Source organism: Sturnira hondurensis, unplaced genomic scaffold (genome assembly GCF_014824575.4).
Source record: "Sturnira hondurensis isolate 20B ecotype Veracruz unplaced genomic scaffold, ASM1482457v3 Scaffold0025395, whole genome shotgun sequence".
In the NCBI taxonomy this organism is placed as follows: Eukaryota; Metazoa; Chordata; class Mammalia; order Chiroptera; family Phyllostomidae; genus Sturnira; species Sturnira hondurensis.
Genome location: NW_028098026.1, coordinates 1,087,049 through 1,150,930, shown reverse-complemented (window position 1 = coordinate 1,150,930; position 63,882 = coordinate 1,087,049). Strand labels below are relative to the sequence as shown.

The following is a 63,882-nucleotide window of genomic DNA, read 5'->3' as shown; positions in this document are numbered from 1 at the left end:
GGAAGGCCAGAGACTGTTGGGCAAATGCCATCCTTTCTCCAACATCTTCCCTTCCCATTGCCCTCACCTTACTGTATTTTTTCCATAGCACGTACTATTTACCAACATAATATGTACTTTCTTAATTTTATTGTCTATTACCTGCGGCCCCCTCTAGATGTTAAACTCCAGGAAGGAAGGAGTCTATGTCACTCCTGCTAAGTACCCATTTGCTTCCAATAGCTCCTGGCTCAATAAATACTGGAATAGTCTTGAGCATACTTTACATTTGGCTAGTGCTGTCCTTCCAGTGCACGCACGGAATATCTCCTCTAAAAGGTCCCGGATCCCATCCCCATCCCCATCCAGCTCCCGTCACCTTGTGTGATGATCTGCCCCACAGGTTGGAGAGATTCCTAAGGGTAGGAACTGTGGCTGCCCACCCTGGGGAAATGGTGTTTGGGATGAGGGCTAACAGCTCACTGAGAGGCACTGTGAATGGAGAAGAAAGGGTGGGAAGGTCCTGAGGCTGGAAGGACATGCAGTGGGTGTGGGGAGTAAGGGAGGGTCAGGGTCTGTGGAAGCTGAGTGGGCAGGGGCAAAATTGAACAGGGTGTTGGGGGCCACCTGCAGACTCACCGCTGCCCAAGAGTCCCCAAGGCTGGAAGATTGGTGTGCTGGTGGCCCCTCCAGGCTTCTGCAGGCTGGGAAGAGAAGCCTAGCGGTAATGCTTTTGTGTTTCCCCTGCCCCTCACCTCCAGGCCTAGTGAGGGCCCCACCTGGGACATAGGCGTCTCCCCGGAGCTGGTCAGGCAGGTGGCTCCAATTGGGTGGTTGCAGGCGCCTACTCCTGACCAGGAAGGCACGAGGCATCACCTCCAGGAGTGGCAAGATGGTTACACGCACACACACACGGGGCTGCCTCCTCCACCTCCTGTGAGACCTCAGCCCTGGGACGACCTTCCCAAGGGGAAAAGGAGGGGGCAGCCATAAAGGAGCCTCATTCTGTCAATGCAAATTTCATGACAGGCCCAGGGAGCAGACTCAGTTGTCTCCAATTACCTCTGTCTTGGGGCCCACCATTCCTCCCCCTTCTATGAAAGATTCCTGAGGGTATTCTCTAGATTTTGCGGGGTGGGGGGGGAGTAGCAGATAAGCCCTAGGACCCCTGAGGAGGTCAAGTAAGGGCAGAATGCAGCCCAGGCAGCTCTTGGGGGTGGGTAGAGGAAACGGAGACCCCAGGGGTTTGAGTGTCTTGTCATAGTAGCGGCAGGGCCAAGGATCTAAAGGTGTTTTTGCCAGGCAAATCAGTCAGTACTGGACATCCAGCAGCCTGCTTGGTTATTCAAATCACAGCAGCTGTCTGAGGAAGCAGGGGAGGGGTGACTGACTGCTTGCTCCAGAGGATGGAGGGACAGCGGGGTGTAATAGTTGAGGACAGAGTGAGGATCCAGGCTCTGCATCTTCCAGCAGGAAGCACCACCTCTCTGACCCTCAGATTCCCAGAAGTGATGTTCAGCCAGAAGCACACTGTTCAGGTGTAGCACGCATTAAAACACTAGTTAATAGTCCAGCTCCTGCTGACTGCCTGGGACACCTCTCCCTGACTCCCACGTGCCAGAAACAGCTAGGGGCTCTGAGGACCTTACCTCAGCATTCTGGCCAGGCTGTGTTCCAGATTGGTCAGTGGCCTCTTAACCAGGGGTTAAAGACTTTGAACATTCCTCCTCATGCAGTTACTCTCATATATTCACCCAACAATTCTCAGAGCTCCAACTATAGACCAAGCATAGCTCAGCATTGAAAATGGACACATAGCTTAGTCCATGGGGGACACACACCAGTGACTGGCCAGAATGACCAAGACCTGATGGGGATAGCACAGGCTGAGTGGTCCAAGCTGTGATGTGGAGAGTGCAGGAGGACTGAGGGAGGGAGGAAGAGGTTCTTGATCCAGCCTGAGGGTTGAGAGACAACTTCCTGGGCATGAGCCCTGGAGAAAGAAGAGGCTTAGGATGAAAGGGGAGAGTGTTCTAGGCCGAGGGAACAGTCTGTACGTAGGCTTGGGGATGAAAGCAGCAGTCTTTATTCCTTTATTCACATTCCCTAGAGTTAGTCTTGCTGATTCATTTGGGGAAGTGAGGGAGGCAGCCCTGAGAGTCTGCTAGCCCAGAGCTTTGCCACTTTATTTCTTCAGGACCTGGGACAAGTCATTTATCGCTGAGCCTCTTTCTTCATCTGGAAAATGGGAGTAACGAGTCTCCCTATTTCCAACTTGTGTTGAAGATCCATGCAGACCATGGCGGGGAGGATGCTGAGCATGGGATCTGACAAGTGGCAGACATGTCAACAGGGGTGGTTAGGAAGCCTTGTGGGGTGGCGTGACTAGGTGAGTTTCTGTGTTTCGATGAACCCATCTGCAAAATGGGGCTTTAAGTGTTTGCCATTTCACAATTGTTGGGTTTCATGCAGCCATGACTGCTTTGCCTGGCACAGGTCTGGCAGGCCAGTGTCTGGGAGCTGCCCAATGTGGAGTGCAGGGGCCAGGTTACACTAAAGAATGAACTGGGGGGGGGGAGCCATTCTGTTTCTGCTCGGGTCCCCAGTTCTCCATGCCCAACATATGTCTCGTGGGGGAATTGGTTCCCGTGTGGTTGCTAATATGAAAACATATTAGGGAGGACATTTGGAGTTGGGTGTCTTTATTTGCCCCCTGGCCCCCTTTCTGCCCTGCTCTGTGTGGGAGGCTGACCTGGGTGGGCAGCAGCATCTGAGCTCCTATGCCCCATGGCTTCCAGCTGGGTACGAAAAATTGGGGGGGTTCCCCACATCTGGCTCCCTGTCGGGCTGCCAGAGACACAGGACCCCTCAGGGCAGCCCTCTCTCCAGGAGTCGCTCTTCTGGGTTTCACTTCACTCCCTTGTGCTCATGGGTGGGGGTGTGTGACAGCTCTCTGCTGGTACCAGGGCCAAGGCACTGAGGTTTCATTCTTCCCTGCCCACTCCTTTGCAAATTATTCCTTCACTAAACTCTCTGAAATGTCCCACGTGAATGTGCTGTCCTCTTCCCACTGAGATCCTGTTGGTCCTAAACCACCTGCACACATATTCATCAGCAGTAGTTTCCTAAGCAGCTGGTCTGTCCAACAGAAAGTCTGGTCTTCCTAGGGCTNTATTCACATTCCCTAGAGTTAGTCTTGCTGATTCATTTGGGGAAGTGAGGGAGGCAGCCCTGAGAGTCTGCTAGCCCAGAGCTTTGCCACTTTATTTCTTCAGGACCTGGGACAAGTCATTTATCGCTGAGCCTCTTTCTTCATCTGGAAAATGGGAGTAAGGAGTCTCCCTATTTCCAACTTGTGTTGAAGATCCATGCAGACCATGGCGGGGAGGATGCTGAGCATGGGATCTGACAAATGGCAGACATGTCAACAGGGGTGGTTAGGAAGCCTCGTGGGGTGGCGTGACTAGGTGAGTTTCTGTGTTTCGATGAACCCATCTGCAAAATGGGGCTTTAAGTGTTTGCCATTTCACAATTGTTGGGTTTCATGCAGCCATGACTGCTTTGCCTGGCACAGGTCTGGCAGGCCAGTGTCTGGGAGCTGCCCAATGTGGAGTGCAGGGGCCAGGTTACACTAAAGAATGAACTGGTGGAGGGGGAGCCATTCTGTTTCTGCTCAGGTCCCCAGTTCTCCATGCCCAAAGTATGTCTCGTGGGGGAACTGATTCCCGTGTGGTTGCTAATATGAAAACATATTAGAGAGGAAATCTGGGATTGGGTGTCTTTATTTGCCCCCCGGCCCCCTTTCTGCCCTGCTCTGTATGGGAGGCTGACCTGGGTGGGCAGCAGCATCTGGGCTCCTATGCCCCCTGGCTTCCAGCTGGGTACGAACAATGGGGGGGTTCCCCACATCTGGCTCCCTGTCGGGCTGCCAGAGACACAGGACCCCTCAGGGCAGCCCTCTCTCCAGGAGTCGCTCTTCTGGGTTTCACTTCACTCCCTGTGCTCATGGGTGGGGGTGTGTGACAGCTCTCTGCTGGTACCAGGGCCAAGGCACTGAGGTTTCATTCTTCCCTGCTCACTCCTTTGCAAATTATTCCTTCACTAAACTCTCTGAAATGTCCCACGTGAATGTGCTGTCCTCTTCCCGCTGAGATCCTGTTGGTCCTAAACCACCTGCACACATATTCATCAGCAGTAGTTTCCTAAGCAGCTGGTCTGTCCAACAGAAAGTCTGGTCTTCCTAGGGCTGCAGAGCTTGGCATTAGGAGGTGGATACTGGCAGATACACTGATTCTTTTGACCTACCAGCCCGCCTCCTTTCGTACTGAGAACCCAATTTTGTGTTGTCCAGCACAGGAGAGATGGTTGGTCCAAGCAAATCAAAGCAATCTCCATCCCCATTGCCCATGACTGCTCTGGAAGGGGAAGGGCTCTGGGAAGAAATCTGCAGTTTCTTCCCCACTACCCTGACGGCTGCCCCGCTCTGGGCCTTTCCTACTGGCTGGGTAGGGCTGCACTGCTGAGTGTGTGGCAGACATGTTGCAATTGTGAGTGCCTAAACTGGAGGGTGGAACTCAGGGTCAGAGGGTGACAGAGCAGAGGCATAATCGAGAGTAACAAATGTGCCTATGGCGTGTGTCCCCATAAGCCAGGTGTTTGCTACTTGGAGTTGAAGGCTTAACTATAATACAGGGTGGGAGAAGGGGTAAAATTCACGAGGGATAGAGCCTCACGTTGGTCCCCTGGATGTCCAGGGGCCTGGATCCCAAACCTCGCCTCAGGGATCTTAGGTGACTGTGGCCAAGCTGGGCAAGGAGAATGCATCTCCGGTCTTTCAGGGGTGGCCTGTCGGCCCGGGGCAAGGAATCTCCTGGCAGAGGTGCAGGCCAACTACGTAGGAGCCCTGGACCACGTGGGCTCACTAAGGCAGGGAGGGATCTTTGAAAAATACACAGATCGGGGCATCTCCTCAAACAGCAATATTAGGGATTTTGTTTCCAGGCGGAAATTGGGTCGTGAATGTTTCTTGGATTTGAAGTCATGAGGCAGCAAAGCCCTGCCTGGTGTGATCTCAATCTTTTTCCCACAGTCTCTTCTCCCATCTTCTATTCCAGCTGTCCTGGCTGTTGCTGTTCCTTACATACACGTTTGATTCCCTCATGGGGCCTTTGCACCGGCTGTTCTGTCTGCCTTCTTCTCTGAGATGTACGCGTGGCCTGTGTCCTCTATCAAGCCTCAGCTCAAATGTCGCCTCAGGAAGTCCTTCCCTGACACTTCAACCAGCACAGTGAATTCCCTTAGTTATTGTAATTCCTGTGTGCTTTGCTGTCTAGAACGTGAATGCCTCAAGGGCAGATGCTTTGCTGGTCCTGCTCCTCACTGTACCCTTAATATGTAGAACAGCCACAGGCACCTGGGCAGCAGCAGGATTTTATTTTTTTTAAACAACTGCATGATTGGTTCTCAGGTGTGTCAGTGTTTATGGAGGCAGCAGTGGGCCATGTCCTCGTGTTCAAAGGTCCGGCTCTTCCACCAGGCACGCCTAGGTTTGAGTCTCAGCTCTGTGGCACCCTGGGCAAGACACTGGATTCTCTCTGAACATTTCCGGTGGGCCATGACCAGCAAACAGAGCAGGTAGGAACAGGCAAGTGGAGGTTCAGGCCACAAGAGTCCGAATGGTAGAACTGTGCTTTGGGAGAGAACCCCCACCCCTGCTGGCTTCCTTTTTATACACTTGGGATAGTGGGGCCTTCTGTGGTCACGAGAGTGGCCCTCTTAGCAGACATGCCACGTGGCTAGACGCCTGCTGCCTGGGGAAGCTGGTATCAGTGCTGGGAGCTCATCGGACCTCGAAGTTGGACACAATCCTCTTGCTGGGGAAGAAATTACTTTTCCAGCTGCCAGGTGGCCTTGGCACGCAACCCAGATCATCCCGTGGATAAGCCTATTTGTGTCTCCTCAATTTCCCCTGCTGCAGATGGGGACGAAAGCCTGGTCCTCAGAGAATCTGGCATGGGCCTTGCCCTGGGGCCAGTGGTGGGCACTGGTGGCCAGGGTCTGGCACATGGTGATGTCAGCAGCTCCAGTGGGTTCTTGGGCATCAGGAGGGGTAGGGAAAGACTGGCCCTTCCCTGGGGTACAGCTGGGCCCCCCTGGGCAAGGACTACACGTGATCCTTCAACAGGTCAGTGGGCTGGAGCTAAGCCCAGGTGGGAACCAGGTGCTGGGCTCATCATCCCTGCAGTTACCAAACTTCTCGGGGATGTTGGTCCCATGTTCTCATGGACAGATTCTGAGGACAGGGCCTAACATCAGGGCTTACGAGAGTTTCCTGGGCTGGTCCCCCAGAGGCATTGCCCCCTACCCTCCCACCCTACATCCACCTGAAGAAGGACTTTGTGGATGTGCCAGGATAGGCACCAGGAACCATTCCTCCAAGTTGTCCATTTATTTGCTTAAAATACCTATTCATCAGAACATGGCAGGGCTGATGCTGGCCCTCAGCGCCAGGAACCATTCCTCCAAGTTGTCCATTTATTTGCTTAAAATACCTATTCATCAGAACATGGCAGGGCTGCTGGCCCTCAGTGCCCCTGTGCTTTCCTCCGCACAGCCTGCACCAGCAGCTCCGAGTAGTGTTCCAGCAGGGCACGCAAATCTGGGCTAGCCAGAGGGCACAACGTAGGTGGGGAGAGAGGACCCGGGCTGGGCAGGGCCTGGGCTGGGGCCACGTCACTCCCCACCAGCCAGTCGTTGGCCTCCAGCTGGCTGTGGATCCAAAGGAAGGTGGAGGCCAGNCCCTATGGCGTGTGTCCCCATAAGCCAGGTGTTTGCTACTTGGAGTTGAAGGCTTAACTATAATACAGGGTGGGAGAAGGGGTAAAATTCACGAGGGATAGAGCCTCACGTTGGTCCCCTGGATGTCCAGGGGCCTGGATCCCAAACCTCGCCTCAGGGATCTTAGGTGACTGTGGCCAAGCTGGGCAAGGAGAATGCATCTCCGGTCTTTCAGGGGTGGCCTGTCGGCCCGGGGCAAGGAATCTCCTGGCAGAGGTGCAGGCCAACTACGTAGGAGCCCTGGACCACGTGGGCTCACTAAGGCAGGGAGGGATCTTTGAAAAATAAACAGATCGGGGCATCTCCTCAAACAGCAATATTAGGGATCTTGTTTAGGGGCGGAAATTGTGTTGTGAATGTTTCTTGGATTTGAAGTCATGAGGCAGCAAGGCCCTGCCTGGTGTGATCTCAATCTTTTTCCCACAGTCTCTTCTCCCATCTTCTATTCCAGCTGTCCTGGCTGTTGCTGTTCCTTACATACACGTTTGATTCGCTCATGGGGCCTTTGCACCGGCTGTTCTGTCTGCCTTCTTCTCTGAGATGTACACGTGGCCTGTGTCCTCCATCAAGCCTCAGCTCAAATGTCGCCTCAGGAAGTCCTTCCCCAACACTTCAACCAGCACAGTGAATTCCCTTGGTTATTGTAATTCCTGTGTGCTTTGCTGTCTAGAACGTGAATGCCTCAAGGGCAGATGCTTTGCTGGTCCTGGCCCTCACTGTACCCTTAATATGTAGAACAGCGACAGGCACTGGGCACCAGCAGGATTTTATTTTTTTTAAACAACTGCATGATTGGTTCTCAGGTGTGTCAGTGTTTATGGAGGCAGCAGTGGGCCATGTCCTCGTGTTCAAAGGTCCGGCTCTTCCACCAGGCACGCCTAGGTTTGAGTCTCAGCTCTGTGGCACCCTGGGCAAGACACAGGATTCTCTCTGAACATTTCCGGTGGGCCATGACCAGCAAACAGAGCAGGGAGGAACAGGCAAGTGGAGGTTCAGGCCACAAGAGTCCGTATGGTAGAACTGTGCTTTGGGAGAGAACCCCCACCCCTGCTGGCTTCCTTTTTATACACTTGGGATAGTGGGGCCTTCTGTGGTCACGAGAGTGGCCCTCTTAGCAGACATGCCATATGGCTAGACACCTGCTGCCTGGGGAAGCTGGTATCAGTGCTGGGAGCTCATCGGACCTCGAAGTTGGACACAATCCTCTTGCTGGGGAAGAAATTACTTTTCCAGCTGCCGGGTGGCCTTGGCACGCTGCCCGATCGTCCCGTGGATAAGCCTGTTTGTGTCTCCTCAATTTCCCCTGCTGCAGATGGGGACGAAAGCCTGGTCCTCAGAGAATCTGGCATGGGCCTTGCCCAGGGGCCAGTGGTCTGGCACATGGTGGCCAGGGTCTGGCACATGGTGATCTCAGCAGCTCTGGTGGGTTCTTGGGAATCTGGAGGGGTAGGGAAGGACTGGCCCTTCCCTGGGGTACAGCTGGGCCCCCCTGGGCAAGGACTACATGTGATCCTTCAACAGGTCAGTGGGCTGGAGCTAAGCCCAGGTGGGAACCAGGTGCTGGGGTCATCATCACTGCAGTTCCCAAACTTCTCGGGGATGTTGGTCCCATGTTCTCATGGACAGATTCTGAGGACAGGGCCTAATATCAGGAATACGAGAGTTTCCTGGGCTGGTCCCCCAGAGGCACTGCCCCCTGCCCTCCCACCCTACATCCACCTGAAGAAGGGCTTTGTGGATGTGCCAGGATAGGCACCAGGAACCATTCCTCCAAGTTGTCCATTTATTTGCTTAAAATACCTATTCATCAGAACATGGCAGGGCTGCTGGCCCTCAGTGCCCCTGGGCTTTCCTCCGCACAGCCTGCACCAGCAGCTCCGAGTAGTGTTCCAGCAGGGCACGCAAATCTGGGCTAGCCAGAGGGCACAACGTAGGTGGGGAGGGAGGACCCGGGCTGGGCAGGGCCTGGGCTGGGGCCACGTCACTCCCCACCAGCCAGTCGTTGGCCTCCAGCTGGCTGTGGATCCAAAGGAAGGTGGAGGCCAGCTCAGTCTGTGCCTGCTGCTGCTCGGTACTCAGCTGGTCACTGGATACCATCTGCAAGGAGTGCTAACCTTGTTAGGGACCACTCAGGCCTGGTAGGCCCAGGGCACCCCTTTAGCCTCTTCCCTTGACCCTGGGGCTTGGCTCACCAGGTGGTAAAGGTCCAGGGCTTCTTGGAAGGCTGTCTTCAGTGTGTGCACGATGGTCCCCACACTGCTCAGCCCAAGGGGAACTGGGGAAGGGCCTGCAGCTGGCACCCCAGGCTCCCCACAGTGTTCAGGGCTGTCCTGGACCACACTGAGCACACCTAGGAGTAGAGAGCAGGGAATGAGAAAGTTACCTCTACTTTACAGCTGGTGCAAGAGAGACCAGGGTGGCCGGTCTCTGCTGAAATACCACTGTCTCTCCAAAGCCTTTTTCACCACCCAGTTTAAAACTGTAACCATTGTCCCCAGTTCTCACTCCCTAAAACCTTTCTCTTCTTTCTCTCCTGAGCACATACCATTTCATGACACACTTGACACTTTCCTCACACATTTAGTTTAGGCATCCTCCCCAATTAAGGTTTCAGTTCTCTATAGTCCTGTTTACCACCACAGCCCATCCATGTCCTCGGGGCCTAGAACAAAAAGCCCAGCACATACAAGTGCTCACTAAATAGCCCAGTGACTGACTGAATGAGTGGCACAGCACCTGTGGCCAGGTCAAGTGCCCTCCTCTGGAGCCGAGCCAGCTAGCCTTTCCATGGGATGCACTTAGGAGGCAATGCCGTATCCCAGGGTGACACTCACCAGGGGTGAGCTCCGGGAGGGAGGTGATGCTGCCAGGGCCGCCTGGCATGGCCTCTGGAAGTGAGAGGCCATCAGGGTGGGCAGGCGGGTTGAGGGGCCCAGGGGTCAGAAGCCTTGGGAGAAAGGTGGAGCCGTGGAGCCTCAGGGAGCTCACATCTATGGGAGCTGGGAAGCTGGCTGTGGCAACCGTGGCATCAGGCTGCGTGGCCACAGGTTCCTGGGACCCGACACACGTAGTAGGTGTCTCCTGTGGGGGCGGGGGCAGTAAGAGCCTGTCACAGACACCCCACACGGTCTGTCTGAGGCTGTCCCAGGCTTCAGGGTTGCCCTGGGATGTCAGGGCAGGCTCTTGGCCCTTGCTGTCAGCACCCTTGCTGGGTGCTGCTGTAGTGGTGATGACGGCCTGAAGCTCCTGGTCCAGGGAGGCCAGCTCCCCCATGGACGGGGCCCTGCATTGGGGTCTAGTCAATTCGGCCAGGACAGGGTCCTCACTGTCCTCCAGGGAGATGCTGTGGGACGTCTTGGCACAGGAGCTGGCAGCAGCCTCCATGCAGGAGCAGGTAGAGGGGCTGTGGAGGCCTGGAGTGGGCAGGGTGGTGGGTGTCAGAGGCCTCCCGTCTGTGGGCAGCAACGAGAAAGAGGGGGCGTGGGAAGCCAGTCCTGTGAGGCGTGAGGCTGTAAAGGAAGCAGCTGGTTCCCTCTCACACCCAGGCCCCGGAAATGATAGACAGGGCCCCACCCAGGGTGGCTGCAGGGTCTCAGTGGGCGGTGCCCATGCCCACCCATGGTTCATCTGGGCACCCGCCATTTGCCGAGAAGCTCGGGGCCATTTACTAGGGATGGCGACACTCACTCCGTGGGTACCAGGCCTCCAGGGTGTCGAGGGGCTCTTTAGCCTTCCCCTCAGAGAGGACCTGCAAGCACGGCCGTGAAGTGAGGGCAAGGCCTCCCGGCTCCCAGTCCTGTGCCCTGAGGAGGTGGCTCAAGTACTCACGTTGGTCCTGCCCGGGAAGGCATAGCCAGTATCTGCTCTCGGAGGCTCAGCTCTGGGCTGGTTCTCCCCGAGGTCTATGACTTTGAGCTCTGGGGACTTCACAAGGTTCAAGGGCAGCTGGAAAGGGACGCTGTGGTTGAGCCTGTGGGAGGAAACCAGGCCGTTGTGCCTGCCCTGGGGGTGCCCGAGAGGACGCAGCCCCACCCTGGGGGAAGACAGAAAGCTGGAAGGTTCACTGGATCACCAGCTTCTACCTGGATGTCTTCTGGAGGTGTGAGTGGAACTGGGCTGAGATGCTCAGCCGGGGATTTAGAGAGTCCTCATCCTCAGAGGCTGTCACATCTCTTAGGGATCTGTGAAAGAGCTCTAGGAAAAGATGCCAAGAGAGACCTCAGAATCCCTCCAGCCACTGAGATCCAGGTGCGGGCAGATCCTCAGAAACTCCCTCAACAGACAACACAGGGCAACCACAGCAGGGAGAGGAAACCATGCGGTGAGTCCCTAAGATGAAACATAAGCCCTCCCACTAAAGGCAGCAGACCTGCTGGGGAAAGCCCTAAACCAGAGGTGCCCATATTGTGCCTAGCACTGGATGGTCTTCCAAGGCAGGGCCGAGAGGGGCGGGGCCCTACCCTCAGAGTGGGTGTCAGTAAGTGTCTCAAAGTGATGGCGGAGAAACTTCTCTTGCTCAGGGGTCTGGGGCAGGGAGCCGTTGGATATGCCTGGTACCTCAGGCTGGGACAACTCTTCTGGGGTTCCTGGGCATTCTGTGGAGGGGCAAAGGGGGCAGGCAGGAGAGAGCCTTCAAGACCGTGAATCATGGCAGACACCCTGACAAAGACACCAGACACTTCACCATGGAGGAAGCTGGACTCGCCCAGCACACACACCTTGTTGCCACCAGGCCGAGAAGGAACCGAGTGCACAGCTGATGTGGGGCCGGTGCTTACATATCATGACCGTCCCTTAAGCCAGGCCCACGTACTGCCCTTCCTTGTGCCTGGCCCCTGTTTACCTGCTATGGGGGTCACTGTCATGTCGAACCGAGGGTCTGGGTCCAGGTGTTGAGGGGAGGAATGGATGGTGGTGGAGGTACATTCCAAGTAGGTCTCAAAATCCTCTGAGTCTAAAGGAGCAGAGAGGGGATGGTGTGGGGGAGTCAGAAGCCCAAAGCCAGGTCCTCTGTTGGCTGAGTGAGGTAGGTGCCTCAGTTTCTCAGGGCTGCGGTTTCCCCGTCTAGAGAAGAGGGATGATAGTACCCACCCCTATTTCTATGGACAAACAAGGTCACACTTGTAGGAAGTGGCACAGCTGGGTTTCCCGTGGGTGGGCAGTTGGGGTCCAGAGTCCTCTGGTAACATTAAAGGACCATGTCTGTCTTCTGTGACACTCTTGAGTTTCAGGAAGGCTGGGTCCAGGTCATCGTCAGTGCCCAGAAAGGAGCCTAGCCAGAGGAATAGGCTACAGCAGGGGCTTTGCCTGGCCCCCACTCACCCTCGAGTTTGCTCTGATCCTTCGAGCCCAGGGAGGAGACTCTGAGGTAGAAGTCACCTTGCTGGTCTTCGGGTTCCCCCTGCACTGCTTTCCAGCTGCACTTGCTGCAAGGCCAATAGGGACAGGGTGAGGGAAGGATAGCATGCTAGTTAGTAAGCAGCCGGCCCCTACATAGAACCCTGAGGCATCTGCACCCTGCTCCTCTTGGGGGCACTACCTTGCCTCTCCTGCCTCCCCCAAAGGCTCCCTTCCCCCAGGAGTCCCTTGTATCTCCACCTAAAAACGTGGAAGCAGGCTGCAGGGCTGGGCTCCTGTCCCATCAGGTCCCTACCCCTTCCTCCCCACTCCCACAGGCCCACTGGGAGAGCAGTTCTTCCAGAGCAGGCCTATCAGGGGAGGCTTCCTCTCTCCAACTAAGATGCTCCTTGGTGCAAAGGACACTTACCTGTCTGTCCCTGGGGCAGGCACCTCTGCCTGCAGGGAGATGATGACCTCTCTGGCTTCAGAAGACTCCCTCTGTAAGGGCAGGAAGGAGGGATTCCTACGGCCATCTTCCTGGGGACTCTCTGACTGTGGGGTAAGGGGGCACAGCCATCTGAGGCAGCCGTGGCAACCAGGACACTTGCAAGCTTCTAAGTGTTACAATAACGATGTCAGGGGTAATGGCAGCCCCCACTGAGGGCCGCTCACTGTGCACCAGGGTTGGGGCCAAGACCCTCGTTTTCTGTGAGCTCACTCCACGCCCAATTGCATCATAGGAGTCTATTTGTACGAAGTTGAAGAGCAGGCAAACCAGTCCATGCTGAGACAGGTCAGAGTGCTGCTTACCTTGGGTTACAGCACTACCTGGGAGGAAAACAGGGGTCTTCCTGGAGGTAGAAAATGCTCTATATTTTGACCTGGGCGGTGTATATTATACATAGGTATATACACAGGTAACAATTCTTCAAGCGATGTACCTAAGCTTTGTGCACATACCTGCATGCATATTATGCCACAATAAAAAGAAAACACATACAGGATTAAAAAACAAAACAAAACAGAATTTTACCCTGGCTGGTGTGGCTCAATGGATTGAGTGCAGGCCTGCGAACCTCAGGGTTGCTGGTTGGATTCCCAGTCAGGGTACATGCCTGGCTTGCAGGCCGGTCCCCAGTAGGGGGCATGGGAGAGGCAACCACACAATCTATGTTTCTCTCCCCCTCTCTTTCCGCCCCCCTCCCTCTCTAAGAAACAAATAAATAAAGTCTTTTTCAAAACAAGAATTTTATCTGGAGAATAATAAGAGCAAAAATTGCTTTAGCAACTTAAATGGGACCAGTCCCTGTTCTTAGCAGTGGATTTCTGTAAAAGTCCTCAGAGGGCCTTTTTTTAAAAAAGTAAGATTTTATTTATTAATTTTTAGAGAGAGGGGGAGGGGAGAAGAAAGAGAAGGAGAGAAACATCAAGGCGCGAGAGAAACATGGATTGGCTGCCTCTGTACGTGCCCCAGCTGGGGACTGAACTCAGTACAGGCACGTGCCCCGACCTGGAATCGATCCAGACACCTTTTGCTTTGCGGGATGACGCCCAACCAACTGAGCCACACCAGTCAGGGCTGAGGGCTATTTTTTAATGACCGTTTTTAAGAAATATTTTTGTCCTCTTTTTTTTCTTTAATGTCTATATTTTTGAAAACTGAAGCCCAGAGAGGCAAGCCTTGCTCTAATTTGAGCAACTGGGAAGAGGTAGGGCCAGTCTCCACTTATTCAAATACCCTCCACTCAGGCACAGGCCTGGTCTTGGCCCAAACTCTTAACCTCCAAGATGACCCACCTCCCAGATGCCTGGTCTGCCCTAGGAAGTCTCACTGTGTGCCAGGCCTGGGGCTCACCCTCCAGATGCCCTCTGCCACCTCAGGTAATCCTCTCACGCCCCTGGAGTGGGACAGTCAGCCATATTTCCAAAACGAGAGTGCTGAGGCCCCGAGTCCTGAGCACACAGCAATATAGGGGCTCTAGGCTGGGCTAGAGCAGGAAGTCCTTACCTCGCTCAGCAGACCTGCCAGGCTCTGTGGCTCCAGTGTATCCAGAACGGAGTCCCCCAGGCTGTCGAACTTCATGGGGGTAAAGAAGCAATCCAGGTCAGGGACATTCAGGATGGTCTTGAGGGGCTCCTGGTCAGCTCGCTCTGCCCAGCGACCATGTGGCTGGTAGCTGTGCTTGGTGCGGAACGCTGAGCCATCCAGCACGTCGTCATCTCCCAGCTGAGGGTGAGAGGAAGGTCAGGCAGCAAGCCAAGTGATCACCAACCCAGTGAGAGCCAGGGACACTGCACAAACTTCACCCAGGCTCTTGGCTTTAAACGCTACTCAGAAATAACTTCCACACCTCTCTCCAGCCTGAACCTTGCTCTTAAACTTCAGAAGTACACGTGCAACTGCTCTACAGCTCCACATGGATGTTTGGTGGATATTTCAAAGCAAATATGTTTAAAAGTGATTTCCAACACCCCAAACCTGCTTTTCCTAGAGCCTTCCCTATCTCAGCTATTCTTTCTAGTTGCTCAGGCCCAGAACCTTGAGGTCATCCTTAACTCCTCTCTCTCACTGCGTCCCTCATATTCCACATTGCATTTCTTCAGCAAATTCTGTCGGCTCTGCCATTCAAACACATGCAGGGTACAGCCACTTCTCCTCCCATCCTGGTCCAGCCCAACGCTGCTCATTGCCAGGACTGTTGCTTGAGAGACGGTGAAGGCTGGGTGTTGGAAAACTCAGGCTCTGGAGCCAGCCTGCCTACAGTCAATCCCACGTCCTATAGTTCCTAGCTGTGTCACCCTGGACAGCTTACTTAACCTCTCTGGGCCTTGGTTTCTCTATCTGTGAAGTAGGGACAGGAACAGCCCCTACCTCAATGAGAACTAAATGAGATCATAAATATAAAAGACTTAGAACAAAGCCCACACGAAGTAAGTGTACAGTGATTATTTGTTGAATGTAATTCCGATCGTAATATGCACTGAGAAGGGGAAGCTTGGGGGACTGAGAGGGCATGTCCGCATACCCTGACCTGGTCTGCAGGGGAGTATTTTCCTGTAGGCTTTGACATTGCTCCAACCTAGGGTTTAGAATTCTGCTACCGGCTTCTCACCTACTAGCTCCTAGGCTGCCTGTCTTCCAAGAAAACGGTCGTTAGTTCCATAGTAACATCATCTGGATCTCTCTCTTCATCTCACAATCTAGTCATTTGGCTCCACTTTCAAAATCCCTCTAGAGTCCAATCATCTTTGTCTTCCTCCTGGTCCAGCCTCCAATCTCTCCTGCTAGAATCATCTCAGCAGTCTATTCCCCAGGACCCCTGCTTCCCTCTCAGAAACCGTTTCCAACAAGCAGCCACAAGGACCTGTTAACACAGGAGTTAGATCATGGCCATCCTCGGCTCTGAGCCCTCCCTTGTCTCTATCTCACTCAGGGCAGTGGGGAAAAAATAAGTGGAGAAGGACAACAAGGAGTATGGAGGGAGTGCACCATACCACGACCCACGTGGCCCCGCCCCATATGGCCCCCACCGCCCTGCTGAGCCCTTCCTTCATTCTACCCCTTATCTGCCCTCAGCCCAGACCCCTCATGCCCCTGAACTTTCTCAAACATGCCAAGCACAATCCTGCCTCATGGCCGTTGCCCTAGCTAGCTGGTCTCTCTGCCTGCAAACTTCTTTCCCAAGATCTGCATTTCTCACTTCAACTCTGCTCAAATATCATCTTCCCAGGGAAGCCTTTTCTGTTCACCCTAAAATTGTCGTTCCCTCCCCCAATACTTCTTATTTTCCTTCGCAATATTTTTTTCCCTCTATAGCACTAAGGTTACTGTGGATATTGTCTATCTCCCTCACAAGAAAATGAGCTGGTGAAGGGAAAAAGTTTGCCTTGTTTATCACTGTGTCTGTTGGCCAGAACAATGCCTAGCAGAGGGTAGGTGTTTGGTAAATGCATGTTGCACAAATGAAGGGCCCTCTAAGCTGAGACTAGAAGGGCAATAGGGTTCTCCAGGGAAAAGAGAAATGTAGGAGGGGAAGTGCTCCTAGGAGAAACAAGATCATGGAGGATGGCTCCCTTTCCGTGCCAGCCCCCAGCTATCCCAGACTCACCAGCCGCTTTGCCCAGAGTGGCAGCTTGCCATTGGTCAGCAGGTATGGAGGATCTGAAGAGACACATGGAATCCATAAAACGACAGTAAACAACCCCACAGACCAATGGGCCACCAACACATAAACAGGCAATCCTCCAAACACTATAGGAATCCACAGACGTATCAAAAGATGCTCAGCCTCACTAATGGTCAGGGAAATGCACATTTACACAATGGGATGTCATGCTTTACTCCTAAAATCTGACAAAATCAAAATGCTTCATACTATCAAATGCTAGCAAAAACATGGGGGAAAGAAGGGCTTGACACTGACTGCTGGGGAGGGGGCAGTAAGGAGGGCCCCCAGGGCTCTCTTTTAAAAGAAAAAGGGTACTAACCCCGGGGCCCAGCAGTGCCAGTCCTTGGCCTCTGTCTGGGAGAAACGCTCTCACACATGCCCAAAGAGGAGGCCCAGGCCCTCAGCCTCCTTCACAACAGTGTAAAGTTGGGGAAACCTAAATGCCCACCCAGAGGGAATGATTTAAAACACCCTACTGTGCCGCTGGTCAAAAGGGGGAGGCCTCTGCTTGGTATCCACCAACGTACAAGTGGATAAGATACTATTGAGAGGAAAAAGAACAATATGCGTAATATACTACCATTTATGGACATAAATATGTGTTTCCTATGGATATATACATATGTATATAATGTTTAGGAAAAGTCCTATAAAGATTCACAGGAAACTGGTGAAAGCAGTCATCCCTCCACCCAGCCAGCAGGGGGCAGTTGAAGAGACTTCTGGCCAAGATGGAGGAGCAGGTAAACACACTTCACCTCCTCGCAGCAAAAATTACAACGAAATTACAAAACAAACATCACCCAGGTTCATCAGGAAATCGAGCTGTATGGAAGTCCAACAACCAAGCATTTAAAGGAGCCAAATTCATCCAGACGGGTGCCTTTTCTACAATAGGCCATGCCAGTAAGATAGGGAGTCAAAGCAACTCTACCTAATACATGGAAACAAACAAAGGGAGGCTGTTTAACTGAGGAGACTAAGAAATGTGGATCAAAGGAGAGAACAGAAACAAAACTCCTAAAAAAGAAAAGAACTAAATGAAATGGACATAAGCAGCCTATCAGATGCACAATTCAAAACACTGGTAATCAGGTGCTCAAAGACATCATTGGGTACTGCAGTAGCATAAAAAACATCCAGGTAGAAACGAAGGCTGCATTCAGTGAAATAAAGGAAAATCTATAGGGAACCAACAGTGGAGAAGATGAAGCCGAGATTCAAATTGATGATTTGGAACACAAGGAAGAAAAAAGCATTCAATCAGAACAGCAAGAAGGAAAAAAAGAATTAAAAAAAACAAAACAAAACAAAGAAAGAGAACAGAGTAAGGAGCCTCTGGGGCACCTGCAAACATACCAACATCTGAGTCATAGGGGTGCTAGAAGGAGAACAGGGAGAGCAAGAAACTGAAAACTTATTTGAAAAGATAATGAAAGAAAACGTCCCTAATTTGGTAAAGGAAACAGACATACAAGTCCAGGAAGCATGAAGAGTCCCAAACAAGTTGGGCCCAAAGAGGGCCACACCAAGACACATCACGACTCAAGTGCCAAAGGTTAAAGATAAAGAGAGAATCTTAAAAGCAGCAAGAGAAAAAGCAGACAGTTACCTACCAAGGAGCCCCTGTAAGACTGTCAGCTGATTTCTCAAAAGATACTTTACAGGCTAGAAGGGACTGGCGAGAAGTATTCAAAGTGATGAAAAGCAAGGACCTACAACCTGGATGACTCTACCCAGCAAAGTTATCATTTAGAATGGGACAGCAGATAAAGTGCTCCCCAGATAAGGACAAGCTAAAGGTGTTCATCATCACCAAGCCATTCTTACACAAAACGCTAAAGGGAACTATATAAGGCAAAGAAGATCTAAACGATGAACGTTAAAATGGCAACACATGCACGAGCATCAACAACCAAATCTAAAAACTAAGCAAACAAGCAGAACAGGAACAGAATCATAGCTATGGAGATCATTTGGAGGGTTATTAAGTGGAGGGTGGGGGGTGGCAGTGGTGTGGGGGAATGGGAGAAAAGGTGCAGGGAGGAAGAGGTACAACTCGGTAGGTACAAAATAAACAGGGGGATGTTAAGAACAGTAGAGGGAATGGAGTAGCCAAAGAACTTATATGCATGACCCATGGATGTGAACTAAGGGAAGGGATTGCTGGAGGGAAGTGGGTACAGGGTGGAGTGGGGCAAAGGGGGGAGAATTGGAACAGCTGCAACAGCAAAATCAATAAAATATTGTAAAAAAAATTTTTAAAGAGTGGTCACTGTGGAGAAGACACTGGACCAGGAGTAAGGGTGGCGATAAAGAACATTAACTTATCCTGACTTTTTTCCAAGGCTGAACTCTCACGTTGCTGTTGCCTAGCAACCAGCCATCTGTGACCCTTGTTGGTGGAGCCCCCCATCCACACTGAAAGCACCTCCTGTCATCACTATTCCCAGCCTCTCTCACAGCTGGAGCAAGCATGACCAGTGGGACCTGAGAGAAGCCTTTCAGCGGCTTCTGGGAAAATATTCCTTTATTTCTCTCTCTGTCTCTATCTTTCTAAAGATTTTATTTATTTTTTAGAGAGAGGGGAAAGGAGGGAGAAAGAAAGAGAAACATCGATGTGAGAGAACCACTGATCAGCTGCCTTTGTACGTGCCCTGGCCTCGGATGGAACCTGCCACCCAGGCACGTGCCTTGACCAGGAATCAAACCAGCAAACCCTTTGGCTTGCAGTCTGGCACTCAAACCACCGAGCCTCACCAGTGAGGGTGGGAAATGTTCCTTTCCAAAGGATAGTCTAGGAGGAAATGTCCTATTCAAGCACGCCTGATGCCTAGAACTTAGGCAGCCATCCTGAAACCATGAGGGCCTATGCCAACCAAGGTGCTATGCAGAGGCGTAGAAATTTATAGAGAGTCTGGCCTTTTATAAACTCACTAAGCTACTACTCTCCCTTTTTGCCTGCACAACAAAATCTGTCCTGTCTTCTGGTTAACGTGATCTGTTTTTCCCTGGGGCATCCTCTTTACCTCCCTCCCTCCCAGGAAAGGAAGCCTGTCTGACAGCAAAGCCAATGTGAATTAAAGTAGAGGCAAAACAGAGAATAAATACACTCCTTTAACATCACTTGACTACCTGGATTCAGCTATGCCTGAAGCCATTCCTCTCATTTTTAGGTACATGAACCAATAAATTCTTTTTCTAGCTACACCAATGAGAGTCTGGTTGCTAGTACACTGAGAGAGTCCTCACCAATATGATTACCGAGCTTCAGTATGTGCCAGGCACTGAAAACAAAGTAGTGGGTGAAACCCAGCCATGACCCCTACACTGGCAGAGGTCAAACGAGGGCTCCTTTGGATGGATCGGTTTCCCAACCTGGATCCAAGCTCTCTTTGGATGGTGTCTTCAGCAGCTCTTCAGGTTCACACTCTTCCTGCAGCTCGTCCTCTGTCTGCTCTCTGGGGCTTAGGGAACAAATCTTGCTGGATGTGTACGTCTCCTGCCTGAAGCCAGGAATGAGGAAGGCAAGGAGAGAAATAGGTAAATGGGGTCCTAGAGGGGTCTGCCAAGGGCCAGGGCCCTATGCTAGGTTCCACATGAACCTGTGGTGCTGGGAGGTCTCGCCTGCCACACCCATCCTGCTAGAAGTATATCATCACCATACTAAATGAGATATAAGGAAGGTTGGGCTCAGAAAATAAGAAACTCCAAAGGCCACATCAATGGGATCTTTGAAAAAACAAAGATAGTGGGGCTTGAGTACTGAGCTGCTGGGATCCGTTTGGGGAAGCAGGGGCAGTGATGAGATTTTAGCTCCTTGGGAGTACAGGAGACGACATGCTTGACACAAGGTGGGCGCTGGAGCCAGAACCCTGCTCTGGGCCCCAGGGAAGGGCGTGAGACAGAACCGAGAGCCAGAAGGTAGCTGCTCTCCCCCTTGGTGCTTCTGTCTACAAAGCCTCCAAGCGCACTGTGGGATAGGCAGCACATGTCAAGGCCTGGTCCCCACAGGGAGGCAATGACAAAGCCTCGAGACAGAGAGACAGGGACAGCTCCAGGGGCAGGAGAGAGGAAAAACCTACAATTTCCCACTAAAACCGAGACCTCCAAACCAACATCCCTAGTAAAGAACTAGACCACCAATTCACTCCAGATAAAAGTGGTCTTACAGCCAGAGAACTTTAAAGAGTAAGAAGGCATCTCAATGACACTGGACCCTTCCCTGACCACCTCCGTGCAGGGTCAAGGGCTTCCTCTGGTCTCCACAGTCTCCTGGGGCTTTCTGCATCACAGTACTCACAGGCTCTCCAAGTATTTTGCATTTCCTCTCCAAAACCCTTCTCATATGTGTTATTATAACTTTGTATTCAAAGTCGATCTCCTCCCTGAGGGTGTACAAAAGGCAAGGCCCAGGGCTGTCTTGGCTGTGGCTCTGTCCCCAGCGTCACGCCTCTTGAGGCACACAGTAGGAAAATATGCCTCTGGGGGAGGAGAGAGAGGAGATGTGCAGGTGGCTGCTAGGACCTGGGCTGGCTGCTCCACTTCCCATCCTTTGTGTTCTGCTGCCCCTGCTCCTGATGGTCGATTTCCAGCAGGTGCCGCTTCATGCAGTTGGTGATCTCTGGGCCCAGGTGCCAGATGAACACGCAGCTGTAGAGGCCAAAGAGAGATGTGGAAGGGTCAGAAACACTGACTATGAAAGTCACCTGACTCCGAGGCCACCTCCATCATCACAGCCAAGACCCCATTCCTTGGCACCTCCCAGAAAACCCAACCCATCAGCTCAGTGCAGGGGATCCCGACCACGTCAGGTCTGAATCCTGGGAGGGGGGCTCCAGGGAACCCCAGGTAACCAGGGCCTGCTCTCAGGGCCTCCAGACCAAGGAGAGGGGTCGTGAGGAAGCAGGGTAGGAAACTGAAGGGAGTGAGAAAAGGGACTTCCTCGGGTACCACCCACGTGCTAAGGACTTTATTTAGTATATTTATTATGAATTATTACATATATAACTTACATGAGAAAATATATCAGGACGACATATATAATCATCTCATCTAATTCTCACCATATAATTTTTGAGGTAAATGGTATCTATCAACTCTCTTACAAAGGAACAAACTGAAATGAAGCCCAGGGAGGGGAAATGACCCGCTCAAGGTCACAAGTAAATAAGCAGCAGATCTGGGATTGGAACTCGGGGCTGGCTGGGACGCCAAGGTGCATGCTGTCCAAGGAAAGAGAAAGTGGAACACTCAGAAGAGCTCTCTGCACAGGCAGGTTGTAAGCCTGGTATTGCCAGGGTCTAAGCCTTGCTCTCCCTACAGTGTAGGTGAAATGCATTCCCAGAGGGAAGCCAGCCAGGGGCAGCCTCTAGGCCTTTCCCACCTGTCTCCCGATACTGTGATCAAGTGGCGACAGTCATAGGTGAACTTAATGCCGGTGACGATGTCTAGAAACAGAACAGAGAAGCTGCGCTGACCTTCTGAGTTAGAAGGCTGTGTGGGGGTGGCTGAGGAGATGTCCCAAGCAGGGAGGCACACCCACCAGAATGGCCAAACATCTTGGCAACGCACTCGCCCGAATAAAAGTCAATCACTGAGATGCTTTTGTCAGAGCAGCTTGTGGCTAGGAAGGTGCCTGAAGGGTCCACGTGGACCTGCCAAGGAGAGAATGCAAGTGACGCTTTATGCTGCCTGCTTCTTCTCTATGGCGAGGCCCAGGTCAAAGTCCCCACTGATCACCCTTGAGCTGGACACTTGGGACATGGGCTCACCCCAGAGAGCCCTCCCAAACACACCCTTGGTAGGGTAGGGACTCCTGCTCCCACAGCACAGGTAAAAAAAACTAACACACACAACAGTGGTACTGACAGCAGCCGGGCCCTGTGCTAAGCACTGCATGTGTGTAACTCGTTTCCTCCACACAACAACCCCATGACAGAAAGTCTTCATACTTGCATTTTACAGATGATGAACCAGACTGGAGAGGCAACGCTTGCCTGCGGTCACCGTCAGCCTGAGACAGAGCTGTGCTTAGTCTGACCCTGGGATTCTGACCCTGGAGCCTGAACTCTTAATTAGTCCAGAGGCTCTGAGAAGGTCCCTGCCTTGGCCTGGATAACACAGGCAGGAGACAAGCCTGGCCAGGGAGCCCAGGGCTCTTTGAGTCTTCCCACCATACTCTGTTGCCACTCAAAATGGAAACCACTTAAAACGGCTCCACCTAGAGGACTCGGTAAATAAAGGTGAAGCGGTCTGGGCCACCCCCAGCTCCCGAGCATCTTTGGTCAGCCAGGCCAGAGTGGGTGTCTGGGCAGCATGAGCTCCATTAGTCAGGTGCCAAGGAGGACACAGGTCTAAGCTGGCTCATCGGGACAGCAGACACAAAGGGGAGCCTTGGTGTGGGGTCTGTGTATAGTTTTCACCCCAGGGGCCCCGGGTCCTCACCTTCAGCAGGGACCCTTCATCGCCTTGGGATCCCTTGTAGCATTTCTTCTGCTTTCCATTCACGGTGTTGTAGACTCTGGGGAGGTGGTTACAGAACACGGCCAACATGGATCTGCCTACCCGGCCCTGTCCTCGCCCCTGGAAGGCCACTGCCACCTCTTATCCCCCATTTGATGCCTGGACTGAAACCCTGTCTCAGACAATGAGACCCCATCTCAGGCTCGGGTCACGTGAATCACGCACTAGGGTGTCTGTTGGATTAATGTCCATCTCCCCTGCCACAGAGTGAGCTGAGTGCCTGGCACCCAATTTGACTGAGCAGTTGAAAGAGGTAGAGAACCTCTTTGCACATGCCGTGTCCTTTACATACTGCCCCCTGCCATCGGCTCACTACTCCTTTTCCAGAGTCTCAGTTCAGACATTCCTTCCATTAAGCAGAGGTGGGGTCAGCTATCGCCCAGGGCCCCCAACCCCTGGTCTATCCCCATCCCAGCCCTGACCACTCCAAGTTGCCACTCTCTGGTGAAGTGCCCATCTCTCCTCCACTGGACTATGGGCTCTGTGAAGGCAGGGCCTGGGGCTGCCCTGCTCACTGCTGTTACTCCTGCATTGTCCATCACCGACAGGTGCTTGGGTAGTGTAGGTGAATGACTAAGTTTATGAGCTACCTCGGCACCTCTCAGTCACCCCGCAGAGGCTTCTGGAGAGACAGAAGGAACCCTCTGCTGATCTGGAGGCTATGCCCAGGTGAAACCAGCTCCTAAGAAACACCTGTTGGGTCCCTCCAGTCACTCGGCCTCTCAGGGACCAGATGAGCAGGGGGAAAGAGAGCAGACAGCGCATGAGAAAATAGACTTGGCCAGGTCCTGTATAGGCCCCACTCATAGAGCAGCCCAGGCCAGGCTGACGAAGGGCCCAGGGCAGCTCCTCACCTCACATTGCGGTCCTGGCAGGCCACAGCCACGTACTTCTGGGTAATGTCAATGTCCATATCATACAAGGTGGTCTTCTCTGCCACATGGTGGGTACGGACAAAGTGGAGCCCATCCGAGCCCTGGCAGGGTAGGCAGGACGTTCAAAGGACAGCTGTGACAAGCACCACCCCTACCCCAGACTCCAAGGCCACCCCACACTACCTGCTGGGCACTACGAAAGTAGATGCTCTTGTCAACCCCACAGCTGATCATCTGGATGTCTCTGTTGCCTGGAAGAGGAGGCAGCGGTGTATTACGCAGGGCTGGGCCACCACTGCAAGGGAACTCAGCTGGGGTTCAGGGGGGCTTTCCAGAGGTGAGGTGGATGCTGGGTGCACGTAAGAGTCTGTAAGATGTGAGCTGTGTGTGTGAGGAGGTACAGATGGAGCACTTGCAAGGGAGGCCCCTGCAGGGCAAGGGCAGATAGGGAAACAAAGGCCAAAGACACAGAAGGGGCTGCATGTCTAAGACTGCAGACACTGGGAGGCTCATGCAATCAGGATCAGAACACCCCCACATACCTCAGACCAGGCCCTGCGCTGCCTGTGCCTCCCTCTTCCTGACTGCTCCCTGGCCACTTCATCATACAAATGCGAGCCAGGAGCCGAGTTGCACAGTCCTTGTCCCAGGGTGCACAGAGAGTCAGGACAGGGCCAGGACTGAGGCCAGGCATTCTCTGGTTAAACACTGTGCTCTGAAACCAGCTCCTTCTCTGAACCTCAGCTTCCTGCCTGTATAATGGGCCTATAACAGCCCCTGCCCCAAGAAATTGTGTGACACCCTTAAACAGTGGCTGCCACCTGGTAAGCACTTTTCTTCCTCTTCGTCTTCCTTTATAGAGTAAGAATAACAGTACAAATACCTCACAGAGTTGTGGTGAAGACAAAAAGACAAAATAAATATTTAGAAGCTTAGTACAACGGATGCCGCTCCTTTGTGAGAAGGCATTTGAGAGCGCCCAGGCCTGACGTGCAAGTTAGGATGCTGCTCGAGCGGGAGTCACTGGCTCACAGAGGGGAGTGAGCTCTGTGAGGGGGAGGGAGAGACCCAGAGAGGACTTGTATGTTACTGGTCATGCTTTGCTTCTTAACCTGCTAGATCCACGCATTTAGTGATGTTAGGACCACAAGCTATTCTAACAGTTGCTGGCTATAAACAAACATGGGTGTGTGTGTTCTAGTTCATACCTACTGACCATGAACCTTGATGTGGTGTTCACTGTATTATAGTCGGGCACCACTTACCAATGGGAATGTGTTCTGAGAAATGTGTCATGAGGTGACTTTGGTGTTGTGATAATGTCTCAGAGCACACTTACACAAACCTAGACGGGGGCGTGTGCTATATACCTAGGTTATATGGAATAGCCCATTGCTCCTAGGCTACAAGCCTGTACGGCATGTCACTGCACTAAACAACACAAGATGAAATCAAGCGCTAGAGGAAATGATAGGGTCAAGAGACTCAGTAAATACGAGATGATGAGGTTGTTGCCAGTGTAACGCACCATCCTGTTCCATGGCAAACTTTGTTTTATACGTAGAAAGAGTGCATGCTAAAATAATGATTAGAGGCATAGCAGATACACAAACCAGTAACATATTTGGTTATTACCATCATCAAGTATTACATACTGTATGCAATCACATATGCTATACTTTTGTATGACTGGCAGCGCAGGTTTGCTTGCGTCAGCACTGCCACAAGCACACGAGTGCTACGACCTGTGCTGCACTGCGACATTACGTCGGCTACGATGTCACTAGGTGACAGAAAATTTTCAGCTACACTATAATGTCATGGGACCACCTTAGTACAGGCAGCCTGTCAGTGACCGAAACGTCACGTGGTGCATGACTGTATTCGGCAACCTATGTTCTGTATTCACTTTTTGGATATGCTGCACAGAAAAGAGTTAAAAGCCTGCATCCTTATCTAGCAGGGCAGCTTCAGATAGGTTTGGACCGACGGGTGCCCAGTTTATGCTGACCACCACTGTTTTGAGCATAACTCCCAAGGGAGCCAGCCCAGCAGAGCAAAGCAATCAGGAGCCGGGTTTAGGAGCTGCATCCTCTCAGGCTGGCTGGGGCTCTAACGAAGGCCTGCACCCTTCAGCAGGGGCCCTAAAGACCACCTCTGGGGCTACCCCCTGGGCCAGTCACCACCTCTCTTGGATCTAGGCCATCCGTTAAAGGTGAGGTCACTGGGGCCAAACCGCCAGATCTGCTCTAACTTCCTCTAGCTAATGGGATGAACACCTTTTAAAAAATTATTATTATTATTTATCCTCACTGAAGGACACTTTTTCATTGTTCAGGAAGGGAGAGAGAGAAACATTAATGTGAGAAAGCCCAAATGGGTGATTGCACATGCCTGGACCAGGGATTGAACTCACACCCTAGGCGTGTGCCCCGACCAGGAATGGAACCCACCACTAGCTATGTGCCTCAACCGGGAATCAAACCTGCAACCCTTCAGTCATGGGATGATGCTCCAACCCACTGAGCCACACAGGCCAGGGCCAAACAGGTCTTTAAGGATGTCTGAGAAGTTTTAGCTGATCAACTTTTGTTAGGCCTTCATCAAGACTCATCAAGCGCTGTTAACTTATTTTTTTCCCAGCTCCCTATCACCTTAGCCAGAGAGAGGCAGGGCAGGGAGTGGGGAGGTCCAAGAGAACTTAATACATTCTCAGTCACAAAATTATATATGAAAAACACTTCATAGTCAAGAACTTACTGTGCATAAATGTATTATCCTCCCCATTAATACAATATTCTTAAATACAGTTTTGAACATGCTCTTGGGTTCTGATCAGTTGCACCCCACAGGGCCTTCCTCGCCTCCCCTTGGGAACCCTTGGGGCCAGGGATCTACATACTGAATCTTTTCAGTCTTGGACGAATCCCTTTGATGACCTGGTGGAGTGCAGACTTTGGAGAACAGCCTTAGATCCTAGGCCTGTACCTACTAGCTGTGTGACTCTGGCTGTAACACGGGTTAAGGAAGGGGATAACTGCTGGGATGGTACAAGGGTAATACCCCAGCAAACAACTGGCCTCCAGCAATGGTCACTGTCACCTATTTTCTGCCATCACCAGTACCCATCCTGCCCTCTCACAAGATTGGCACCTTTATTTCTCTTGGGGGACCAGCACTCACCTAATGCCAGTCCTCCTAGATCAGGAGTGGAGGGAGGCGGTGGCTGGGCCCCAGAACCTGGCCAGAGAGAATGCCCCAAAGCCCTGGCATTGCTAACTCTTCTGGGAAGAGTAGGTGCCTCAAACCAGCAAGAGGAAAGTCAGCTCCCAGTCTTGGCCAAAATGAATAGGAAAAGGAGAAATCTCTTTGCAGTGGCCCAGAGACAAGCAGGATCCTGTCCTGCAGAGAAAGGCACAGCTAACAGAGGAAAGGGTCCTGATCATTTAAAACATTCAACCATTTAGAAGCAGCTGTGCCCAAATCCAGAGCTTGCTTCTCTCTCTCTCTTTTTTTTTTTTTAGTTTAAGCTAAAGAGAGTGTTTACTGTTGCCAAAGGAACACATCTAAGGAGGTGCTGGAAGCGGGAAGGAAGGGACTCACCTGCAAACTTGATGGCCGTGATGGAGGAGGAATGGTCGTCCAGGGTCTGCTCCAGATTGTAGCTCTTCTCCACGTTCAGCACATGGATCAGGCGATCCCTGCTGGCCGAGGCCAGCAAGGTCAACCCTGTGAGGAGAGAGAGTGGCCCTGGGTTCCCTGGAGGCTACTTGAGGCATTGGCCTCCTGGAGAGCAGCACAGCCAAGCTTTCCAAGTCTTGAAGAAGGGGTCTTTGGTTCCACAATTTCCACTAGCTTGCCCCAACCCAGAAGGGGGGCACTCCCTCAGCTCTCAGAAATCTTTCTCCAGAGCTCCCAAAGCCTGGCATTTCACACCCCATGCCACCAGTTGAAGGAGCATTACTCTCAGGTACACCTGGACGTTCCTTCACTTGTATCCACAGCAGACATCTTAGCAGAGCCCAGCACTCCTTCCTACCAAGTCCAATTCCTTGGCATGCCATGTGAAGTCCTGCCAACTTCTCCACCTCCTGAAAACACTGCCCCTTCGACCCCTGAGCTCTGGCTGCAGGGGCCTTGTCTGGGCCCTACCGACTACCTATCCACTGCCACACTTCCTTCTACCCCTAGGCCTTCCCTGCTGGCCCCCTCAGGCTGTGCTTACACTGGTCAAAAGGTACTTCTGAGGCCTAACATATGACCTGAGGTGGAAGGGAGCTCAGGAAAGGCATACTGCATGAAGAGAAATCGAAAGAAAATTTGGTGGGACAGGAGGTGCAGAGGAAGGAAGAAGGAAAGAAGAGCATGGGGAGACCACTAACATATGAGGACACAGCTCTCCCTCTGTTATGTTCCTACCAAGATTGTGTCACTGAAATCAAACTATGAGGAAAACAAACAGACAAACCCAAATGGAAGGAGATCCTATAGAATGACTGGTCTACACTCTGCAGAAAGCCAAAGTCGTAACGACAAGTTAAGCGTATGGAAATGTTCCAGAATAAAAGTGACAAAAGAGCCATGACAACGAAAGTGTGAACCTGGATTAGAAAAACAAAGGTGTATGGGGGGTGGGATGGGATGGGAGTAATAGACAGAAAACTGTACTTGAAAAATAATTAAATAAAAAAATTGAAAAAAAAAGAAAAAGAAAAACAAAGGTGCTAAAAGGACGATATTGGGACAACTGGCAAAATGTAAGGACCATAGACAGACGATGGCATAGCATCAACGTAGAATCCCCACATTTGATAAGCCCTGTGGTCATGTAAACAGCTGTCCCCATTCTGAGGAAATGCTGACAAAGGCATTTAAGGGTGAATGGGCACCATGCCTGCAATTTACACTCAAGTAGTTCAGCAAATGAAAAGAAGGTATGTGCTGTGACCGTGTCATGTGCGTGTATGTACACACAGAAACACAGAGATGAAGAGAGGAGAGGCAGATAGACTCATCACACAGTCACAGGGTCAGATACGTTTCAAAAGAAAATAACTTGGGGGATCTGGGGAAAGAGCATGTGGGCATTCACTATAACATTCTTGTCATTTTTCTGTAGGCATTAAGCAAGCGTCACTGTCAATCTACCTCCCCTAGCAGAGGATGAACTCGTTCACACACTCGCTCATTCGACACCCACCTCTTTAGCCTGTGCTCTGTGTAGGGCACTGGGCACCAGGGTCAGTCAGTCCAGCGCAGTCCTGCCTGCCAGTGTCTTGCTTTCTGGAGTCCTAGTCACCTCGGTCCCAGGGTCCAGAGTCAGGGGCCCTTACTAAACACAGGACTTCTAGATGGCACTCACAGCTCTAGTAGATACCAACTCCCCCAGTCTATGGCTCTGTGAGGGGGGCCATTCCCCTGCCCCCACCCCTGTCGCCCTGCCAGGGGCTCACCAGTCTCAGGCTTGGAGTACTCCAGGCACAGCACCTCAGCATCGTGGGCCTCCATCTTGACCAGCTCATCCATGAAGTGCAGCTCATGGATCCTAGGAGACACACACTGTCCGCTATACCCCCTCGCAGGGCCCTCCCAGCCCCACTCCCACGCCCACTCCCACCCCAGGCACTCTGCCACTGCCAGGTAGGTGACGTCAGGAAGTAGTTTAGAGATACCAAACCACTGCTGTCATCCAGAAACCTGCCACTGTGAAGAAAGCGGTGCCAAGCTGGGAGCACCTCAGTGAGCACTCAGCTCCTGTGGCTCCGGGGGCCAGACCTAGGACAGTCCTCTGGGGAGAACAAGGGTTAGGGCAAAGCTGTTCCACAAGTGAACCCTGGGGAAGGGGAGTGGAGCAGGGGTCAGGGGTTAGAGGTCAGAGGGCTTACTCAAGAATAGGGCCTGAGGGCGGGAACATCTAATTCCAATTTGTCATTCTTAGTCTCAAATCTAGACTTTTCTTGTTCTCTCCAAGTGAAAGCGAACATCGAGAGTTGTTCATCCAGGGTTGGAATAGAGACAACCATCCCAGTTTCTCTACTCTCTGCCTGTGCCTAGTTACTTAGCTCCTCTTACCTCAATTAACCCACATGAAAATGGAGCTGATGACAGCACTTGCATCGGAGGGTCAGTGAGAGGACTACAGTGGTTGAGACACACAGTACCAGGACAGTGCCCAACCCGGGGAAAGAGTGCTATGCCCTGTAGCCCTTGTTACTGCTTCCACCACTCACGGCGGAGTGCTATCCATGTGAGCAGCCCACGGACACATTTGGCTTGTCTTGTGCAGTAATTGATATTGAAACAGTTGTCAGCATTTTAAAAACCATAGAATTTTCACAGGAAAAAAACTCATGCACTTTCTGCTCTTCTTGGACAATGAAGACACATGATAACTTTGAGGGCACGCTCTCCAGTTCCCCCTGGTCCTTTCCATCCCTCAACAGCCCCAGCACCAGGTGGTCACAGCTGTCATTCATCCACGTAAACCCGGTCCCTGTGACATGGCTCATATGCTGTCAGCATCTACTGTAACATCTTGAAAAACCTCTGCCCTCAAATGTCCCATCCTCCTGGCTCCTCCAGGCCTACCAGGACCCCGCAAGCTCCAGCTGGCATCTTCCCTGATGGGTTGGCAGGGCTACCACACAGCTGGTAAAGTGTTACCCTGTCCTGGAGCCATGCAAATTTGCCTGCCTACTCTGTAGGCAACGTTCCCATGCCTCAGCTGTTGAGGTCCCACTACCCACCCTCACCGTAGCCCTTTTGGAAGACTCTGCTGGAGTTCCCAGGGGTGGCTGGTTACAGGATTGCTACTCACAGCCCCTCATTCCCAATGAGTAGCAGCTGCAGGTGCAAAGGCCAGGGTTCCTCCCCACCAGCCTGAGCACCCGAGCCCAAGCTGGGCGGTGGACACTAGACACCCACCAGAGCCCACTTGCCTCAGATTTCCACTTCGGTCACCTGAAGCCAAGTGTTGGCCATCAGGACTGACTTGCATGACGCGTACTCCAGCTTTCACGTCCATAGGTGTCCCACTCTCACTCCCGCGGTCTGGGAAGTGTGACATATCCTGCAGATGCTGAATGTCATTCTCTACATACACCACCTTCAGCAGGGTCTGCAGGAGGGAAAGGGCTGAAGTGAGTACAGTGAGAAGGTCTGAAACACCTCTGTAATTTTACACCCCAAGAGCCAGTCTCCCATTCTTCGTTAGTAACAGAACTCCAGTTCTGACTTGGGAGGTTCACCACTAAGAATAATAACTATGTTTCCCAGCCTCCCTTGCAGCTACATGAGGATCTGTGAATAAAGTCTGGTCAGTGAAATGTAAAACAAGTGGGAAGCCTTCTGCTTCCTTCCTGCGGTCCGAGACTCACTGATGTGATAACTGGAACTCTGACAGCCATTTTGGATGGTGGACATAAGGGGCCATCCTTCAAGACGGCAGAGTGGAGAGTTAGAGGCTCTTGGAGCCTTCCTGCAGCTGCCCTAACAGTCTGCACTGGTTACATCCGGATGATTTTATGAGTCAAAGCCAAATTCTACCTGTTGGTTTCGGGTTTTCTTTCCTATGCAGCCAAATATAACACGTATACCACAGGTACAGAAGAAAAGATGGCTGTACTGGCGGTGGGGGAGGGGGCAGGCAGTGCGAAGGGAATAGTAAAGGAGAACCTGCCATATACTCCCTGCATTAAGGGCCTTTTTTGTTCCAGCCCCACTGGCTTCTCAGGTTTTCCAACTCACTAAGCTCTTTCCCACCTCATGGCCTTTGCACAAGCTGTTCCTTTGGCATTGGGCACTCTCCCCTCTCCTCTTTCCTCCTCCCAATGCTCCGTATCTCTCAGCTTGTTGTCTCCTCCTCCAGGAAGCTGCCCCTGATGCCACAACGGGGCAGATCAGATGACTCTGTGATACAGGGTCCCGCAGAAGTAAAGCCTGCTTGGTTGTGGTTGGTAGGGTAATAACACGGGTGTAATAATTTTTACTTTTAATTTGAACACTTCACCTACTCAAACACATGGGGGGTTTGAGTGTGATGTTGTTATGTTACAGAATTACATGCTTATGATTTTGTAATAAAAAAGGGGTGTTATTTGTGCCGGCCCCTGTATATCCTACTAGCAATTTGCAATTTTCTTTCATGCCGCTTACCACGTTTGTGATTACATCACAACTTGTGCAGTTGTTCGTTCACTCTCTGCCTCCCTGCACTAGACTGTGGGTGCCACAAGTACAGGAGAAGGGTCTGTCTTAGTCACTGATTGGTGCCCAGCATGTACCCACCTAGTAAAGACCTTAATAAGTATCTGCAGAATCGTAAGTGCATGATTCAGGTTTCAGCTCCTCAGAGAAGCTCCTTTACTGACTTAGCCATACCAGCCATTTCTTCAGCATGGTGCCTCCCCAGCCTCACGTTATGGCTGTCTTTGGGGTCCTGTTGGCACCCCCACCCACAGCAGCTAGCCACACAGGGGAAGCCCCTGCATGATTTGGCTGATGAACCAAAGAGCTCTGTCGAGGAGCTCCAGCTCAAGACTTGGGGGGGAACTTCTCTTCGGTTGAGTATGCCAGGTTGCCTAGAGCGGCTGTGTAGACACACCTGGACAGCAGCTGCTGACTAGCAGAGAGACCTGCACTGCACAGAAACAGAGGGGGACAGGGAGAAACGAGAGGGAGGGTAGCAGAGGGTAACTTGCACTGGTTCCTGGTTCCTGCCCCTAGTGAAGCCTGGCAGCAAGATTCTATAAGACTCCCTCCTGCCTCAAGGTTCTAGCTTTAAGCAGGTCTTTGTTTTTCCTAAAAAACAGTTCACGGTGAAGGCACTCACATTACTGAAGATGTTTTTCTGCCAGGGAGAGTCAGGGTTGCTATCCACGTTCCAGAAGCGAATGGTGTTGTCTGAAGAACAAGTCAGAAACGATCCTGATGGTAGACAAGCTCTCTGATCTTCAAGCTCAGGATACACCTACATTTCCCAGAGATCAAGGCAAAGGACAATTCTTTACAACCACTTCAACGACAGCACTATGACATACTGTCGCATTATGGTGGCAGAAAGGTAAGTTGCAGATGAAGAAGCATAGTTAAATGCTTTCTATATCAAAAATGAACAAAAGGGGACAAAAAAATGTTACCATATATCATCTATGACCTATCGTCAACACAGGCCATAAACATCCCCACACATAAATTTCCAAAGAAAATGGAAACTCACAAAACACAAAAAAGAAAGAAGGTACCATGAACAGGAAGCAGCACAAACAATAGAGGCTAGCTTCATATATTGGAATTATCAGACAGAATGTAAAATAACCATGCTTATGTCTTTAAAGAAATACAAAAACACTGACAACATTCAAAGCATCAGTAGGCAGCCCTGGCTGGTGTGGATTGAGCGCTGGGCTGCGAAGCGAAGGGCCACCAGTTCTATTCCCAGTCAGGGCAAACGCCTGGGGTGCAGGCCATGTCCTCAGATGGAGCGTACAAGAGATAAACACACATTGATGTTTCTCTCCCTCTCTTTGCCTCTCCTTTCCCTTCTCTAAAAAGAAATAAATGAAATCTTTTAAAAACCGTGTCAGTAGCCATCCAAAGACTATCAAGTATAACCAAGCAGGGCTGAAAAAGAACAAAATAGAACTATTTATAGAAGTGAAAAACAGGCAAGAGAAACCAATGAAAAATATAAACAAATGGGACTACAGCAAGTTAAAAAAGTTTTTGCACAGCAAAGGAAACCACCCACAAAATAAAAAGAAAAACCCACCAAATGGGAGAACATATTTGCCAATGATACATGTGATAAAGGGTTAATATCCAAATTTATAAAGAACTTACACAACTCAATACCAAAAAAACCACAATTCAATTAAAAATGGATAAAGGGCCCTGGCTGGTGTAGCTCAGTGGATTGAGTGCGGGCCTGCGAACCACACAATGACGGTTCAATTCCCAGTTAGGGCACATGCCTGGGTTGCAGGCCAGTTCCCAGTAGGGGACTCACGGGAGGCAACCATACATTGATATTTCTCTCTCTCTCTCCTTCCCTTCCCCTCTAAGGATAAATAAATAAAATCTTTAAAAAAAAGTTTAAAAAAAACGGATAAAGGATTCTGGCCAAGATGGAGGTGTAGGTAGATACACTTTGCCTCTTCACATAAGCAAAAGAAGGACAACAACAAATTTAAAAATAAAACATAACTAGAACTGCCAGAATATCAAACTGTATGGAAGTTTGACAGCCAAGGAGTTAAAGAAGAAACATTCACCCAGACCTGTAGGAGGGGCAGAGACCAGCAGCTGGGTGGAGAGGACTTGCAGCAAAGTGGTGGCTGCAGGTCTGGGGTGGTCCCACATTCCCATGCGGATAAACCAGGAGGAACAACTAGGAAGCGATGCAGATTGAAAGAACCCAGGGTTCCAGGGTGGAGAAATAAAGCCTCAAATCTCTGATTGAAAACCTTGGTCGGGGTTGAGGTAGCAGCAGGAGAAACTCCCAGCCTCACAGGAGTTTCCACAGGGTCCTAGAATGCACACAAACCCACCCACCTGGGAATCAGCACCAGAAGGGCCCAATTTGCTTGTGGGTAGTGGAGGGAGTGACTGAAATCCCGCAGAGAGCAGAGCAAGCACCATTGTTCCCTCTCAGACCCTTCCCCCACATACAGCACCATAAGGCAGTGAGCTGGGTTACCCCGCCCTGGCGAATACCTAAGGCTCCGCCCCTTACTACAGTAACAGGCACGCCAAGACAAAAAAACAAGGCCCAAATGAAAGAATGGATCAGAGCTCCAGAAAATCCAGAACTAAGCAGTGAAGAGACAGCCAACCTATCAAGTGCACAGTTCAAAACATTGATAATCAGGATGCTCACAAAACTGGTTAAATATGGTCACAAATTAGATGAAAAAAGGAAGGCTACGCAAGTGAAATAAAAAAATGTACATGGAACCAATAGGAACGGGAAGGAAATGGGACACAAATCAATGGTGTACACGAGAAGGAAGTAAGAAACATTCAACCAGAACAGAATGAAGAAACAAGAATTCAAAAAAATGAGGAGAGACTTAGGAACCTCCAGGACATTTTTAAACATTCCAACATCCGAATCACAGGGGTATCAGAAAAAGAAGAGGAAAAGCATCAAGTGGAAAACTTATTTGAACAAATAATAAAGGAGAACTTCCCCAGTCTAGCAAAGGAAATAGACTTCCAGGAAACCCAGGAAGCTCAGAGAGTCCCAAAGAACTTGGACCCAAGAAGGAACACACCAAGGAACATCATAAGCACATTACTCAAGACTAAAGATAATGAAAGAATCTTAAAAGCAGCAAGAGAAAAGGAGACAATTCCCTATAGAGGAGTACCCATCAGACTGTCAGCTGATTTCTCAAAAGAGACCTTGTGGGCAAGAAAGGGCCGGAAAGAAATATTCAAAGTTGTGAAAGGCAAGGACCCACATCCCTGATTACTCTCTTCAGCAAAGCTATGATTTAGAATGGAAGGGTAGATAAAATGCTTCCCAGATAAGGTCAAGTTCAAGGAGTTCATCATCATCAAGCCCTTATTCTATGAAATGTTAAAGAGACTTATCTAAGAAAAAGGAGATAAAAAATACGAACTGTAAAATGACAAGAAACTCACAGTTATTGACAACCACACCTAAAACAAAAACAAACTAAGCAAACAACTAGAACAGGAACAGAATCACAGAAATAGAGATCACATGAAGGGTTATCAGGAGGGGAGCGGGAGGGGGAGAGGGGGGAAAAAGGTACAAAGAATAAGTAGCATAAATGATAGACAGAAAATGTAAAAAAAAAACAAGATTCCAATGACATGTTTCACAGAACTGTAACANAACAAACTAAGCAAACAACTAGAACAGGAACAGAATCACAGAAATAGAGATCACATGAAGGGTTATCAGGAGCGGAGCGGGAGGGGGAGAGGGGGGAAAAAGGTACAGAGAATAAGTAGCATAAATGATAGATAGAAAATGTAAAAAAAAACAACAACAAGATTCCAATGACATGTTTCACAGAACTGTAACAAATATTAAAAAATGTATATGGAACCACAAAAAGCCCCGCATTGCAACAGTGATCCTGAAAAAGAACAAAGTTGGAGGTGTCACACTACCTCGTATGAAATGATACTATAAGGCCATAGTAATCCAAAAAGCGTGGTACTGGCATAAAAACAGACACATACACCAATGGAGTGGAATACAGAATCCAGAAACAAACCCACGCCATTACAGTCAACTCATATTGGAAAGAGGAAGCAAGTACATACAATGGACTAAAGATAGTTTATTCAATAAATGGTGTTGGGAAAATTGGACAGACATGTCCAAAAAAGTGAAACTACACCACCTTCTCAACAACAAATTCAAAATGGATCAAAGACCTCAATGTTAGACCCAAACCCATAAAAACCATAGAAGAAAACATAGGCAGCAAAATCTCAGACATTGCTCATAGCAATATTTTATCAGCTACATCTCCCCAGGGAAGGGAAACAAAAGAAAAAACAAACAAATGGTACTACATCACACTAAAAAGATTTTATGTAGCAAAGGAAATCATCAACAAAATAAAAAGACAACCTGTAGAATGGGAGATCATATTCCCTGATACATCTGATAAGTGGTTAATATCCAAAATTTATAAAGAACTTACAAAACTTAACACCAAAGAAACAAGCAACCCAGTTAAAAAATGGGCAAAGGACCTGAATAGACACTTCTCCAAAGAGGACAAACAGATGGCCAATAGACATACAGGACCATGCTCAATGTCACTAATCCTCAGAGAAGAGCAAATTAAAACCACAATAAGATACCATCTCACACCTGTCAGAATGGCTGTCATCAATAAACCAACAAACACCAAGTGGTGGGGAGGATGTGGAGAGAGGGGAACCGTTTTTGCACTGTTGGTGGAAATGCAGATTGGAGCAGCCACTGTGGAAAGCAGGATGGAGATACCACAAAAAATTAAAAATAGATCTGCGTCTTGACCCAGCTGTCCCACTTCTGGGAATATATTCGAAGGAACCCAACACAGTAATTCAAAAGAAGCTAAGCACCCTTAACGTTCAGTGCAGCATTATTTGCAATCCCCGAATGTAGAAGCAGTCCGAGTGTCCATCAGTAGATGAGTGGATAAAACAACTATGGGACACTTACATAATAGAACAGTGCTCAGTCGTAAAAAAGAAGAAAATTTTGCTCTTTGCGAGAGTGTGGATGGAGAACATTAAGCTAACTGAAATAAGCCAGTCTGTGAGAGACAAGTACTATATGATTTCCCTCATATGTGGAATCTAATGAACAAAGTGAACTATCAAGAAAAATGGGCATAGACTCATAGATGCAGAGAAGGATGACAGCTGGGGTGGAGGAAGTTAGGGGGTGGAGGGATTGGGCAAAAAGGAAAAAGGACTCATGGACATGAACAGTGTGGTGACTGCTGGTGGGAGGGCAGTATAAGGGGCCTAAATGGTGAGAAAAAACTAAAATAAACGATATATTTAAAAAATAATACGAAGAAGGAATGTTTTAGAACGTTGTGGATGGACCAAGAGGGTATTATGCTAAGTGAGATAGGCCAGAGAAAGACAATTACCGTATGATCTGACTTATATGTAGAATCTAATGAAAAAAATAAACTAACAAACAAAATAGGCAATTAATAAATAAATAGTAAAAAATAAAACATTAAAAACCAAAGATTAGCCCTGGCTGGTGTAGCTCAGTGGATTGAGCACGGGCCTGCGAAACCACACGATCGCGGTTCGATTCCCAGTCAGGGCACATGCCTGGGTTGCAGGCCAGTTCCCGGCAGGGGCAGTTTCCAGCAAGGCAAGAGAAGCAACCATACATTGATGTTTCTCTTCCTCTCTCCTTCCCTTCCCCTCTAAAGATAAATAAATAAATATTTTTAAAAAAATTTAAACAAACAAACAAACAAAAAAACCCCCAAAGATTAGACACAGTCGAAAATTAAGGGATGGAAAGACAGAACTAGACACTACTCAGAAAGACAGAGACAACATATAAATTTCAAAATATGGAAGACTGGTTCCTGAGAAGATGATAATAGCACCAGCATAGATTTTTAAATCCAAAATTCTCAAATAAAAAAAGAACAACTAGATAGCAAAACCAAAACCCTATGGACAATATTTACTGCAAAACTAGGTGACAAGATATTCTCCTAACTTCTAAAAAAAGCAGGTAAGCCCTGGCTGTCGTGGCTCAGTGGACTGAGTGCTGGCTTGTGGACCAAAGGGTCTCCGGTTCAACTGCCAGTCGGGGCACATGCCTGGGTTGCGGGTTTGGTCCCTAGGCAGGGGGCTTACAAAAGCAACCAATAGATGTTCCTCTCCCCCCCCCTCTCGCTTCACCTCTCTCTAAAAATAACTAAGTAAAATATTTTGAAAAAAAGTTATTTTTCTCAATTCTCAGTTGGGACACTGAAAACAAATTCTCTAGGACAAATATGCTCGTAGTGAGAAATTTTCAGGGGAAAAAAACAATACAATTCTTTCTCCACCAGTTGTCTAATCTTCAAGGAGAACTTACAACTTTAGAGAATAAAAAATCCCCACAGATTCATTCTCAGAAAATAAAAACTTCCTCAACACTTGCATAAAAAAGCACTAAACGACAAAAACAGCCTCCACAGAAGCTCCTGCTACTGGTCCTTTGCTCTTCTCCTTCCCCCAAGAAGTCACATGCCTCCTACCCCCCTTACCCCCTTTCCTGCAGGTCTCTGCTTGAAAGTCACGTCCTTAGAGGCCTTCCTTGACCACTCTCCTCTCTAAAAGAGCGAGCACTCTTGGGCTCCTCTTCCCTGCTCTGCTTCACTTTGCTTCTGAGAGGTACTGCGACTTGTCATGTTTTATATTTATTGTTAATGGGCTTACCTTCCCACCCAAATGTGAGCTCCAAGATGGAAGGACTTTTGTCAAGATGGAGGACACAAACCTTCCCAGTTGTGTCCTCAGCACATAGAACAGGACCTGGCACATAGCTGGGGTCCATTTTGAAGGAACCGCTTAATGGGTGCCCCAAACTCTGCAGCTTTCTTCAAATGGGGGCTGAGCAAGGGCCAGAGAGGCAGAGAGGGGCTCACCTCAACGTTCCACACGTAGGAGCTGTGGAAGAGCTCTGACCACATCTTGCCTACTTTGTTGATGTCTTTGACATCCCAGATATAGATGCTGTGGTCCTTATACACGCAGGACAGCCACTGGCGGATGGGGTCAAAGGTCAGTGCCACTGTATCCGGGTACACTGCTTCTGCCTTCCCACAGAAGAGGAAGCTATCGAGGCAATGACAGGTCATCAGTCATCATCAGTGTCACTGTGGGTAGTAACAGACACTTGAGCTACCTCAAGTCAATGCCATGGTGGTCCATCTGTGCTGGGAACTGCCCTGCCTGGTTTCAGAAGCTGTAATCCCCCATGGCTAAGGCTGAGTAAAAAGACCTTGGGACAATAAGCCATTAAGGAGACACAGCTTATCCCTCTGGCAGGACTTCATCCTGCCTGGCCCCCAGAGTATGACCCATCATTAGCCAATGATGGGTTAGATTCCTCAGGGGAGGGATGACCTAAGACAGACACGGTCACAAGAGGACCCTCAGGGAAGGACTTGGGGGCCTATGGAGAAAGGGGATGAGGGACCCTCACCCCTCATCTTTGACATAGCCTAAGTCCTCATTCTGTCTGCAAGAAATCTCCTAACCTATCCACTGCCTTACTTCCCCTGCTTGACCTAAGCCTAAAACAATGCTGGAGGTGGGTGTGGCCATGTGCTGGAAAGGGTAGGTTCCCCAGGGTGATCAGGCTTAAGAAAGAATGCATAGAGCCCTGGCTGGTGTAGCTCAGTGGATTGAGTGCGGGCCTGTGAACCACAGGATCGTGGTTCAATTCCCAGTCAGGGCACATGCCTGGGTTGCAGGCCAGTTCCAAGAAGGGGACATATGAGAGGCAACCATACATTGATATTTCTCTCCCTCTCTAAAGATAAGTAAATAAAATATTTTAAAAAAAAAAGAAAGAATGCATAGAATCCTGGGAAACCTGCTTTGCTAAGAATGCCCTCAATTTAAATGATNAAAAACAACAACAAGATTCCAATGACATGTTTCACAGAACTGTAACAAATATTAAAAAATGTATATGGAACCACAAAAAGCCCCGCATTGCAACAGTGATCCTGAAAAAGAACAAAGTTGGAGGTGTCACACTACCTCGTATGAAATGATACTATAAGGCCATAGTAATCCAAAAAGCGTGGTACTGGCATAAAAACAGACACATACACCAATGGAGTGGAATACAGAATCCAGAAACAAACCCACGCCATTACAGTCAACTCATATTGGAAAGAGGAAGCAAGTACATACAATGGACTAAAGATAGTTTATTCAATAAATGGTGTTGGGAAAATTGGACAGACATGTCCAAAAAAGTGAAACTACACCACCTTCTCAACAACAAATTCAAAATGGATCAAAGACCTCAATGTTAGACCCAAACCCATAAAAACCATAGAAGAAAACATAGGCAGCAAAATCTCGGACATTGCTCATAGCAATATTTTATCAGCCACATCTCCCCAGGGAAGGGAAACAAAAGAAAAAACAAACAAATGGTACTACATCACACTAAAAAGATTTTATGTAGCAAAGGAAATCATCAACAAAATAAAAAGACAACCTGTAGAATGGGAGATCATATTCCCTGATACATCTGATAAGTGGTTAATATCCAAAATTTATAAAGAACTTACAAAACTTAACACCAAAGAAACAAGCAACCCAGTTAAAAAATGGGCAAAGGACCTGAATAGACACTTCTCCAAAGAGGACAAACAGATGGCCAATAGACATACAGGACCATGCTCAATGTCACTAATCCTCAGAGAAGAGCAAATTAAAACCACAATAAGATACCATCTCACACCTGTCAGAATGGCTGTCATCAATAAACCAACAAACACCAAGTGGTGGGGAGGATGTGGAGAGAGGGGAACCGTTTTTGCACTGTTGGTGGAAATGCAGATTGGAGCAGCCACTGTGGAAAGCAGGATGGAGATACCACAAAAAATTAAAAATAGATCTGCGTCTTGACCCAGCTGTCCCACTTCTGGGAATATATTCGAAGGAACCCAACACAGTAATTCAAAAGAAGCTAAGCACCCTTAACGTTCAGTGCAGCATTATTTGCAATCCCCGAATGTAGAAGCAGTCCGAGTGTCCATCAGTAGATGAGTGGATAAAACAACTATGGGACACTTACATAATAGAACAGTGCTCAGCCGTAAAAAAGAAGAAAATTTTGTTCTTTGCGAGAGTGTGGATGGAGAACATTAAGCTAACTGAAATAAGCCAGTCTGTGAGAGTCAAGTACTATATGATTTCCCTCATATGTGGAATCTAATGAACAAAGTGAACTATCAAGAAAAATGGGCATAGACTCATAGATGCAGAGAAGGATGACAGCTGGGGTGGAGGAAGTTAGGGGGTGGAGGGATTGGGCAAAAAGGAAAAAGGACTCATGGACATGAACAGTGTGGTGACTGCTGGTGGGAGGGCAGTATAAGGGACCTAAATGGTGGGAAAAAACTAAAATAAATGATATATTTAAAAAATAATAATAAGAAGGAATGTTTTAGAACATTGTGGATGGACCAAGAGGGTATTATGCTAAGTGAAATAGGCCAGAGAAAGACAACTACCGTATGATCTGACTTATATGTAGAATCTAATGAAAAAAATAAACTAACAAACAAAATAGGCAATTAATAAATAAATAGTAAAAAATAAAACATTAAAAACCAAAGATTAGACACAGTCGAAAATTAAGGGATGGAAAGACAGAACTAGACACTACTCAGAAAGACAGAGACAACATATAAATTTCAAAATATGGAAGACTGGTTCCTGAGAAGATGATAATAGCACCAGCATAGATTTTTAAATCCAAAATTCTCAAATAAAAAAAGAACAACCAGATAGCAAAACCAAAACCCTATGGACAATATTTACTGCAACACTAGGTGACAAGATACACTCCTAACTCCTAAAAGAAGCAGGTAAGCCCTGGCTGTTGTGGCTCAGTGGACTGAGCGCTGGCTTGTGGACCAAAGCGTCTCTGGTTCAATTGCCAGTCAGGGCACATGCCTGGGTTGTGAGTTTGGTCCCTAGGCAGGGGGCTTACAGAAGCAACCAATAGATGTTCTCCTCCCCCTCTCTCTCGCTTCACCTCTCTCTAAAAATAACTAAGTAAAATATTTTGAAAAAAAGTTATTTTTCTCAATCTCAGTTGGGACACTGAAAACAAATTCTCTAGGACAAACATGCTCGTAGTAAGAAATTTTCAGGGAAAAAAAAGTAGAATACAATTCTTTCTCCACCAGTTGTCTAATCTTCAAGTACTTACAACTTTAGAGAATAAAAAATCCCCACAGATTCATTCTCAGAAAATAAAAACTTCCTCAACACTTGCATAAAAAAGCGCTAAACAACAAAAACAGCCTCCACAGAAGGCTCTCTGAGGTACACGGGCTCCTGCTACTAGTCCTTTGCTCTTCTCCTTCCCCCAAGAAGTCACATGCCTCCTACCCGCCTTACCCCCTTTCCTGCAGGTCTCTGCTTGAAAGTCACGTCCTTAGAGAGGCCTTCCTTGACCACTCTCCTCTCTAAAAGAGCGAGCGCTCTTGGGCTCCTCTTCCCTGCTCTGCTTCACTTTGCTTCTGAGAGGTACTGCTGCTTGTCATGTTTTATATTTATTGTTAATGGGCTTACCTTCCCACCCAAATGTGAGCTCCAAGATGGAAGGACTTTTGTCAGTTTCCTTCCCAGTTGTGTCCTCAGCACACAGAACAGGACCTGGCACATAGCTGGGGTCCATTTTGAAGGAACCGCTTAATGGGTTCCCCAAACTCTGCAGAAGCTTTCTTCAAATGGGGGCTGAGCAAGGGCCAGAGAGGCAGAGAGGGGCTCACCTCGACGTTCCACACGTAGGAGCTGTGGAAGAGCTCTGACCACATCTTGCCTACTTTGTTGATGTCTTTGACATCCCAGATATAGATGCTGTGGTCCTTATACACGCAGGACAGCCACTGGTGGATGGGGTCAAAGGTCAGTGCCACTGTATCCGGGTACACTGCTTCTGCCTTCCCACAGAAGAGGAAGCTATCGAGGCAATGACAGGTCATCAGTCATCATCAGTGTCACTGTGGGTAGTATCAGACACTTGAGCTACCTCAAGTCAATGCCATGGTGGTCCATCTGTGCTGGGAACCACCCTGCCTGGTTTCAGAAGCTGTAATCCCCCATGGCTAAGGCTGAGTAAAAAGACCTTGGGACAATAAGCCATTAAGGAGACAGAGTTTATCCCTCTGGCAGGACTTCATCCTGCCTGGCCCCCAGAGTATGACCCATCATTAGCCAATGATGGGTTAGATTCCTCAGGGGAGGGATGACCTAAGACAGACACGGTCACAAGAGGACCCTCAGGGAAGGACTTGGGGGCCTATGGAGAAAGGGGATGAGGGACCCTCACCCCTCATCTTTGACATAGCCTAAGTCCTCATTCTGTCTGCAAGAAATCTCCTAACCTATCCACTGCCTTACTTCCTCTGCTTGACCTAAGCCTAAAACAATGCTGGAGGTGGGTGTGGCCATGTGCTGGAAAGGGTAGGTTCCCCAGGGTGATCAGGCTTAAGAAAGAATGCATAGAGCCCTGGCTGGTGTAGCTCAGTGGATTGAGTGCGGGCCTGTGAACCACAGGATCGTGGTTCAATTCCCAGTCAGGGCACATGCCTGGGTTGCAGGCCAGTTCCCAGAAGGGGACATATGAGAGGCAACCATACATTGATATTTCTCTCCCTCTCTAAAGATAAGTAAATAAAATATTTAAAAAAAAAAAGAAAGAATGCCATAGAATCCTGGGAAACCTGCTTTGCTAAGAATGCCCTAAATTTCAATGATAAGGGTCTGAGCTTGAAGTGAGTTTGTTCCCCAAAGTTTTATGGCCCTTTAACTATCTGACCCTGACTCAGAATAAGCCCTCAGAGATCTCTGAATGTTATCTATTGTTTAATCATTTCTGCCTGACAAGGACTGATGAGCTTTATGTATAGTATATACCCTGTATTCCTGTGCAAATTCAACCTCATAAAAGCCTGGCCAGGGAAGGGTCAAGGCGCTCTCCTTTGAGAGAGCGGCTGTGCCAGTCCCTTTCTCCACAGGACTGGGCAGTCCACGTGAATGTCTCTCGTCTCATCCACAATGCCGTAGACACTGCGGGCCAGTGTCTGCACCACATCTACCCCACTCCAACTCCACTTTTCCCTCTTCCGTCTGCCTTCGCTTTGTTTCTAAGGCAGAGGTTGTAAAGTGACAGCTTCCATTTGGCGCCTGAGCGCATCTGAATTTTCAACTCCTGTTGTATTTTTCTCCTCCCATTTCATCCAACCCAAGCTCTGTCCTCTCTCTCGGAGCATGGAAGGACAATGGGCACCTATCTCAGGCCTTCTCTCTCAAGGGCTCTACCACACATCACTAAAAATCTCTGTGCAAGGGAGCAGGGGAGTCGTCCCCTGGCCTGGCACCTCCCTACAAAGGCTACAGTTTACTGAGCACCTACTGTGAGCCAAGCAAAGAACTTTCTGCACTGAATCCCCACAACCTCCATGAGAGGTAGGTCCTCTGTTTTACAGAGGAAGAGACTGAAGCTCGTGTTGATACAGTGACTTGCCTGAGGCCGCAGAGCAAAGCAGAAGCTGCAGAGACGGGCAGCCTGGCTGGTACAACAAACCACTGTCTGTGGGTTACTGACCCACCCTCCCTTTCCTTTGAGACACCCAATAGCCCCCTCCAGGCTATTAGAAAAGGCACTCCGGAGGTAGTGTCCCGCAATCTACAAAGAGGCCACCCCAGGCACCCAACACCCCCTGGTTAGGTAGCTCCCTGCACCCCCCCAAAATGCCTTATGACAACGGGAAAATATGTCACAGCGCAGCCCTTCCACCCACTCCCAACATGGCAGCCAGAGGGATCTAATGCTCAAAGCCCGGTCACATAATGCCAAGGCCTAAAATACCCAGTAGCTGCCCATGGCCCTCAGAATACACAAGCTCTTCCCACCAGCCTCCATCAATTCTCCCCCACCCCAACACCACTCCCTCCCCTGGCACAGTGGACTCTAGCCACACAGCCCATAGGTGTCCCTGAAACACAACAGGACCAGTGTGCTGTCCCCTTAAGGCCTTTCCACTTGCTGTCAGGACCCAGTTCTCCACACAGCTGGCTCTTTCTCACTAGAGGCTTCCCCTGGCCACCCAAACAATACAGCCCCAACCCCCAGCCACTCTCCTTCCTGAGTTTGTTTTATTTTGCAAAAGCATGTATGACTGTCTGAAATTATCTTATTTGTGTACTTGTTTGTCATCAAGCTCCCTCACTAGACTGAAGACCACGGTGGCAGAAATGTTGCTGCCTCGTTATAGCTGTATCCTGCTCCTTGCCTAGGGCTGGCCAGTGTGTAGATGGATCTAGAAGCGTGGAGGCATACCAGCAGACAGGTTCTGGGTGGGCTCCTCCCCCTCTCCCTCCCCTTGCCGGGTAGTACCTGGGCTCCAGGCCCTGGGCCACATCCACCCCAAGGTAGTGCGGCTTGGGCAGGTTGGCAAGGTAGTGTAGGTTGTGGGCCTGGAAGATGCGAACTATCCCATTGGTGCAGCCACAGAAGATGAGCTCCTGGCTGATGCAGAGGCATGACGAGAGGGAGACCTGTGGGGGCAGAAGGGACCCAAATGGACTTTGTGCTTCGTGTGGCCCAGTTCAGGGACATGGGGACTGACAGGACAGCAGCCTTGGGCCCCTAGAGAAGCCTTATAGTTTCTTGGGTCTAAGAAGCCCATCTTAGTACATTTTAAGGTTTTTGAAGTCAGCTACAGCGTAAGGTCACTATTGACGGAAACGTGCCAGCAGGCAGACAGAGGCACAGATTAGGAAAGGGCTGTCATTGCTACCCACAGAACAATGCAGCTGTGGGTGGAAAATATCTGTTCAGTAGACCAGGACTTCAGACAGGTCACTTGTGGTAACAGGGTTAAATTTGGGCTGAAATGTTATTCCCTATTGCTTAAAAACAACTTCATTGAGATTATACTTCAAAGCAGCATAGAATAAAATTCCTGCATATAGGAAGGACTGTCTACACTGCCATGACATGTAGCTAGACAGGCAAGAAGTGCCACAACTCTGGACACTGATTAGAGGAGTTTGTCCAAATCTATGGACTTAGTTTATGAGTCATTCATGACAACTGCTCAGGAGCTACACATCTACCTGTCAAAACCTTCTGACATGCTTAAACGCTGCAGGAGTTCCAGCAAGAGAATTCAAAGAAGAAGAAGAAAGAAAGAACTAGGAAGGACAGAAAAGACTCAGAATTCGTCCATACGCCTGATACCACGCCATTAACCCTAAAGACAAGCTGCACGGGGTCACAGAGCAGGAATAGAAGGAGGGAAAACAGCTGTGACGGGGAAATGGGCATCCAAATCTGAGAAGGGAAAGACAGCTGGGACTCAATCCTCAGATCCTGAAGGGGGGTGGGTCTGCAATTTACTGATCCTTTAGTTTAAATACTGTTTTTGGCCCTGGCTGGTGTGGCTCAGTGGACTGAGTGTCAGCCCACGAACCCAAGGGTCGCTGGTTTGATGCCCAGTCTAGGGCACATGCCTGGGATGTGGGCCAGGTCCCCCGTGGGGGGTGTGTGAGGCCAGCACACATTGATGTTTCTCTCTCTCTCTCTCTCTCCCACCCTTCCCCTCTGTGTAAAAATAAATAAGTAAAATGTTGTTTTTGGTATAGTCTTTTTTGACCAAAATGACTAAGTCAATGATACCTACATTTTAAAAAAAGCACAGTCGTCCTATTAGTCAAGAGTGTTCAGTAGAGAAATGGGAACTGAATCAAACAGTGAGGAAAGCAACCGTCACCTTTACCCCACAACCCCATTCCAGGGTACCAAGCACTGTGTGAAGTGCCTTACCTATATTATGTCATGTGACTCCCTTATGGACTCTGAGGTAGGCAGCAGTATTTCCATTTTTACAGAGGAGGACACTGAGGCTCAGAGAGGCAAAGTCATTCACCAGAGTTACACAAGCAGAACTTGAAGTCAAACCCAGGGTTGGTGTGATCAACTACTGGGCAGAAAGACTGCTGAGGGTCCCAGGAGACCATGTCATGGAAAGAGTGGTTCCCCCATTGATAGCAGAAAGACTGGGTACCTTCAGATTGATCCACTTCTCCAGCACCCGCTTTTCATTGAACTGGCAGAGGAGACCCGAATAGGACACACAGAAGGTATTGCCTGCCATCTGACCTCGGCCACAAGCCACACCACAGAAGACATTGTTGTGCAGCTCACCCAGGATCCCTGAGCGTCCTAGGAGGGGCACCGTTCCCGTCACCTGGAGGCATAGTAGGGCACAGTGAGACAATGTGCACATAGCCTCATAGCAGGGCATAGGAGACAATGTCATGATGGGTCTTTCATGACCAGAGCAACAATACAGTTAAACAGGAGGAACCTAAGAAACTCCTCCAAGTGGAGAAGGAGGGGAAAAAAATGGAGAACACTTCCAGGCAGAGTGGTTAGAAGGCAGCAGTCCAGGAACAAGGTCTGGCCCCAGGGTCAAGGGTGGGAAATGTGATGGGAGATTTTCTAGCAGGCCCTGCCAGTGAACACCTGGAGAGCAGGCCCGAAGCAGAAGCCAGACCCTTGAGAGGCCAGACGGTGTCTGAGACCACGGCCCCCATATCTCAAGTAGAAATAGGAATCCACACTGTCCCTGACAGTTACTCCCTGGCCCTCTGTGAGGTGGCAGGGACAAAAACTTACCTTTGCTTCAGTGGACACTTCTAAGAACCAGAACCTCACATGCCGGTTACCAACTGTGACAAAATAGCTGCTGTCCTCTGAGAAAGAGATGGCGATGACCCTGCAGGATACCTTGTTGGAAGCCACCACAACATCTTTCTGGAAGAATCATTACAGAAAAGTTCATGCCAACACCCACCCCACTGGACCACTGCTCTCAGCCTTTGCCCTCAGCCCTGCCCAGTCTCCCTGATTCCAAGTCTGTTTCCTTGGTCCCTCCAGTAAGCTACTTTATGGGAGAACCTACATGTGGCACTCTTATTCCCACTACAGAGGAGACTAAGGCTTGGAAAGGTTCCCATGCAAGAGTAAGTTCCAGAGCTCTCCCCCAGAGTTCAAGCTCTAGAGCCTGCACGTGATGTTGGGGACAGCCACAGCGGGGCGGTAAGGGTAACACACCCATGGCTGCCATCAGCAGGGCTCTAACTCTGGGTCCTGCTGAGCCCTTCACAGCATAACTCACAGAATCCCTCAACAGCTCTATAAAAATGGTGCTTCTCCTCCCACTCTGCCACGGTCAGAGTTGGGGATATCATGTGTTCAAGGTCACATAGCAAGTTATGAACAGAACCAGGACTTGGTACCCACTTCTGCTGACTCCTCCTCCAGCTATCCCAGTGTCCAGTGTTCCATATCAATTCACTGAAGTGTCACACTTCAACCAGGTGGATACTACAATATCCATTTCACAGATCAGGAAAGAGACCCACAGCTGGTCAATATAAAAATAATTATCCATTCCACTAGTTGAGAACTTGTCATATGCCCTTCAGTAAGTGCCTAAAAGAGATCAGGTGCTCAACAAATATTTGCTGGATGAATGAGCACTTCACCAAGTCATCTCACTTAGTTTCCCGATGCCTGAGACTCAGGACGCTCTGGCAGCCAGCTGCTAGCCCACACAACCACCAGTCAGCTCACCTTCCAGTCCCAGACGTTGAGTACCATGTCGTGCTGGTAGCCCATGGACACAATGTGCTTCATGTTGGGGGAGAAGGCCACACAGGCCACGCCGTACTTGTGGCCCAACATCTCTGCCACCTGACTCTTCTCATCCACATCCCAGATTCGCACAGTAGGCCTCTGCCCGTTCTAGGAAAGGTGGGGCTGTTACTGCTGCTGGGTTCTATACCAGGCAGGACTAGAGGGGCTGGCAGGGCTGAAGTTGGCATTGCCCCAGGATGTACCCAAAGCCACCTCCCCCATCTGCCACAAGGCTTTTCTGGCCCAGGAAAGAGCTATTTCAGGGACTTCCCAGGCCTGAGAAGGACAGAAAAATGGCCCCAAGACCCCTCCCCACCTACTCAATTGTGATCCCAACTCACCTCCCCCGTCACTATGTACTTCCCATCAGGGGAGAAGGCCAGAGAACTCAGAGACTTCCTGAGGGCAAGAAAATGGGTTGATCACTGATTCCACTAAAGGATGGACTGCCAGACCCTAGCCTGGCTATGCTCACAGAATTCTGCCCAGTCCTCCCTCCCAAACCTGGAAGAGGCCATAAGTGAGCATGAGCAGATCCTATAGAGCCAACGCTGCCTGTGTGCTCAGCAATCCTGCATTCCCTGCTGCTAGGAGAAGGGGGTGGCAACATAGGGAAATGGGGTTCCATAAAAGTCAAGGTCCCTTCCACCCTAAAACTCCAAACCCACATGGGGTGGACATCTCTGAATGGGGACCCTCCTCCCTTTCCCTCTACAGCGGTGGGCTTCCTAAGACCCACCAGCCCCGCAACCCCGAGAAATCCAGATGTAGTTAATGGCACAGATCTGGTCTAAGTACGGAGGTAGTGCTGAAGGGAGGACCCCGGCAGACGTCCCACTGAGACCGTGCAGCACGTGCTGCACTGCCAATCACTCAAGGCGGTCTTGACAGCCCATTATTAGCAACCAACTTCTTTTTCTGATACTGCCAGTTGCCCTGAACAACTGAATGACCAGACTAATTTACAAGTCTTTTGGCAACAGGTTTCACTATTCCCAGACTGTGTTGTTTTTTTCTCTCTCTTTTAATGCTGTTTCCAAACCTGTTCCTTAACAATGTAGTAATCATCTCCCTCACATGTGTAAACTGGTGTGCAGATAACTAAGTAAATGCCTCTGAGTAAGTCTTTCACAATCTCATACAACATTTAGCATCATCGATTCAAACCTCTGGTGGCTTCCCATTGCTCCTAAACCAGCAGACAAGGCAAACTGCCTACCTAATAGGCACTCACCCCTTCTTCCTTGCTGACAGAATACTTTTTTTTTTATTTAATTATTGTTCAAGTACAGTTTTCCGTTCCCCACTCCCATCCCAGCCCATCCCCCCCCGTGCTCCCCACCTCCCTCCCATTTCCACCCCCCTTAGTTGTTCTCCAAGTGTCCTTTATACTAGTCTCTGTGAATCCTTCCCCTTTTCCCCTGTGATTCTTTCCCCTTTCCCCTCTGGTCCCTGTCAGCCTGTTCTCTATTTCAGTGTCTTTGGTTATATTTTCCTTGCTTGTTTGTTTTGCTGTTTAGCTTCCTGTTAAAGGTGAGATCATATGGTATTTGTCTTTCACCGCCTGGCTTATTTCACTCAGCATAATGCTTTCCAGTTCCATCCACGATGTTGCAAAGGGTAGTAGCTCCTTCTTTCTTACTGCCGCATAGAATTCCATTGTGTAAATGTACCATAGTTTTTTGATCCACACAGAATACTAATTTTAATTGGGATGGCAATGTCCCCAGCTAGAGTACATTTCCTCACCTCTCTTGTAGCTACACAGGTACGGCTACATGACTTAGTCTGGCCAATGAGAGGTGCTGTGTGCAATTTCCAGATGAGCTTCTCAAAGACAATTCTGCCCTGCTTCCTATTTGTTCCCCTTCTGAAAAAAGGACATGACAGCTAGAACTCCATCTTCAGTCAAGTGGCGACTTCGAGAACAGAAGCCTCACAATAAGCATGGTAAACCGCAAGACAGAAGTGGGGTACTTAAGGCTCACAAAGACACAAGCCCCCCTAGATGCCCACCTCTAGAATTATGTGCAGGAAGAACATGCCCTTGTGCTTAAACCATGTTTGTTGTGGGGTTTCTATTGTCTGCAGGTACTCCTAACCTGACTGCCATGTGCCTCGACCTTGTGCCCAGCCTTCCACCAAATGTTATACAGGCATCAGTACACTGATTCTTCACGTGTATTCAATGAAGTCAGAATTCTCACTAACCAGTTTTTGGATGAAGAGACTTCAACACAGGGAAGTCCCCTCCCAAGGTTACCTAACCAGACAGGGCAGAGCCCTGGACTCTAGACCAGAGGTCCTCAGTCCTGGCTGAATGTCAGAATTCCCTGAGGAGATTTTTAAAAATATCAAAGCCATGCTAAGACCAGTGAGTAAAAGTTTGGTGAAGAACAGGGTAATATCTGCAAAGTTTCAGAGAAGCTCCTGCTAAGATACTCAATCTCAAAAGGGAAAAATGAGGCTTCACAGAGGAGAAGCCTGAGACATACCACCTTTACCCAGGGTTCAAAGTAAACACCATCGGTCATGGGAGATCATGAACTTCCTGATAGAATGTACTGAGCAGAACACTGAATCCCTTCTGAGCGTTCCTGACAAAGATGCAGACCCTGAATCTATGTATGAGAAAATGTCAGACAAACCTAAGTGTTAGCACATTCTACAATACCTAGCCTCAAAAGTGTCAAGGCCACAAAGTCAAGAAAAGATGGAGAAATTGCTTCAGATTGAAGGAGAATGAAGAGACAATGATACTCGATGCATGATTCTGGACAGAATCCTTTTGCTATAAAGGACATTCTTAGGACGAACAGTAAACTCTGAATGAGGAGTAGATGGTAGTGATGTACCAGTTTTAATTTCCTGATATTGTTGAATGTATTGTGGTAGAAGGACCATGTCATTTTTTTCCCCTGGAAATATAAGCCAAAGTATTTAGAGATATAGGGATGTCATGTCTACAACTTACTCTCAAATGATTCAGAAAAAAATTATTATGTATATATATGAACAGAGAATGATAAAGCAAATGTGGTAAAATGTTAATATTTGGGAAGTTTGGGTAAAGGGTATACCCACATTTTATACTATTTTTAAGTTTAAAATCATTTCCATATAAAAAGTTTTAAATTTGCCGATATCCAGGCCCCATTACAGACCAATGATCAAGTTGTCTCTGAGAGTGAGGTCTAGTCCAGTGACTCTGAAATGAAGCCAGAGTGACAACCTCTACTCTGGCCACACCACCTCCTAAGCCAGACCTATCAGTGGTTAAGAGGGGACTATTTCCATGCCATCCGCCAGATGACACAGTGATCGATCAGCTACAAAGCAGACCCTAGGCACCAGGCTGAGCCTACCCAGGGCCAAGGGCCTTCCCCAATAAACTGGCAGCTGGAGGGATCTTTCTAAATCCCATTCATTCATGAAATAATAAGCATCAGCAAAATGCTAGATACTACTCTAGATGAAAGGGACATAGAAATTCACTAAGAGAAAGTCCCTGCCCTCAGAGAGCTCACTCTTTAGAAGGCAGACAGACAGTGAGTATCATTAGCGAGGAAATTAGATAGCATATGAGAAAGGAGTATATTTTGTGGTGAAAAGTAAAAAAGGAAAGGGAGACTGAGGGTGATGGAAAGCATACCCCTAGTCTATAAACACCCTGCAGGAGCTTCTCTTTGCAATCAGTATCCAACCCCCCTCCCCAAGGCCCACGTGATGTGGCTTCTGCCTGTTCCACCCTCATCTCCCCCTCACCCACTCCTCCATTCCAGGCACATGGATCCTTGGCTGCTTCTCAAACAAGTCAAGATTCTTAACCAATGTCAGGCCTTTGCCCTTGCTATTCCCTCTGCCGGAAACATTCTCCTCTCACCTTCACATAGGTCACCCCCTCACTTCCTGCAGGTGTCAGCCTCAGGGAAGCATTTCCAGAGCCCTGTGATATGGCTCCTCCCCTACTCTGTGCCTATAAATTTGCCCTAACACATCCCTCATCATTTCCCCATAGCAGTGGTTACAGTGGTCTTGCTAGCTAATTGGCTCCCCTGCTGAACTGTCGGCTCTATAGACAGCAGAGATTCTCATCTCTTTTGTTCATTGTTGTGTCCCCAACACATGGGACAGTACCTAACACAGAGGAGAAACTTGCTGAATGTTGCTGAACTGATGGGTGAGTGAATAAGGGGGTCATCCAACCATGAGTATTTCCATGGTCCCACCCCTACCCATGCTCAGGCCCCAGCTTACCTGGCAGCATTAAAAATGTGCTGCTGCTTGTTCTCCTTGGGGTCCAAAATCACCACCACACAGCTGGGGAGAAAGAAGAAAAGGAGCTCAAACTGAGGGGAGTATTAAGGTCCAGGGATATTCTGTTTCTAGCAGAAGAAAGCCCACAGATAAACAAGACTCCCTCTGAGCAGAAGAGTCTCTCTGTTCACCTCCTTTTCCAGGTGTCCATGCTGAGAATTCTAGGGCACTTCACATTATTGTTAAAACATGTTCTTAAATAGAAACAGACACTTTCTCTTGGGTAACTATCCTGCCAGGCCCTGGGTTAATACTAACGTGCATGATCTCTTTAAATCCTTACAACTGCCAGGTAAGGTCTGGAATCTTAGTCCCATTTTATAGAGGAGGAAACTGAAGCCCAGAGAAGGGAAGTCCTTTGTCCATGGCTACCCAGTAGGTCTGGGACAGAGTGGGAATGTGAATCTATATCTGTCAGATTCAAGAGCTTGCCATTGTCCTCTATCCTGAACTGCTTACTTCCCCAAGACTCAATAACAGATACTGTTTATCAGCAATGACCATGGGTCTTGCCCTGCCCTGCAAGTTAGGGGAGTTTCCCTTTGGAACCTAGAATTGTATCAGGCTACATCAGTATTTTTGGAATAAAAAGAAAAGGGTATCACTATTTCTGTTTTATAGACATAGAAACAGAGGCTCTGAGAGGGGCACATGGTAGAGGTGGGACACAAATCCTGGCTGTCTTTCCTGTAATCGCTGCCACCTCCCACCCGCAGGCACAACAAGGCTTTCATAGTGCCATGGAATTCTCTCCACAGCCCACCAAGATCGGCAGCATTCTACATTCTATTATCTGCATTCTACAGATGGAAAAGCTGAGGCCCATCCCCTCACTCACCCTGCTAGGTAGGCCACGTGGCCTGTGCTGGGATCACAGGTTAGGCCATTGCTGTTCTGGGCTGTGATGCCAAGCACCTTCTCCAGTGACACCTGCAGGGAAAAGGCTCAAGTCAAAAGCACCTACCCCAGCAGGCCCCATGTGGCATGTAACAGGAACTCATTTTGTTCCTGTTATATTGAACACACTCACCAAACTTCTATAGTCATCCACCTCCATCTAACCCTTGTTGTCCTCAATAGTCCTTTGACAAATAACCAGTACCAGGTGAAGGACATAGAATGAATGGTAAGGAAAACAGACAAAAAAATCCATTCCCTTCTGGAGCTCAAATTCTGGTGGTGATAGGATGGAGGATATTCCAAGAAAATAAACAGAAAAAATGTGCAAAATAAATACCAGGTGATGATAAGAGCAATAAAGAAGAACAAGGCAGCCCTGGTGGATGGCTCAGTTGGTTGGAATGTCGTCCTATACACCATTAAGTTTGCAGGTTGGATCTCTAGCAGGGCACATACGGTAGGCAACCCATCAATGTTTTGCTTTCACACCAGTGTCTCTCTCTCCCCTTTCCTCTCTCTCTAAAATCAATAAACATATCCTTGGTTGAGAAAAAGGAAGGAAGGAAGGAAGGGAGGGAGGGGAAGAAAGGAAGAAAGAATGGGAGACAGAAAGAGGAGAGAAAGAAAGGGAAAAAGAGAAAGAAATAAAGAAATAAAGAAAGAAAGAAAGAAAGAAAGAAAAGAAAAAAGGACAAGAAAAGAAAGGCAAAGCAGGGAAGGAAATTAGAAGCACAGGGGAAGGGGACAAGGCCTCACTAAGAAGGTGACCTTTGAATAAATTTCTAAGTATTTTGTGTCGATGAAAGACTTGAAACTCCACATCAACCTAAAGAAAAAAGGCACTCTTATCAGCATCCTTTCACAGATAAGGACATTGAGGTCCAAGGTCCCACACCAGCAGAGTGGCAAGGTGGGGATACAAACCCAGTTAGTCTGGCTCCAAAGCCAGCACTCTGGGCCCTGCAGGGGAGAAGACACAGCAGTGAGCAAAAGTGGACACTTTCCATTCCCTCATCAAATTTATAGTCTATTGGTTCAACAAGTAAAGAAAAAAGTGAACAGTCACATTTAAAGTGAAAAACTCTCTAAGCAAAGTAAGTTAAATGCACCAGTCTCCATCATGGTTGATCAAGCAGTTTAGAGTATGGACTCATAGAATTGCAATACTTTCATATTTTGAATAGACTAGTTTCTAATTATTAAAACTTTTTATTTGTTTTATACACACCCCAACTGGGGACCAAACCCACAACCCAGGCATGTGCCCTGACCTGGAATCTAACTGGTGACCTTTGGGTTTACAGGTTGATGCCCAACCAAATGAGCCACTCTGGCCAGGCTAGTTTCTAATTATTATAAAGTAAAACATTCTCAAGCAAGTACCTAGCCTCAGAAATGCAAGGCAAATATGGGACAATAATAGATAACATTTATTGAACATTAACCTGGAGATGGCACTGTTCAAATACCTATGATTGTTATTATTAAATACCTTATTTAATAATAACCCTGTGCTTTGGTCACTCCACATCATCTTCTTCTTACAGATGAGGAACAGAGGACCAGAGGGGTTTCCCATCCAACAAAGAGCAGTGCCAGGACTTTATCCCAAGCAACCAGGCAATGGCACTCACGTTTCTTTATCTGTCAATCAGCACTACTGGGCATTAGTATAACTGATCATTTCTAGACTAGGTCTTTTGCAAGCCAGGTGGACTCTGCACCACCAAAAACAAGGAAATAAATAAATAATACCAATAACCTAAAATATGCAATCAAAACAGTATAATTATGTTACTAATAAGAGTATTTGAGTACCAGGTGTTGTCCTAAGTGCTTAAGATATGTGAGCTCACTTAATCCTCACAAATACTCTATAAGGGAATATTTATACTATTATCCTCATTTTACAGATAAGAAAATTGAGGTACAGAAAAGTTCGTAACAAGAATAGTTTAAGGTTTACACCCAGGCAGTCTGGGTCCAGAGGTTGTGCTCTTTTTTTTTTTTTTTTTAAGATTTATTTATCTTTAGAGGGGAAGGGAAGGAGAGAAGGAGAGAAACATCAATGTATGGTTGCCTCTCATAAGTCCCCCGCCGGGAACTGGCCTGCAACCCAGGCATGTGCCCCTGACTGGGAATCGAACTGGGACTGTGTGGTTCGCAGGCCTGCACTCAATCCACGGAGCCACACCAGCCAGGGCCAGAGGTTGTGCCCTTATCCACCTTGCTATACTGCCTCTCTGAAGTTGCTATCATCATTCCTCTACATCATAGAAAGTTTAGAGCTGACAAGACACTTTTGGGAACATACAAGATAAAAAGGCTATGAAGTATAGGGAGCTGGGTGGGAGATTAAGGTGAATGTTTGTTTTAGGCTGGAGTTCAAGACCTCTATGGTAGAGATAATCAGGCTAAGACTTGAGGGATGAGGAGCCAGCCAGGTAGACTGAGGCAAACAGCACAGACAAAGGACTCACCAAAGGCAAAGGCTAGGAAGCAGGAAAGAGCTTGGCTGCTCAGGAAAACAGCAGGACAATGAGACTCAACCTTTTTTAAAAAATATTTTTTAATCCTCACTTAACCTTTTTCGGAAGGAGGGAGAGGGAGGTAGGACAGAGAGGTGGACAGGGATCACTTGCCCAGGGCCTTCCAGCCAGGAGTGGGTGATATAATCAGAGTGCAGAAGGAATCCACAAGCAGCTACCATGTATCCAGCTTTTGTCGGACTCTCTGTCAAGCAGGTCATACTAACTATTTCATTTCATCTCACTGCAACTCCATGGCATGGTTATTATCTCCATTTTATAAAAAGCATACTTTGGGGCTCAGGGAGCTGGAGAACAATTTTTAAAATAGCTGCTGTGCAATGGAATTCCCTCTTCTCACTCTAAAATCATCTCCTTTGTCTATGTCTCAGTCCTTTTGTAAGGACTTTTTCCTTCCCCCTACGCAGCGCTGCTGAGGTTTTACAATTACTCACTTTCTCCCTAATTTGGGTTGGCGATAAGGAATAAGAATCCCACCTTGGTAAGAAAGAAGGAAAGAGAAGGCAGGGGGTGAGGGAAGAAAGGGAAAAGCTGAGGGAGAGTTGGGGCAGGTAAGACTTAGGGTCCTAAAGACATAGCCGGAGCGAGGTCAACAAAAGTGGAAGGGCCCAGAGAGACGTCTAAACACTGAAGGGGTACACAGGCAGAAAAGCAGGACCAAGGCGGAACCCCGGAATACTCAATGGACTGAGGGTGGGGCCAGGGTTTGAGAGGTGGGGCTAGAAATGACGCGCAGTACGGGAGAGAGGAGGAGACCGGAAAGTGGAGGGAGCCGTGATTAAAGAGGCGGGGCTTAGGGTCGCTACCCGGCCAGAGCGCTAAAAGCCAGAAGCTCATAGGCGGGATCAAAGATCTAAGGGAAGGACCTGGACTGGGAAGGGTAGACAGCTCCTCACCCGGTTCTGCACTGCGTCCTCGGGCGCCGCGGGGAGTCGCGGCCGCCGACGGAGGCAGAGCGTGGGAGCGGGGGGCGGGGAGGACTGGCCCCTCCGCGCTGGAATTCCCGCCATGATAGATGGCAGCTTCTCGACTGCATCGTTCTGCACACAGCCTCCAGGCCCCAAGGCCGCCATAGTCGCACTGGCGCCAGGTGACCGTTTCACTCTCCAACCGCCTACACCGCCACGACGCTATCAAATAACGAACCGCCGCGGGAAAGCTGGTGCCGTCACCCATTGGATGCGGTAGCTGCTGGTGTGGCCAATCTCAGGGCTGCCGGTCGGCGCTTTTGACCAATGAGGGTTAAGGGGCGGGGCGGAGTGTTTCGCGGGGTGGGGCTACAGCTAGGTTCAAGAAATGGTGGCTGTTTACATCCGATCTGCGTTTTCCTCAATCACTGAAACCTACTGGTTTTAACTTTTCGTGGCTAAGACCAAAGCCGCCTCATCTCGCTTTCTGCTGCCACCCCAGAGCAACTAGCAACGCAGTGGCAGTCTCCCGGATGTACCTAGGATGGAGCCGAAACAGACTAACGAGTCGACACGGACTCTGAAACGCCGTGACTCCACCTCTGTCCGAACCTGTGATAAGATCGCGGTGACTGAGAGCAGACGTACTGCTTTTTCGCTGTGACCAGGGCGTAGCTGTGGTAACCCGGCTGGACAGATGGTACGCAGGCGCTCTCTTCCCTACCGAGGCACGTGATGAGGCGCTACAGTCCCTCTTGTTAGGCTGGAGGGGAGCGCGCGGGCGGGGCGGGGTGCGGCGGCTCCCAAAGACCTTAGAACTACGGCCGCAGACAGGGAAAACCTCTATGGCTCTGGACAGCTATGCCCAAGTACTGCCTTACGAAATGCTCCGACACGGCCAGCCTACTGGGAGCCTGCCACCGCTCTGTGAGGTTCTACAAGTGATCACAATAGTGGGATGGGGTTTGCAGGGGCTGGGGCCCAAAAGTAAATACCTTTCTCCGCACCTGGTCCAGCTTGCAGTCTCTAGAAGTGGGATTAGCAGGGCAAAGAGACATTATTCTCTTTGTGACCCTGCTGGACACAAAAGAGCCTGATAGCTCATGGATAAGCAAGGGGTCAAAATCGAAGAACTAAACACACAATCTGGGCATCATCCATAATCCTTTCTTTTCTTTAATACCATTACCCCCAATCTTGTTTATTAACCCATCCTTTGACTCTACCCCCCCCCAAACATATAACCACTCTGCAACAATCACAACAAGAACTCTAACACATTGGCAATTTCGTTACAAAGGCGAATAGAGAAATCCTAACTGAACTAGTAGGAAATATTTTTAAATCCACATTCCCAGTCTGCCCACTTCTCTCACAGTGTAGTCCAGCCAACCGTCATCCATCTCTGTCTGTCTGTCTCTCTCTCTCTCTCAGAGAGAAACATCCACCTGCTGTTCCATTTATTTATGTGTTTATTGGTACCTCCTAAGTGCCCTGACTTGGGCTCAAACCCACCAACCTTGGTGCATCAGGATGACATTCCAACCAACCAAGCTACCCAGCCAGGGCCATGCTGTCATCCCTTACCAAGACACTGTGGTGTGGTGGCTGCTTGCTGCTCTCCCTGCTTCCACTCATGCCTCCTTTACAGCAACGACAATAACTTACTGTATGCCAGGCACTTTTCCAAGTGTTTCACGTATATAATGAGAATGACAATTATACCTAGCAGCCAGGTGAGTATAAAAATCAGGTTGTGTCTGTGTTGTATAAGTCCTACTAGTGGCTGCCAGGCTGTTCCTCTCACAGACTGGTCCATTTCCACCTCAAGGTCCACCCCTGAGTCAGTTTTGCAGAAGCCACATATCTAAGAGTTGGGTGAGGAGCAGGTTGGGTAAGGAGCAGTTTCTAAAGGAGATTCAGGAGAGGGCATGGATGCTAGGTAGGAACAAGATGAAACATAACCAGAGAAGTGACTGCCAAGGTATAACTTAAAAGCCTGCCCAGCAGCCAAAGGAAACATTAGTGCTGTTTTAGGTGTCTTCAGGAACGAATGGCAGTCATCTCTAGTGGGGTAGGGGTTCAGTTAGGAAATTTATCTTGTTTGTTGGCAGTGACAAAACCCTGAAATAATAATGGCTTAAACAAATTATGGGGTGTGTAGGAAGCATCCCGGTAATGTTGCAGTAACCAACTCCAAGTCTCAATGCCTTATTACAAGAAAGGTTCATTTCTTGCTCACACTATGTCCTTTGCAGGTCATTCGTGGCCCTAGTCTATCTTAATTGAAGACTCAGGATGAAGTAATCGCCCCCCTGTATGGAATATTGCTGGGCTTCTGGATAGTGGGGAGCATCACTCTGCTAAATTGAATATTTAGAAGTGGCCCATGTCATTTCACTGCTTTGGCCAAAACAAGTCTATGGCAAGCCTCAGGTGAAGGGAGTAGAGATCTGTAGTTTTCATGTAGTGAAGGGCAGCAAATATTTTCAACAGTAATACAGTCTACTTCAGAGTTTATTTTTCTCATATAAAACAAGTACAGAGGTTGGCCTACTAGCACTGGTGTGGAGGCTCCCACAACTGTCAGTGATGAAGGGCCTGTCTTTCTCTTCTGTCATCCCTAGCATATAGCTTCATCCAAGAGGGCTGCCAGGGCCCAGCCATCATGCCCTAACGTTTCCAGCAGGAAGAAAAGGAAAGGAGGAAGAGCATGAAGGACCCAGGTCTAATCGAAGGCCTCTCTACAAAGTCTTCTCAGAAACTTCACCCAATGTTGGGTTATCGTTGGTTGCCCCCAGTTGCAAAGGAGGCTTGGAAATGTGTTTTTTTTAAAGATTTTATTTCTTGCCAGACAGAGGAGAAGGGAAGAGAGGGAGAGAAACATCAGTGTGTGGTTGCCTCTCGCACACCCCCCCACTGGGGACCTGGCTTGTAACCCAGGCATGTGCCATGACTGGGAACTGAACCAATAACCATTTGGTGTGCAGGCCTGTGCTCAATCCACTGAGCCACACCAGCTAGGGCAAGAATGTAATCTTTTAGCTGGGCATTTAACAGCCCTGAAGAAATTTTGAGTTAGTAAGGAAGAAAAGAAGAGCTTCTAGCAGTGTATGTTACTCTATGCCCTAGATAAGACGAACAAGATTAAAGTATTCTATAAAAAAAGGACACTGGCTGTTCATTTAAAGTAGATTTTTAGAGAGGGCTATTGCCCATCATAAATGTTGCCATTCAGAGGAACAAAAGAATGAGGACAAGACCAAATTAGGAAGAGCTTTTTTTTTTCTATTGCATTTCTTTCTCTCTTTAAACTGGCACTGTTAACTTTTTTTCTTTTTTAGATTTTATTTATTCATTTTTAGAGGGGAAGGGGAGGAAAGAGGGAGAGAAATATAAATGTATGGTTGCCTCTCGTGGGTCTCCTGCTGGGAACTGGCCTGCAATCCAGGCATGTGCCCTGACTGGGAATTGAACCGTGATCCTCTGGTTCGCAGGCCCGAGCTCAATCCACTGAGCTACACCAGCCAGGAGGGAGAGCTTTTTAAAAAAAATTATATTCACTACCCTCTTTTGCCCCTCAAGATGCTCTGATTCCACTTGAGAACCCCTTCGCATTTAAGGTACCATCCCAGATATCTCACACGACACGAAAGTATTCATTGGCCAGAACTTAGTTGTCATCACACATAGCTGCAAAGGAATGCCAGAAACAGTGTTTTAGCGCGGCATATTATGGTCTCAGATAAAGTTAGAGTTTTGTTAGTAAGAGAGAAGAGAGTAGGTAATGGACTTGTCTTTGTCCCAGCATAGCAGCTGGGAAGTGCTGCTACCCTGAGTTTCCTATGTGTGTACAGAATGAGGCTGGTGAGAGCATTTGGATCCCAGACTAAGGCTGAAGGGACTGCAGAAGATAGAATTCCTGGCTGTGGTCTCTAAGGTTCTGGTCTTGGGGTACCTCATCTCTTCTCTAATCAGCCTCTTTCACCAGCTGCCACCCTGTCCCGCTTCCCCTATCTTTCTGCCTTTTGCCTGAGAAGTCTTGCTCTCATCCTCACCTCTGTTCATCCCATCCACCTCCTCCCCACTGGTGGCCTCTGTTAGTTTTTTTTTTTAATTAAGATTTTATTTATCTTTAGAGGGGAAGGGAAGGAAACAAGGAGAGAAATATCAATGTATGGTTGCCTCTCGCTCGTCCCCTGCTGGGAGCTAGCCTGCAGCCCAGGCACGTGCCCTGACTGGGAATTGAACCACGATCCTTTGGTTCACAGACCCATGCTCAATCCACTGAGCTGCACCAGCCAGGGCCTCGGCTAGTTTTTTATTTGTTCTTCACAGTGTTTCTTTATGCAAATACAAGCAAATCTGAATATATGTTCATATTTCCACCCTTATTACTGTACTAGTTTCCTGTGACTGCTATAACAAACTTGGTGGCTTAGGACAACAGGAATTATTGTCTCATAGTCCATATTAGTTTTACTGAGCCAAAATCAAAGTGCTGGCAGTGCTGCATTCCCTGGCAAGCTCTAAAGGAGAATCTGTGCCATATTCCTTCCAGTTTCTGGTGTCCACAGGCATTCCTTGGCTTGTGGCCACATTGCTTCAATCTCTGCCTCCATGGTTGCCTCACCTTCTCCTTTTTTGTCTGTGGTATTGCATTTAAGGCCAATCTGGATGATCTGGGATAATACTCCCATCTCAAGATCCTTAACTTCATCCCATCTTTTGTCATGAAATGTAATATTCGTAGGTTCCAAGGACGTAGACATCTTTTGGAGACCATTATTCATTCAGCTTACCACAGTAACTAAAAGATGACATACTCTACTTGGAACCTTGCTTTAGTCACTACATGCCTGACGATTATTGCATGTCAGTTCCCACAGTCCTCCACAGTCTGTTTGGGAGTTGCATAGTACTCTTTTGTGGACATGTGGCTGAGTTAACTTACCCTGTCTCATATAGAAAGTATTGTTCCCCACTCTCTAACATTCCTTACTCTTCCTTTTTCTAAGAATCCTCACTCTAGAATATATTTATTGACTTCAGAGAGAGTGGAAGGGGATTGGAGGGGGCAGGGAGAAAGAGAGAGAGAGAGAGAGAGAGAAACATCAGTGTGAGCGAGAAACATCGATTAGTTCCATCCCATATGCGCCCCGCAACCTAGGTGTGTGCACTGACTGGGATTGAACCCACAAACTTTTGGTGTATGCGGCGCTTCCACCAGCTGAGCCACCTGGCCAGGGCTCCTTCCTCTCCCTTTTTGACAGACAGCAGGCCTTGTAGGCCTCAATGAGTAAAGGTATTCAGTGTTTTTACAGGTCACTTCTATTTATGGAATTGATACTGGTTTTCCACTTGTAACTTCCTGTAAACTTAATCAAAGGTATCTTTGATTAACACTTAAAGTTGGTGAATTTTAAGAAACGTATTCAGTAAGTAATGTCACAGATCTGGAAGATGTTGTGAAGGTGGGATGTGGATGACTGAGTATAACAGTTACACAATGAACACACTATCCCACAATTTAGCAGCTTGATATAAATGTTTAATGTCTCACAGTTTCTGGCAGCAGCTACAGGCCAAAGTAGCCAGAACATAATCATGTGGCCACCCCTGACTGCAACTGAAGCTGGAAAATGAGGTCTTTATTGTGTACAGCCTTGAGCCCAGGTCTAAACGGAGGGTGTATTACTTTACAGATGTTGGGGAAAGTGGCACCAGGACACACAAGTAGGAGGGGCACCTCTAGAGGGCGCCCTATCAGATAATCCCCACTTTCCCACTGGAAAAGCTTTTATTTAATTTAGTTCATTAAACATTTTTTAATTTTAATTTTTAATCGTGGTAAAATACATAAAATCTTACCATCTTAACCATTTTAAGTGTACAGTTCAGTAGTAGTAAGTATATTCAAATTGTCATGCAACTGATCTCCCAAACTTTGTTATCTTGCAAAACTGAAATTTTGTACCCATTAAACAGCTCTCAGTTTCTGCTCCCCAGTCCCTGGCAACAACCATTTGTACTTCTGTTTCCATGAATCTGACTATTCTAGATACTCCATGTAAGTGGAATCACACACTATCTGTGTGTGTGTGTAGCTGGCTAATTTCACTTGCCATAATGCCCTCAAGGTTCATTCATACTATGTCAATTTTCTTCCTTTTGAAAGACGAATAATATTTAATTGTACGTATACACATTTCACTAATCCATACATACGTTGATGCATACTTGGGTTTCTTCTACACTTTGGCTATTGCAAATAACGCTGCTATGAACATGAGTGTGCAAATATCTCTTCGAGAACCTGCTTTTAATTCTTTTGGGTCTATATCAAGAAATGGAATTGATGGATCCTATGGTACCTGTCGTTTTAATTTGAAGCACTGCCATACGGTTTCATAGAGGTTGTTCCATTTTACATTCCCACAGCAGAGCACAGGGTTCCACTTTCTGCACATCCTTGCAAACACTTGTTATTTTCTTTCTTTTTTTGAAAAGATTTTA

The 63,882-nt window shown here is 48.7% G+C and overlaps 1 protein-coding gene across 3 annotated transcripts; it reads right to left on the bottom strand.

Moving 5' to 3' along the window:
* Window positions 1–8,585: 8,585 nt before the first annotated feature.
* Window positions 8,586–57,646, bottom strand: WDR62 (WD repeat domain 62). Of its 3 annotated transcripts, none has more exons than XM_037039656.1 (32): window positions 57,355–57,646; window positions 53,848–53,939; window positions 52,950–53,012; window positions 49,034–49,091; window positions 48,630–48,800; window positions 47,670–47,807; window positions 47,056–47,238; window positions 45,384–45,544; window positions 42,754–42,943; window positions 32,556–32,693; window positions 30,664–30,842; window positions 29,179–29,270; window positions 27,329–27,454; window positions 23,909–23,976; window positions 23,705–23,826; window positions 22,773–22,848; window positions 21,871–21,982; window positions 21,712–21,775; window positions 20,853–20,978; window positions 19,704–19,831; window positions 16,266–16,318; window positions 14,165–14,383; window positions 12,584–12,708; window positions 12,139–12,242; window positions 11,660–11,770; window positions 11,277–11,411; window positions 10,899–11,010; window positions 10,645–10,786; window positions 10,504–10,564; window positions 9,651–10,325; window positions 9,009–9,166; window positions 8,586–8,913 (listed from the first exon to the last, which is right to left on the bottom strand). In XM_037039656.1, the coding sequence occupies exons 1-32, from the start codon at window positions 57,529–57,531 to the stop codon at window positions 8,650–8,652; spliced, it is 4,623 nt and encodes a 1,540-aa protein (XP_036895551.1). In that variant the 5' UTR covers window positions 57,532–57,646; the 3' UTR covers window positions 8,586–8,649. The 3 variants fall into 3 exon arrangements, with proteins under 3 accessions (XP_036895551.1, XP_036895549.1, XP_036895550.1); XM_037039654.1 differs by having other exon boundaries at window positions 9,651–10,268; XM_037039655.1 differs by having other exon boundaries at window positions 9,651–10,268; window positions 11,660–11,764; window positions 57,355–57,645.
* Window positions 57,647–63,882: the final 6,236 nt, after the last annotated feature.

Excerpts from the sequence above, each read along its gene's own strand:
- WDR62 (XM_037039656.1), bottom strand. The coding sequence starts at position 57,531 with ATGGCGGCCTTGGGGCCTGGAGGCTGTGTGCAGAACGATGCAGTCGAG. Across the intron at positions 48,801-49,033 it reads AGTACATAGTGACGGGGGAG|AACGGGCAGAGGCCTACTGT; the intron begins GTGAGTTGGGAT and ends CACCTTTCCTAG. Across the intron at positions 19,832-20,852 it reads AAGTGGAGCAGCCAGCCCAG|GCAGGAGACGTACACATCCA; the intron begins GTCCTAGCAGCC and ends TCCTGGCTTCAG.